Raw genomic sequence first — 72089 nt, 5'->3', positions numbered from 1 at the left:
CAATGAGCATTCTGTCAGGGAGAAGGGAAGTTTCTTGGACTAGAATTCATCTCTTTTTCTCAGCACTTCCCCCAAGACTCAGCCTCTTTCTCTTGCTGGTGATTATTTATTCCCACATGGGCCTCCCCCAGAGATGGGGAGCCACATCCAGGGCAGAATCTATGTCTAACTTATCTCTTTATCCCCAAGGCTCAGCTCAGGTAAAGAGATCTACTGGAGAGCTTATTGAAAGAACGGATGATCCAAAGAACAAAGACCTTGCATCTAATTAAATTGCTCCAGAGATGTTTCTTCCTTGGCAGAGATAGGGTTAACTTCTGTGTGTGAGCTCTCTTCCCCTCGCCCCTCCCACCCAGCCACCTAAATCAAAAGAGAAGTAGGTCTCTGCTGATTGTTCTAGGCCAGGCTGGGGCATGGGTGTGGGAGCCCTTGCAGGGCAGAGGGGGCAGGGCCAAATGATCACTTCCACCAGGATCCCTCCATATGGCGGGGCTTTTCCAGCTCCTGACCTTCTTAGCAGTCGCTCACAGCACACCTTGGCATTCAAGTTTCCTTGGAAGTGTGGCCATGGAGGTCAGCATGGTGGAGAGGAAAAAACACAGGGAGAAGCCCTAGATTCTTCAGTGACTATGCCGCCTCCACCCCACATGCACACACGTACGTACACACACACACACACACACACACACACACACATACACACACCCCAGTCCATGAAAGGAGGACAATAGTAATACCACCACCTTCAGGGTTAAGTTGAGATGATGGAGCACAATGGCCCAGGGAACAGGCCTTTGTGAACAGTTGTGGGGACAGTTGGTTGGAACCTTGCCCACAATGGCTTTTATAAAGCCAGAAGGCAGTGGTGTATGTGGAGAGGAAAACAGACCTGTCCTTACCATCTGGCTTTCTTCTTCTTCATGCAGTCAATGGAAGGCAGCCTGGTGTAATATAGAAAGGCCTCTATCCATTAACAGTAGACGGTGGTGGACTCACACCTCTTCAGCACCAACTCCAAGCCACTGGGCTGGTAGACATGTGAATATACATTACTTCATTAATTCTCACAGCCACTATTCACAGTAGGGATTAACCCCATGGAAAAGATGGGGAAATGTACAAAGAGGTAACGCCATGTGCCCCCAGCTAATCTCAAATGTCAAGGCTGAGCCAGACTCGAAATTCAGGACTTTCTTAGCCCACATTCCCTTGCTGCCTCCCCTAAACCACTTACATCCATTCTAGCTCCACCTCAACCCTGCACATGATCTGGTTCCTTGGGCAAGCCCTTCCTACTCTGTCTACTGAAGTCCTACTCACTCTTCAAGGCACTACTCAGTCCCAGCTTGCTCTACATGCACCCACCTCTCTCCAAGACCACCTCAAACTGTGATTGCTCTTTCTGTTGTACTAGGAATCAGGAAGCAGCGTGTATTGCAGTCCACCTTATATTGGAAAGGATTGTATGAGCATATACTTTTCCTTCTAGATCGGAATCCCTGGCAAAATAGAAGTCTTTATTCTATTCAACTCTATGCTACCCTGTAGCACCACCCCCACAGTGAAGTTCAGAGCCTTGTGCAAAAGTGGGACCCAGAGAAGATGCACTTATTAAAGCATCCTTTCCTCAGGCCTCAGTTTCTTCACTAGGTGGTTGATGGTTCAAAAAGGCCAGGGTACAAGGCCTACACAACCTGTCCATCTCCATTACTTCTCTGATCTTGTTCCCAGTGTTTCAGCCACACTGGCCTCTTTGTTCTTCCTCAAAGGACATCAGTCAGTCCTGCCTCAGGACCTTTGCATGTGCTATTCTTTCTGCTTGGAATGATCATTACCCAGATCTCCCCATGACTCCTTCTGTCATTCCTTCAGGTCTTCTCTTTTCCTGACCATATTTTTAAAATTGTATCACCTCCCCCCACCTCCCATCTCTCACTCCTACCCCCTCATTCTCTGTCTCCCTCTTCTGCTTTTTTTTTTTTTTTTAATGCTAAGCTGTGAACTAGCCACATCAGAATTACCCGGAGAGCATGTTTAAAAATGCACTTGTGTCTTAGGCTGGGCTCTCTAGAGAAGAAAAACCAGTAAAGCTTATAAATATCTACATAGAAAAATTTGTGTAAAGGAAATGGCTCAAGCTGTTGTAGAGGCTGGAGGCTTCTCCTGATTCAGGTAGCCACAGGGGCTGGCAAACCCAAGACCCACAGGTCCGACAGTAGGGCTCTTGCTCAAGGCTACAAAGATGGATGAATCCCAAGTTCAGCAGGCAAGACCACAGGTAAACTCTAGTTCAAGTTCCAAGACCTGGAGGTCAGAGGAACAGGAGCCAGCTGTAGGATACAGAGGGAGTGAGTAAAAGCCCATGAGCCTTGCCAGAAAGTTCATTTATATTCAATGCAGGCCACGCCTCCCGAAGAAACTCCCTTTCAACCGATTGGCTACTTGCAGCAGCTCCCATCATGGAGGTGATCACATTATACAGAATCTCATCATGGAAGTGATCACATCATCATATGACTGCCAGACTACATCATAATTGCCAAGCCAACATTAAAGTTGACACAGCCTTACCAATCACAACATAACCAGCCCCAACAAACAGTTGAATCAGGATCTCGGGGGTGGGGACCAGTTACTTGTATCTTATAAATGCTCTCCTGGAGGTTCTGATGCACAGCCAGGCTTGGGAATCACTGAAATAAACTAAGGTCCCTTCCAATTAGGAGGCCAGCTGAGTTGACCAAGGTCCAGCCTCAACTCTAGCCTTTATTCCCACTACCCCACCCCCAAGCATCTTCCTGCAGGCTACATGGAAATATTTGCTGTTCTCTGACCATAACAAGGAATCCCTGAGCAATACAAATGGTTAAGCACTTGGCTGGTTGGCAGTTGGAGTCCACCCAAAGGAAGAAAGTCTTGGTGATCTACTGCTGAAGAATAAGCCACTTAAAACATTGAAAACTCTTGTGGAGTACCGTTCTACTCTGACACACACGAGGTTGCTGTAAGTTCGGGTTGAGCAGATAGCAATTGGAACTGGTTTGGTTTTATACCACAACACCCTTTTTGCACTGCAGTTCAGATTTTGCTCTTGCTTTCTCCTCTACTCTAACTGTCCTCTCCAGTAGTCTCGATTTGTTCTCCAAAGCACTGCTGAGAAGTCACCTTCTCTGGGAAGCCTATCCACCCCCTTCTACTCACCCAAATCTCTAACTTCCTCCTCAGTACTCAGAGGACCTCGCACATGTCTTTGGTACAGGATTAATCACAATATCTTGTAAACATTCTTTTCAGATTCTCGCTCTTCTCAAGTAGACTGCACTCTGAAAAAGGCAACATTTGAGCTGGATTTATCTATATCCCCTAGTATCTAGCATACTCTTTGGCATTTGGCTGTTGTTTGTCATTGTCAGATGCCATTGAGTCATTTCCTACTCATAGAGACCCTGTGTGCAACAGAATGAAACACTGCCCAGTCCTGCACCATCCTCACAATTGTTGCTATGCTTGAAGCCATTGTTGCAGCCACTGTCAATCCATCTCTTTGAGGGTCTTCCTCTTTTTCATTGAAACTCTACTTTACCAAAGTATTATGTCCTTCTCCAGGGACTGATACCTCCTGATCACATGTACAAAGAATGTGAGACATAGTCTCACCATCCTTGCTTCTAAGAAGCATTCTGGTTGTACTTCTTCCAAGACAGATTTGTTTGTTCTTTTGGAAGTCCATGGAGTATTCAATATTCTTCACTAACACCACAATTCAAAGACGTCAAGTTCTCCAGTCTTCCTTATTCATTGTCCAGCTTTCACATGTATATGGGCAATTGAAAACATCATGGCTTAGGTCAGGTGCACCTTTGTCCTCAAGGTGACATCCTTGCTTTTTAACACTTTAAAGAGATCTTTCGCAGCCGATTTGCCCAAGAATAATGCATCTTTTGATTTCTTGACTGCTGTTTCCATGGGTGTTGATTGTGGAGCCAAGTGAAGTGAAATCCTTGACAACTTCAATCTTTTCTCCATTTATCATGATGTTGTTTATTGGTCCAGTTGTGAGGATTTTTGTTTTCTTTATGTTGAGGTATAGTCCATACTGAAGGCTGTGGTCTTTGATCTTCATCAGTAAGTGCTTGAAGTCCTCTCCACTTTCAACAAGCAAGGTTGTGTCATCTGCATAATGAAGGTTGTTAACGAGTCTTCCTCCAATCCTGATGCTGTGTTCTTCTTCACATAGTCCAGCTTCTCAGATTATTTGCTCAGCATACAGATTGAGTAAACCATAAAAACTAAACCCGTTGCCGTCGAGTTGATTCTGACTCATAGCGACCCCATAGGACAGAGTAGGACTGCCCCATAGGTTTTCCAAGGAATGCCTAGTGGATTCAAACTGCCAGCCTTTTGGTTAGCAGCTGTAGCACTTAACCACTGTGCCATCAGGTTTCCACAGATTGAGTAGGTATGGTGAAAGGATGCAAACCTGACACACACCTTTCCTGACTTTAAACTACACAGTATCCCCTTGTTCTGTTCGAACGAATGCCTCTTGATCCATGTAGATTCCTCATGAGTACAATTAAGTGCTCTGGAATTCCCATTCTTCGCAATGTTATCCATAACTTGTTATGATCCACACAGTCGAATGCCTTAGCACAGTCAATAAAACACAGGTAAACATCTTTTTGGTATTCTGTGTTTTCAGCCAGGATCCATCTGACATCAGCAGTACCCTGGTACCATGTCTTCTTCTAAATCTGGCTTGAATTTCTGGCAGTTCCCTGTCAATATATCATTGCAGCCACTCTTGAATGACCTTCAGCAAAATTTTGCTTGATGTGATATTGAAAATATTGTGCAATAATTTCTGCATTCGTTTGGATCACCTTTCTTGGGAATGGCATAAATATTGATCTCTTCTAGTCAGTTGGCCAGGTATCTGTCTTCCAGATTTCTTGGCATTTGGCTAGTGCTTCATAAAAGCTGAGTACCTGAATGAATGTACAAATGAATACATGGGTAGTTGGGTGTTGTAAGGTTGGCATAATTTGTCTTCAGATTGACTCAATATTTTTCAGCTTCATCTTGGCACAGCTGACCATCATTTCCAGCTCCAACCTGCTCTTAGGACAAGAGAGACCCTGAGAAGTTTGCTTCTACCACTCTCTCAGTGAGTGACCCAGCTTAGCTGGGAAGCCCCTCTCTCCCACAGGGCCTTGCTCTGTTTCAAGGGGGAATCCAAGCCTTCTGCTACAAAGGTTCTAGACATCAAAGCAGCCTTTGGGGAATTCTTTTGTTCATGGGAAGGATTTTCTCTTACCTCCCCCAAGTCCAGTGACGGACACTAAGCTCACTGCATCCACTGAAACCCATGTGAAACTGGTCCCTACAGACTAGTGAACAAGCACAAGTAAGCCTGTGCTTACCGGGTAATCTGTCCTTGTTAGGGTTTATAAATTTGAAAAAAGGGCTTAATTCTGTAGGAAGGTGCAATGGAGTTGGGGAAGAGACAGATGCCAACCATACCTAGAAGCAGAATCTTCGATGTGAAAAAATGTAAAACTGTTTACTACAGATCACCTGGTAAGCAAGGTAAGCACTGTGCTTATCTTCCCTATTGGATAATCTGCCCTTGACTGCACTATAGAATGTGAGACCTATCCTTGATGGTGCTCCAAGCAGAAAGGAAAATCACAAAAAAATAGCAACAGGACATTTCTGTAGTTTGACAAGAAAGAACTAGCAGAGGTCTTCAGATGCAGCCTCTTCGCTCTACAGATGGACACTTGCTTAAGGTCACTGGGCCCTTTCAGAACTCGGCCCCTTTCAGCGAGAGGGTCATACCCTGCCACAGTTCCCCACCTTTCACCTCTTGCCTGCCAGAGAATGGCTGGCCTTCCTCTTAACAAGAGCCATGATTTATGTCAGCTGGGCCCAATTAGCACCAAGTTCTCGGGCCGCCAAGTGCCCTGCTGGCCAGCAGCTGAGGCCTGTCTGGCAGGACATATTTGGATGATGAAGCCATGCTGTGTGCTAAACTCGGCGCAGGAAAGAGCAACTCAACTTGGATGCCCCCCAAAGCTGCCAGGCTTGGCTCCTGCCCAGGAGTTGGGCAACAAGGCTGTCTGGCATGGGATAAGGGCAGTGCTTCCCTGGCAAGAGGGGGATGCTGGCCTGGAAGAGCACACACCCCAGGGCACAATGCCCTCCCTGGGGCTTGGCTGGGCCCAGCAAGTACAGGCAACAAGAGAACCCTTTGCTGGGAGCCAGGAGAGCCAGGATCAAGCCCAGCTTCACCATCAACTCCTTATTGGATGACTTCTGGCACATCATTTATCTTCCTCTCTATGCCTCAGCTTTCCATCTTTAAAGTGGGAAGGATTTCCTTACCTGCCTCAGGAAACACATGAGGAGAATACAAAATATCAAAAAAGTACCCACTCTCTTTAAGCCTGAGTTTCTTCCCGATAATATGGGATAAGCACTGCACTTCCCTCAGAAAGCCGAAGTGAAAAGCTTATGTGAAGATTATTACAGAGTGCCTGGCATGGAATGTGGGCTAAGTCGGCAGTTATCCCTTCATATAATATGCATATTACATTTTGGTATTTATCCCACCTCTCTGGCTGTTACTTTTTTAATCTTTCTTCTTTATATGGGTTAGTGTGGAAATCAAATTTGGAAACTGAGTCTCAGGAAGTAGCTTGCCTAAGCTAGTTAACCATAACCTTTACCATCGAGTTGATTCCGACTCATAGCCACCTATAGGACAGAGTAGAACTCTTCCATGGAGTTTCCAAGGGGTGCCTGGTGGATTCGACTGCCTTTTGGTTAGCAGCCATAGCTCTTAACCACTATGCCACCAGGGTTTCTGCCTAAGCTGGTACTAGGAATTGTGAGATCTGGGTGTTGAATTTAGCTAGGTCTGCCTGACCCTGAGTCAATGTTCTGTCTACAGGACCAGTATCCACTCATCACCCACTTGCTTTCGGACCCAGCTTTTAGTGGACGATGTGCAGCTTGGAGCTGGCCTGGAGAGGCCAGGCTAATAAACAGACATAGCCCTCGACTGGCACCCCAGATCAGCACTGGTATGTTTCTGGTGGAAGTCACCAGGTGGCACAAACTGTTACACACTCAACTATTAACCAAAAGGTTGGCAGTTCAAACCCACCCAGAGGGCCTCAGAAGATAGGTCCGGTAATCTGCTTCTGAAAGGTCACAGCCTTGAAAACTCTATGGAGCAGTTCTACTCTGTACATGTGGGGTCATCATGAGTCAAAATTGACTTGAGGGCGGCTAACAATAACATATTGATGGTAGCACTTCTGAAAAGCCTGACCTTCCTATAAAAGAGACTAAAGCAGAAAGCAAGGAAGGACTGGTTTGAGAACCACCATTGGGTTATGCGTGGTCCCCAAAGAGAATGACTCCAGGCTCTGAGACTCCATCCAGACCTGTCTCAGGTACCTGTCACCCACAATTGGCCACATGTCTTCCTTTCTTAGTTTGCCCCTAAACTCTCCCTGCAGCACAGGGTATAGGCTCATGCTGGGAATCAGGATGTGTGAATTTTAATCTCAGTTCTCTCCCCGATGTTCTGTAAGACTTTGGACAAACACTTTTAACCTTCTAGGCCTAAGGTCCCTTCTGGAAAATAGAAATGCAGTGCCAACCGATTAGCATGGGTGTACTTCCTGCAGTGGAATTTTTTGTTCCTATAAACTTTCAGGAAGTGGGATGACCGCTTTCTCTTGGCTTTGTGCTGCATTCTGTTTCTTCAGCATCTCTTTTTTAAAAATGCAAACAACCCTTCTTCATTTATAATGTCTCTGGGACACCCAGTTGGGGGATAAGGAATGCAAGGGAGATGGCTGTGGAGCCCAGATAAATCTGCAGCTCTTCATCTCCACTTGGAGGGAGACAGGCCAAGGCCCTCTCCAAGCCCTGCGAACACCAGAGCCTGCAACTCTCAGAGAAATAAACATGCTTCAGAAGTCAATAACCTCTGGGGGACTTGAGAGATTTTTGGATCATTAAGGCAGAATATTAATTCATTTCGGGAGAGTTGCAGGCTGCTAGTTCCAAAATCTGACCTGGATAAATAAAATCTATTCATGAAATGCCTTAAATTTACACCCAAACCTGCCACTACCCTATGCTATTTTCTTTCCTTCTGAGGAGGAAAGGAGATTCAGGTCTCTTGACTTATTCCATCACACCCCTCAGGCCTTCCATCCACACAATACTGAACAGGCAGAAGGTGCTCAATAAAAGCTCCACCCACGATCCTCAGCCCAGGTGGGCCCTGTAAAGCTGTGATCCTCAGAATCCAGCCCTATTCTGAGTAGGTGGCAGGTATCCATTTTGGCTAAACACACATATGTTGCAGCCCATGGGTTCCAGAAAGGATGGTCAGCTCAGATGTGATTCATCCCAGCCTCAGAGCCTTTGGGTGTGACCTTAGATAAATGAGTATGTGGTGGAATGCATGAACACTTAGAACAAGGACATGAAGAGGCACCCTAATCTAATCAACTTATAAACGAATACATGTCTGTTTATTAATCAACAGATGGTATCTTTCTGATCTCCCAACCGCTGGGTGTGGAGAACCCAGAGAAGCTGGGACAGAAGGAACAGATACATGAGAATGGAATGAACACTAGTTTACAAAAAAGTTAGTCACTGGATGGGAAAAAGAGGCCAAAGACAGAAAGAAAATTTAACCCTTGATATTATAAAGAATGATGACACTAAGATTTTTTAATTCTATAGAAATTTCTTATTTTCTCAGAATCTAGTTTCACCCTCATCACAACCTCATCAAATAAGTCCTAGTATGCCCATTTTACAGATGGAGAACTGGAGACAACTAGCAATAACTAGCAATAAGGTAGCCGTCTCCAATATCTTGTTAAAAAAATCAATAAAGGTCAAAGCTACATTTTTTAAATCAAAGAAAGTTGATCAATTTGATCAGTTTTAGTCCAGACTAAGATGATGAAAAAAGAATTCTAAAAGGTTGATTAAGAGTCATTTATTAAACTTCCTTCTAAAGTGTCATCATAGGAAATTAAAAACCTCCTGCCTTGTAAAACCAACCCTGTGGCAGGCTTCCTACAAAAGGTCTTTTCCTTTCTTGATGCCTTACTTTAGATGGCTCAGTTCCTCAGGTTCTATTCTTGGTCTTCCTCTTTTCTTATTTTATACACTCCTTCTAAGTGGTGTCATTCACATGGTGACTTCGAGTGACATCTCTCAACTGTACATCTCTAGCATGGATTCTTCTCTTAAGAGTCATGCCTACATGATCTATGGTGGGCCTTTTGGCCTGAGTATCCTAACTCAGGATTTTAAATATTTTAAACTCAGCAGTGTCTCCTCCTCAGATAATCCTGTTCTTCCCTTGGTACTCAATCACGGAAAAAAAAAAAAAAAGGAGAAAGGGAAAGAGAGAAGAAGAAGAAAGGAAGAGAGAGAAGGGAATGGAGTGAAAAGGGAAGGAAAGAAGGAAGGCAAGAAAGAATGCTAGAAGGAAGGAAGGAAGAAGAATAGAAAGAGAAAGAGAGGGCAAAAGGAAGAAAAAGAAGGAAGACAGAGGAAAGAAGGAAGATGGATGACGCTGGAAAGGCCCTACAAGAATGTTTGGTCCAATCCTTCATTCTGATGATGAACAAATTGGCTAGATGGATCAGATTTGGGACTGGAAATTCTGATATCTTGACATCTGGCAGGGATCTTTGTAAGAGCAAAGACAAAGAGCACTGAGAAGTGACATAGGAAAGGCAGAAGGCCAGAGTGGGAAGCTAGGCCTTTGCTTCAGAGCATTCATTACAAACAGACAAATTACACATTTGCTGCTTACATGCGTGATGTCTGCCTTTACTACCAGAGTGCAGCCCTGTGAGACCAGGGACCATATCATGTTCATTACTATCGCTCTAACATGCAGCACAGGACTTGCGCATAGAAAGCACACGCTAAATATTTGCACCATTTATAGTAGAAATAACATATAAAGTATCTAGAAATTAATTTAACCAAGAATAGACCTGTATGTAGAATAGTAACACTAACACAAGGCATAGGAGATGACCAAATAAGTAAAGAAACAATCCTGCTCATGGAAAGGCTGACAATATTAAAAATATGTCAGTTCTACCAAAGCAATATATACATTTAATGTAAGGCCAGTCAAAATTCCAGTTGATTTTTTGAAAACTCAATACACTTACTTTAAAATATGCGCAAAGGACTACAAATGCATTCACCTGAAAGCTTTAAACTTAAAAAAAAAAAAGGAAGTGGAGAGAACTTGCCTTTCCAGATATTTACTTGCCATGAAGCCATAGAAATAAAAACTCTGTAGTACTGTCATAAGTACAGATAGACCAATATGCCATTGTTACAGAATACAGAGCTCAGAGACACATGCACTCACACTCACACGTGGATTTTGCTGGATATTTTCTGTCTGCTACTCTAGATTTTTCCCCACTCTTCTCTACTCTACTCTTGCTCCAAGAGGCTGCATTAGCCACACTCCCTTGCCCCCTGATTCCCAGCTGGGTTTGGCCAGTGAGGGGCACTGGCGGAAGAATGAGAGAGAAGTCAGGGTATTTATGCCCTAGCTCTTTTCCTACCAGGCTGCAAGTAGGCCCAGGCTGTATTTCTCTTCTGAAAGCCAGAACACCAGACACAGCTCTCTCCGGGTTTTGACAGCCACTCCTGACTCTTGCTCCTTCAGGCTTTGGTGGGAAGGGGTGGGAGAATCATCAGAACTTTGCAACTGTTGCTAGCCTGGATTACTTCACCATCCTTTGTTGGTTTCTTTAACCTGGTAGTCCTTCATTAAACTCTCCTTCGTTACTCTATTTTGGCTTGAATTCTGTTTCCTGCTAGGATCCTGACAGATATATCCGGGTCTTTTATAGAAAATAAACTTAACATGCAATAGAAGTAACATGACAAATCAATTCAATACAGATTGTTGAGTAGGTGGTGTTAGAAAAAGCAGCTCATTATACGTGTAAGAGAGAACTTGGATCCTTTACCCAATATCACATACAAAGATGGCATTATAGGAATTAAAAACACAAATGTGAAAGGTAAAAATAGAAAGCTGATAGAAGAAAATGTAGAAGAATATCTTTATGACATAGATAGAGGTGAGGAAGAATTTCTTACACAAAACGTTAAAAGCACAAATAATAAGGGAGAAAAAGATTGATTCAATTCCATCATTAAAAAAAAAATTCTGTTCAGTAAAGGACATCATGAAGAAAATAAATAGATAAAAGATAGAAGATTTCAGAATGTCTAAAACTGACAAGGGACTAACATCTAGAAGATACAAGGGACTCTTGTAAATCAACAAGAGAAAAAACTCAAAAGTGACCACAGGATATGCATAGCAATTTACAGAAGAGAAAATCTAAAAAGAGAAAAAGCATATGAAGAGTTGCTCAAAGTTATTACTAATCAGAGAAATGCAACTAAACCATAATGAAATATTTTACAACAATAAAAATTACAAAGCTGAATAATGACAAGATTTACAGAGATATAGAGATATGAAAACTCTCCAGCTGGCAGAATTGTAGAGGGATGTGGCCATTCAGGACACCACTCCCCAACACTTGGTCAAATTAAGTACAGTCTATCTTCATTATTTGTGATTTCTGTATTTGCAAATTTTCCTACTTCCTAAAATCTATTTGTTACCCCCAAATCAGTATTTAAGGCACTTTCATGACCTTTTGCAGATATATGCACGCTTAAAGTGGTGAAAAGCTTAAATTGTCTGATGCACACATTCCCAGGTGAACAAGGTTGGTTCAGTAATGGTCAATTCAGTGCTCACAGTGACTTTTCAGAACATAACTATTGTGAATCACAAGAACTGACTATATATGCATACTCCATAACTCAGCAATTGAACTTCTGGGTATGCATCCCTCAAACAGCTAATCCAGATTTATAAGAGAATATGTGCAAGGATGTTCATTGCAACAGTATTTGTGGAGGCAGAGTGTTGGAGGCAACCTAGATAATCATCGAGAGGATAAAATGTGGGGGATACCACCATTGAGTATTATGCATCAGTCAGAAGAAATATAAATTAAGAGCATACTTTTTGGTGCAAAAAGCAAGAGCAGAATCAGATAAATAATACAATACCAAGTATATAAATTAAAAATATATGCACACAAAATAGCAATATTTTGTTGTTGTTAGGTGCCGTCAAGTCGGTTCCAACTCATAGGGACCCTGTGTACAACAGAACGAAACATCACCTGGTCCTGCCCCATCCTCACTCTGTCAATCCACTCATTGAGGGGAGCTCCAAACAACAATGGAAAAAGATACACCTTACCAACTCTAAGCTAAAGAAAGTAAAACCAAAAAAAAAAAAAAAAAACCCAAACCCACTGCCGTTGAGTAGATTCCAACTCATAGTGACCCTGTAGGACAGAGTAGAACTGCCCCACAGGGTTTCTAAGGAGCAGCTGTTAGATTCGAACTACTGACCTTTTGGTTAGCAGCCACGCTCTTAACCACTGTGCCACCAAGCCTCCAAAGAAAGCAAGAGCAGGTTTATTAGTATCAAAGTAGACCTCAGAGCAAGGAATGTTGTTGTTACATGCCATTGAATCAATTCTGACTCATAGTGACTCTGTGTGACAGAGTAGAACAGCCCCATAGGGTTTTCTTGGCTATACTTTTTACAGAAGTAGTTCACCAGATCTTTCTCCCATGTATCTGCTGGGTGTTAAAGCATTCTTAAAAAAAGATAATTTCATAATGACAAAAAAGAAAAGAAACAAACAAAGGGACCCTATAGGACAGAGTAGACCTGCCCCATAGAGTTTCCAAGGAGCCCCTGTTGGATTTGAACCGTCAACCTTTTGGTTAGCAGCCATAGCTCTTAACCACCACACTACCAAGGTTTCCCATAATGACAAAGAGGTCAATTAATCAAGATGACATAACCAAAAAGTATATGTACCTAAAAAGAGACTAAGTACATGAAGCAAAACTAACAGAGCTGAAAGGGAAAATAGACAACTCCAAAATTATGGTTGGATACTTCAGCACCCAACAAAACAAATATACAAAAAAACCCAAAAAAGTAAAAAGAAGACTTGAAAAACATCACTAACCAATTTGATGTAATTGACATTTGTAGGACACTCCCACCAAACAACAGCAGATACATACTCTTTTCAAGGGTTCACAGAACATTTACTAAGATAAATTTAAAAGGGTTTAAATCATTCAAAGTGTGTTCTCTGACCACAAGAGAATTAAATTTGAAATCAAAAATATAATCTGGAAAATCCCCAAATTATATGGAAATTAAACAAATGATTCTAAATAACCCATGGGTCAAAGAAGAAATCACAAGGGAAACTATAAAACATTTTTAATTGAAAGAGAATGAAAACACAACACACCAAAATTTATTAGATGCAGCTAAAGCAGAAATATATTGAATTAAATGCTTTCTTTCATTAGAAAAGAAAAAAGGTTTAAAATCAATGATCTGAGCTCCCATCCTAAGGAACTAGGACAAAAAGAGCAAATTAAAACCAAAGTAAGCAGAAAAGGAAGGAAATTACAAAAAGAACAGAAAACAAGGAAACGTAAAACAGAAAAATGATAGAGAGCATCAATAAAACTCAAAGCTAAAAAATTAGTAACAAAATAGCAGAAGTAAATCTTCCTTTATCAGTAATCGCCATGAATGTAAATGGATTATATGTTCTAATCAAAAGGCAGAGAGTGACATACTGGATAAAAACAAAACAAATGAAAAAAGGTAACCCAACTTAGGCACAAAGACACAAATAGGTTGAAAGTGAAAGAACAAAAATAAACATTAAAAAACTAGTTTTAAAAAAAAATTGCATGTCATCAAAAGAGAGCTGGTGTGGCAATTTTAATATCAGACAAAATAGACTTTAAGTCAAAATCTATTATAAGAGACAAAGAAGGAGACAGTGTAATGATAAAAGGTTCAATTCATTGAGAAGAAACAATTATACACATACATATGCTTCTATCTTCAGAGTCCCAAAATAAATAAAGCAAATACTGACAGAAATGAAGGGAGCAATAGACAGGTATACCTATAGGGTCGCTATGAGTATAGAATTGACTCCATGGCAGTGGGTATAAGACAATAGTTGGAAACTTCAAAACTCAATGTTGGTTATTTGAGGAGATCAAGAAAACTGATAAGCCTCTAATCAGACTGATCCAGGAAAAAAGAGAAAGAAGACTCAAATTGCTAATAACGTGAATGAAAAGGGGATATCACTACAGATTCTATAGATATTACAAAGATAATACAAGATTATGAACACTTTTATAAAAATAAATTCAATAATTTAGATGAAATGGAAATAATTTAGATGAAAGACTAAAACTACCAAAGCTCACTCAGGACAAAATAGCCCCAAAGCCATGTTGACCCCACTGCCATTGACAGTTAATTCTGATTCACAGCAACACTATAGGACAGAATAGAACTGCCCCATAGGGTTTCCAAGGAGCAGCTGGTGGATTCGAACTGCTGACCTTTTTGGTTAGCAAAAAACCCCCAGTGCTGTCGAGTCGATTCCAACTCATAGCGACCCTATAGGCCAGAGTAGAACTGCCCCATGAAGTTTACAAGGAGCTCCTGGCGGATTCAAACTGCCGACTGTTTGTTTAGCAGCCAAGCTCTTAATCACTGCGCCACCAGGGTTTCCATAGCTGTGTAGTTACAGTGCTATAGTTAAAATTTTTTTACACAAAGAAAACTCTCAGCCCTAATGGCTTCACTGGTGAATTTCACCAAAAACTTAATGGAGAACACCAATTCTCCACTGTAAAAAAAAAAAAAAAAAAAATCAGCGTCTGACCTCCTCTAAATTCACCAGGGGGAAGGAGAACCAAGATCATCAACAAGAGCCCAAGGCTGATTCCTTTGGGGCGGAGGTCAGACATGCCTCCTCTCTCGGCCATCTTTACCAGTTCTGACACCAACCATCACTCCCGCAGCACTCTCTACTTCTCTGCTGGGTTCGATAATTCATTGCAATGGCCACACAGAACTCACAGATAATACTTAGGATTATGGGGTTTATTCGGGAAGTAACAGCTACAATTCAGCCTCAGGAACACTCAGAATACAATTATTACATCAGGACAGCATCTTCCCAGCCATGCTCTTAGGCATGCCTCTCCCTGGCCCTAGGCTCCTGCCCAAAGACACTCAACTTTCTCTCTTCATGAGCCAGGAAGCCCACCATGCCATCTCCTGCTCCTGGTTCTCTGCTGCTGGGTCTCTGCTGCCACAGTTAACATATATGCATAGTCCTGCCGAATCACTTGGGCAGGAGTTATAAGACCATGGCTAGAGAGGCCACACAAAAAGCGATCTATCACACCACGTCCACAAATTCCTCAAGAATGTAGCAGAGGTGGGAACACTTCCCAGCACATTTTATGAGGCCAGCATTATGCTGATAACAAAACTAGAAAAAGACAATACAAGGAAGGAAAAAAATACTGACCAATATTCCTCATGAATACAGGTACAAAAACCTTTAACAAATTTTTAACAAAATAAATCCAGTGATATTTATAAAAGACAACATATCAGGTCCAATCCCCAGAATGCAGGACTGCTTTAAGGTTTGAAAATCAGTCAGTGTGATTCAATATATTAAGATACTAAAAAAGAAAAAGAAAAAAACCATGATCATCTCAATAGATGCAGAAAAACTATTTAGCAATATTTACCACAATTTTTAAAAAAAGGATCTATGGAGAAAAAGAAGTGGAATGCAAAAGAACAACAACAACAAAAAAAACAACATTCATTCATAATAATAATGATAAAACTCTCAACAAACTAGGAGTAGAAGAAACCTTCCTTAAACTGATACAGAGCATCTAAAAAAACTCTACAGATAACATTATACTTAATGGGGAAAGGCTGAAATATTTCCTCAGTAGTATTGGAAACGAAGCAAGGATCCCTGCTTTCTTACTTTATTCGTTATCATACAGGAGGTTTTATTCAATGCAACAAGACAAGAAAAATAAATAAAAGATGTACAGATTGGAAAGGAAAAAATAAAACTATATTTGTAGATGACATGACTATCCATGTGGAAAATCATAAGGAATATACAAAAAAATTACAAGAACAACTAAGAAGCTTAGCAAGGTATAGCAAACAAAATCAACATAAAAAATTCAATTTTATTTTATGCAAACAGTCATAAGTTGAATTTTTTAATGCCATTTATGACAGCATCAAAAATTGTGAAATACTTAGGGATAAATTTTACAAAAGATGTGCATATCTGCACACTGAAAACTTCAAAATATTGCTAATAGAAGTTAAAAAACAACCAAAAAAAAAAACCCAGTGCCGTCGAGTGGATTCTGACCCATAGTGACCCTATATGACAGAGTAGAACTGCCCCACAGAGTTTCCAAGGAGCGCCTGGCGGATTCGATTTGGTTAGCAGCCATTGCACTTAACCATTACGCCACCAGGGTTTCCAACAGAAGTTAAAGAATACCTAAATATGGAGAAATAAACCATGCTCATGAATCGTAAGTCTCAATATTAAGACGTAAATTCTCCCTGGGTTGATCTAGAGACTCATTGCAATCTCAATCTATTAGGGATTGAACTGTGTCTCTCAAAAATGTGTGCTATAAATCCTAACCTCTATGTCTGTGGTTAGAGCCCTAGAGGCCCAGTGGTTAAGAGCTATGGCTGCCAACCAAAACGTTGGCAGTTTGAATTTACTGGCCGTTCCTTGGACTCTGTGGGGCAGCTCTACTCAGTCCTATAGTGTTGTTATGAGTCAGAATCGACTCGAAGGCAACGGATTTGATTTGATTTTGGTTTTAGCCTCGTAAACTGTGAGAAAATAAATTTCTGTTTGTTAAACCCCTCACTTGTGGTATTTCTATTACAGCAGTACTAGATAACTAAGATACAATCAAATCCCAACAGACTTTTGTTTTGCAGAAATTAACAAGCTGATTCTAAGCATCACATGAAAATACAAATATCTTAACATAGTTAAAAAAATTTGAAAATGAAGAATAAAGTTGGAGGACTTACACTACCTAGCTTCATGACTATCAATAAAGATAGTGTGCTATTGCTCTAAATATAGGCACTGTTATCAATAGAGCAGGATAGAGAGTTCAAAAACAGACCCAGATAAAAATCTTCAATTGATTTTTTATAAAGGCACCAAGGCAATTAGATATTTGTGAAGAAAGAAAGAGAGAAGGAGGGAGGGAGGGGATAGAAAAGGAGAAAGAGAGAAGGGAGGAAGGCAGGGAGGGGAGAGTGAGGGAGAAAGGAATGAAGGAACCCCTTGATCCTTACCTCACATGCCATACAAAATTTAACTAAAAATGGACCACTGACGTAAGAGTAAATCTTAAAGCTCTAAAATTTCGGGAAGAAAACAAAACAAAGGAGAGAAAACCTTAGTAACCTTAGGTTAGGCCAAAATTTCTTAAAAGGGCACAAGAATCACAAATTATAAAAGAAAAAAAAGAATAAATCAGCTTCCTTCAAAATTCAAAACTTTTGCTCTTTCAAAGACACTGTTAAGAAAATGAAAATACAGACTATGGATGGTTATGTTGTTAGATGTCATTGGAAACCGTATGGGGCAGTTCCACTCTGTCCTATAGGGTCACTATGAGTCACAACCCACTTGACAGCAACGACTTTGTTTCGATTTTGAATGACTAATAATATGGAACTTCTTTTCATGCACTTATTTGCCATTTTCATATCTTCTTCGATGAAGTTTTTGTTCAAATCTTTTGCTCATTTATTTTGGACTGTTTGGATTTTTACTACTGAGTTGTGTTCATTCTTTAAATATCCGTTTATAAGATATTTGTCGAATTTTGCAAACATTTTCTTCTAGTCCATAGCTGGAACGATGTAGGAAGGATCAAAAGAAGTTGGAAGGAATACATGGAGTCACTGTACCAAAAAGAATTGGTTGACGTTCAGCCATTTCAGGAGGTAACATATGATCAAGAACCCATGGTACGTACTGAAGGAAGGAACGTAAGCGGCACTAAATACATTGGCGAAAAACGAGGCTCCAGGCATTGATAAAGTATCTATTGAGATGTTTCAACAAACAGAAGCAACGCTAGAAGGGCTCATTCGTCTGTACTGAGAAATTTGGAAGACAGCTACCTGGCTAACCGACTAGAAGAGATCCATGTACATGCCTGTTCCGAAAAAAGAGGATCCAAGGGAATGCAGAAATTATTGAGCAATATAATTAATATCACATGCAAGTAAAATTATGCTGAAGGTAATTAAAAAATGGTTGCAGCAGTACATCGGCAGGGAAGTGCCCGAAGTTCAAGCCGGATTCAGAATGGCTGTGGAACAAGGGATGTCATTGCTGATGTCAGCTGGATCTTGGCTGAAAGCAGAGCATACCAGAAAGATGTTTACCTGTGCTTTATTGACTATGCAAAGGCATTTAACTGCGTGAGTCATAACGAATTACAGATAGCATTGCAAAGAATGGGAATTCCATGGAAACAATTGTGTTCATGCAGAGCCTGTACACAGACAAGAGGCAGAACAAGGAGATACTGTATACTTTAAAGTCAGGAAAGGTGTGTGTCAGGGTTGTATCCTTTCACCATACTTAATCAATCCGTATGCTGATCAAATAACTCGAGAAGCCAGACTATATGAAGAATGCAGCATCCATCAGGATTGGAGGAAGACTCATTAACAACCTGGATTATGCAGATGATACAACCTTGCTTGCTGAAAGTGAAGAGGACTTGAAGTATTTACTGATGAAGATCAAAGACCACAGCCTTCAGTATACATTACACCTTAACATAAAGGAAACAAAAAATCCTCACACCTGGACCAATAAGCAACATCATGATAAACAGAGAAAAGATTGAAGTTGTCAAGGATTTCATTTTACTTGGATCCACAATCAATACCCATGGAAGCAGCAGTCACTGGACAGATGGACACAGGGAACCCCAGGTGGAAAGGGGGAGAGTGATGTCACATTGTGGGGATTGTAATCAATGTCACAAAACAAAATGTATATAAAATTTTGAATGAGAAACTAACGTGAGCTGTAAACTTTCACCTAAAGCACAATAAAATTTAAAAAAGAAGAAATCAAAGGACATATTGCATTGGGCAAATCTGCTGCAAAAGATCTCTTTAAAATGTTAAAAAGCAAAGGTGTCACTTTGGGGACTAAGGTGCGCCTGACCCAAGCCATGGCATTTTTCAATAGCCTCATATGCATGTGAAAGCTGTACAATGAATAAGAAAGACCAAAGAAGAATTGATGCTTTCAAATTATAGTGTTGGCGAAGAATATTGAATATTCTGAGGCCTGCCAGAAAAATGAACAAGTCTGTCTTGGAAGAAGTACAGCTAGAATGTTCCTTGGAAGGGAGGATGGAGAGACTTCACCTCTTGTACATTGGACATGTTATCAGGAGGTGCTGGTCCTGGAGAAGGACATCATGCTTGGTAAAGTAGAGGGTCAGTGAAAAAGAGGAAGATCCTCAATGAGATGGATTGACACAGTGGCTGCAACAATGGGCTCAACCAGCAACAACTGTGAGAATGGTGCAGGACGGGGCAGTGTTTTGTTCTGTTGTACAAGGGTCCCTACGAGTCAGAATTGACTCAACAGCACCTAACAACAACATTAACAATGCTAATAAGAATTAAAGTGCTCAAATGTGTCTCCTCTCCTAGGATAAATACTTTCATGCTCTTCTAAAAAGCTATGAAAAGGGCATGTATCATTTGTAATATAGATGCCTTACAAAAGAAGTTGGGAAGGATCTGTGTCATGGTGGCACCAGGGCCATTGCATAGAACAACTGATTAGGTTATGACTTGCACCAGGGCACTCTGCTGAGAAGGTGAGTGGACAGTGAAACTTAGCCAGTGCTCCATTTGCCAAGCTGTGTGCCCTGGCAAGGGGCTGCCTCTCTAACTCCACAAAGCATCATATAGGCTAGTGGTGGCTTTGGTGACACCTTAAATATTTCCATTTGCTTGGCCTTTACTTATCAAATGCAGGAATGGAAAATCAGATTACTTTCTGTCTTTAGCTATCAACATTTTCATGATTATTTTCCTTTCTGTATCTCCAGCCCTGTCTCTCCCCTATTTGAATGCCCAGATTTCCCATCAAACTCATCGTGCGCAAATTCAAACTTCCGTTTTTCTCAATTCAGAGCTTGGGCTGGATTCCCAACTTCTTGCATTTCATGTTTAAATCACCTTTTCAACGATCTTATCAAGTAAGTTATTGGAACTCTGCTTATGACATTTAGTGACAAGAAGCTCACTACCTCTTGAGGTAGCCAATTCCACTTTTAAACAACTCTGACACTTACGCATTTCTTTATACTCAGCCTGCCTGAGCCTCCCTGTAGTTTACACCCACTGGCCCCTGCTCAGAGCAAATCTCCCTTTTTTTTTTTTTTCAGTACAGCTATTCAGAGACTTGGAAAAAGGGACCAAGTTCCCCTATGTCTTATTATTTCTTCCACTGCTTATATAAAAGGTTTTGTTTCTTTTCACTCTTCTGGTCATCCTCCTTGCAATTCCTGTGTCTAGAAATGTTACCAATATTCTACAATTTATTTATTCATTGATTTGCTAACTCATTCATCCAACATCTATGCGCTTAGAGAATGAAAGCTAAGAGAGGTAAGAGAGGGTCTTATACCCACGAAGCTTTACTCTGGATGCGTGTTTTTTTGTTTTGTTTTGTTTACTATATCACGGCTCCTTGTATATACAGTTAGTAACTACATTGGAATCCAGGCAACCTCTAACCTGGAAAAAAAAAAAGCTTTGCTAATACCCCAACTTTGTCTACTTTTTTGTCAGATTTAAAAAAAAATCTGTCCATAGTCTAGCATTCCTTTCCCTTTCTTCCCTCTCAAATCAGTAGCTCACGCTCACAGTCTACCTATCCAGTCATATCTGTTTCCTCACAAGTCTAGATCCCTTTTACTTAAGACTTTCCAGTGATGCTGCAGCTGGAGTAATGACCATCTCTAGCAACAATATGAAACATTAGTGCAAGACTAGGAAAACATGAGTCCTGAAGAGACTTCAAAAAGATCGTCACATATATGGGGAAAGAGAAGGCTTTAGGTTCGTGAGGGGAGAGACATGCAGCGTTTCTCATTTAGCGTTGTCTGTAACTCATATTCATAACAGCTACTGTTACTAATTACTAATCTATTGGAGTGGAAACCCTGGTGGTTTAGTGCTATAGCTGCCAACCAAAAAGTTGGCAGTTCAAATCAACCAGGCGCTACTTGGAAACTCTATGGGGGCAGTTCTACTCTGTCCTATAGGGTCGCTATAGGGTCCCGCTATGAGTCAGAATTGACTCAATGGCAATGGTCTTTTTTTTAAAAAATCTTTTGGGGTGCTTATTATGTGCCTGCCATTGTACTAAACAATGTATGAGAATTCCAGTATTGTAGTTTTTGTAACTATAGCCATCCTAGTGGGTGTGAAGTAGTATCTCATTGTGGTTTGAATTTACATTTTTCTAATGACTAATGAGATTCCTGGTGGCGCAGTGGTTAAAAGCTTGGCTACTAACCAAAAGGTCAGTATCTCTGTGTGTCTTCCTTAATAAAGACTACAAAAGTAATATCCGTGGCCCTTTATAGTACACAAAGGACTTTCACGTCCATCACCTCACTTAACCCCAGAAAAACCTGAGACGTACACATTGCTATTGTTCTTACTTGGCACAGGAAGAGATTGAGATCTACAAGGATTAAGCTAGGACATGGTGGGGCCATTTCTCATACAGCACACATTTTACAGTTATAAATTCTTAATTACCATATCAATGTCTAAATTTACGTGCCCAGACCACACTGGCCCTGCAAGGATTCATGTTAAAGGAAAAAGCTGAAAAGGACTCAGCCTGCCTAGATTTACTGAAAGACCAATTAACCCCACCTATCCCATCTGTTCTTTACTTGGCTCTGCTTGAGTACTTAGGGCTGACCTCAGTCATTTCTCCATTCCTGCCTCAGCTTGGATCCTCTCATGCTCCCACCTTTTGGTCCTTTTTGTTAGCCTCTTGCTCTTGACTCTCTCCTCAAGTTCACCATTGTCTCCTCTGACAAGCCTTGGAAACTTCCCTTCTCGATACTGCCTTGAAGACAGCCCTCATCTGTTGACTGATCCAGATGCTGCTGAGCCTCACCTTGCTTCAAGTTTTCTTTTCAGCTATAGAGATAGGTTACATAGAGTCACCCATGCTCTTCCCCAGGGTCTCCCTTATGAAGAAAGGGAGTTGGTTGGACAGGATTAGATACTCAGTGTGTGGGGCAGAGCTCAGTTTAGGGCCAGAATGAAGACTCAGTCTGGACAAGTGGTCAAGGCTAGGGGCTGGCCTGTGGCGCAGGTCAGCTCTCTGACCTTTCTGTCTGAGAATTAGAAATAATGATTTTACCATCCAGCCAACTGCCTGCATCATTCACATACTTGCTGCCTTCCCTCCTGTAATAGCAGATGAAATATCCCAACAAAGATTAGACCATTCACTGTATTCTAGATCTCAAATCCTCCTGCTTCCTTCAACACTTCTCAAGAACTTCTTCAGTTAGCTTCTCTACCTCTGGGATCATAAGTTCCTCCCTCTCTGCTAGATCCTTCACATCAGTATACAAACATGCTATATGACTCATGCTTTAAAAAGTCCCTCATTGACCCCATCTTCTTGCCCCCTCTCCATTTCTTCCTTACCCTTTACCACAAAACTTCTAGAAAGAGTTGCCTGTAGTAGCTGTCTTTAGTTCCTCACCTCCCTCTCCACCCTCAGCCCACTTCACTTGTGCTTCGTGCCTAATAGTCCTCTGAAATGACTCATGTCAGTGGCCTCTCTTTGGGAAAATCTAACGGTCACTTTCCTTATTTTATTTTACTTGATATCTCAGCAGCATTAGGTGTAGTTAACCAACCTAAAGAACTTTTCTTCTGGCTTCTGTGACTCCTCCCTCCCCTGGTTTTTCTCCTCCTTCAGCCTTTGGTAGATGCTTCTCTTCTCTCAAATTTGAAACTTTTGAGTCCCCTGGGCTTAGATCTAGGCCTTCTTCGATTTCTCTCTCTCTCACACATACACACTTTGTCTCTTTCTGGTGATTTCAGCACATCTCTATCTCTATGCAGTGGATCCTAAATTTATCCTTCCGGTCTGACTGCTCCCCTGAGCCCCAGGCTTTTTCATAAGCTTCTTCCTGAACACCTTCACTGGGGTTCCTAGTAACCAGTTGCCATTGAGTAGACTCCCACTCGTGGTGACCCCATGTGTATCATAGTAAAACTGTACTTCACAGAGTTTTCAAAGGCTGATTTTTTGAAAGTAGATCCCCAGACTTTTCTTCTGAGGTGCCTTTAGGCAGACCAAAACCTCCAGCTTTCACAGGCAACTCATATTTAACATTACCGAAAACTGAACCGTTGATACTTTGTCTTCATTCCTCCAAATTCTGATCCTACATCAGCCTTCCCTATCTGAATTAATGGCAATAGTTGCTCAATCCAAAAACCTCCAGTCATCCTTGATTCTTCTCTTCCCCCCACCCCTACATCATACCTGTCACAAAATGCTAACGGCTCTAACTCTGCATGAACCAAATCTGTTCACTTTTCTCTGGTTCTATTACAACCACCCTGGTCCAAGTCATTATCATCTTCCACCTCAACAGCTGCCCTAGTGTCCTACTGGCCTCCCTGGATTCCTCACTTGCTACCTCAAATCCATCCTACACACCAAAGTCTGAATGATCCTTACAAAATGTAAATGAGATCATATTATTCTTCTTTCAAACTCTCCTATAATTTCTTAGTAAACCCTTCCCTTGACCTACAAAATCTTACTTCACCTGGCCCCTCCTATCTCTCTAAAGTTGTCTCTTAGAATTTTCTCCCTCGTATCCTGTGTATGGTTTCACTGGTTTTTTTTCTGGAAAACACCACAGTGGCTCCTACCTCAGAGTCTTTGCTCAGGCTCTTGGCTCTGCTGAGAATGCTCTTCCCCCGGATCCTTTCATGGCGAACTCATTCTTATCACTTGCCAGATACTGTTGCTGGGTCTTCACAGTGTCTCCATTTTTATTGGTTTACTTGTTTAGTATTTTTTTTCATTAACGAGCAAGTAAGCTCTGTGTCCAATTGCTAGAAATGAACAACATGTTTGGTAAAGTTGTGGGTCAGTAAATGAGGGAAACGCTCAATGAAATGGACCAACACAATAGCCACAACAATGGACTCAAACATACCAACAATAGTGAAGATAGTGCAAGGCTGGGCTACCTTTAGTTCTGTTATACTTAAGGTCATCATGAGTTGGAGCTGATTCTATGACAACTAACGACAACAAGCTCTGTGTTAGCAATGTCCCTGACCATCTGGTTCACCAATTCTTCAGTGCTAAGCATTGTTTAGGCTTTCAATACGTATGTGTTGGATTAATTCATAAATTAATCTTCTTACTCTGAAGCAGGCTCTCATTAAGCATGATCTCAGTCTAGCATGTTGCAGGCTTGGGAACCAAACTGTCTTGTTTCAAATCCTGGCTCTACCACTAACTAGCTACCTGGCTTTGGGCAATGTTCCTCCCTATCTCAGTTTCCTCATCTATAATCAAACCTGTTGCCCTCAAGTTGATTCCGATTCATAGCAACCCTATAGGACACAGTAGACTACACCATAGCGTTTCCAAGGAGTGACTGGTTAATTCGAGCTGCTGACCTTTTGGTTAGCAGCCAAGCACTTACCACTGTGCCGCTAGCTTTCCTTAAGATGTCTTTCCAAACCAAAATACCAAACCCATTGCTGTTGAGTCAATTTGACATTGCCAAATGAACCCTGCGTGGGAAGGGGCAAAACCACAGTGTGTACTAATGGTTTAGTGCTCGGCTGCTAACAGAAAGGCTGATGATTGGAACCCACCCAGAGGTTCCTTGGAAGAAAAGCCTGGTGATCTGCTTTCAAAAGATCATAATCATGAAAGTTCTATGGATTGCAATTTCACTCTGTAACATATGAGGTCACCATGAGTTGGAATCGACTTGGTGGCAACAGTGTTTTGTTTTGTTTTTTATGCTGATGTAAAATTGGAAGTTCGTAATTTCGATCACTTGATGTCAAATGGCTATGAAGTCATGGAGAAGGGATTCTTGGCTCCGCAGCCTGTAGTCTTCCCTTCACGGCCTCCTGTGTTCAAGACCCAAGCCCCCCTTCCTTCACCCTGGTCGGCTCACACACTCAAAGATCCGCGCTAATTACACAGCAACGTAAAACGTTACATGTGGTTTGTTATTTTATATCCAGGAACATGGTCCACAGCCTTCATTACATAAAGCAGCTGTGTGTATACTTGGGGTCTAAGTGCTATTTAGTGGTCAGCTCGATGTGGTATTTTGTTTCAAGCATCAGATTTCTTTTTTTTTTCCCCCTTTCCATGCTTCTATTGAGTCCTAAATAGAGGCATAAGGCCTCACACAGCTTGTGCTAAAGTAAAGACAAAAGTCTCCTAAGTGACAACCCTCTCACTGTCCAATATAGGTTAAAAGACACAGCCCAGGAATTGCCGTATGTGGTGTGACTGTGCCCCAGTGATTGTGTGTGTGTGTGTGCGCTTGTGCACGCACTTGCACAAGCCACACCCAACTGACCCGTGCCACCTCTATTACCTGTATTCCCATTGTGTCCTGAAGGAAGCAAGTGGTCTAGTGGAAAGAATTAGACAGTCCACACCTTCAAGTTATCAGCTGTGTGATGTGAATAAGGCATGTCTCCCCTGAGACTGTTCATCTTTAAAACGGAGATAAAAAAAAAAAATCTGTCTGACAGTGGTGCTAAGATCGTTTCAATAAATGCCTGGACAGAGAACTGCTCTACAATAATCCTCAGGCCCCTTTTCCTCCGTCACTTCCTCTCCATCAGGCACTCCACTCTATGCCTCTCCAGCCCCCTACTCCAGCCTACTTTCTAAATATCACCCCTCTTCTTCAGCCAGAATGCTCTATGGCCTGCCCCACCTTAGCCACTTTGTTCTCCTCATTCCCCTTACCTGGGATGCAAGCAAGATTCTCTCCTTCCATCTGTTACATCCTACTTTTCCTTCACTGGAAACCCTGGTGGCATAGTGGTTAAGTGCTACAGCTGCTAACCAAAAGGTTGGCAGTTCGAATCCACCAGGTGCTCCTTGGATACTCTATGGGGCAGTTCTACTCTGTCCTACAGGGTTGCTATGAGTCGGAATTGAGTCGACGGCACTGGGTTTTTTTTTGGGTTTCCTTCACTGCCCAATTCAAATCCTTCTTCCTCTAGAAAGATGTCCCTGCCCCTTCAACATTCCCTGTCTTCTACAATTCTGTATCATGCACCTGGCACTTACGTGCATTGTCTTGATTTTTTAACTAGTCACCTGCATGTGTTTTGTCTTGTTCAAAAACTGCAAGCACTCAGAGGGCAGGAGTATTACTTCTTCATGCCAAAACACTACACTACAGTCAGGACTCCATCACTATTTGTGAGGGAATAGAGCAAATGCATATCCTTGCTGTGATATCACTGATAGACCTGGCATGCTAGCCACCGCAACCAGTAGCTGCAATCTAAGAAGACTGTCTCCTCTGAACGGCGGGATGAAGGGCTTTCCAAGATCATGCACAGCACTTCCTGGTGCAGTCTTATTTTTGACTCTATCCTCTAGTACCCCTGCACTCTAGCTCTCCCTACCCCCAGCATTGTTTACAGTCCCCCGAATGTGCCAAATACTTGCACTTCCATACCTTAGCACATGCTGAAAATGACCTTCTTTTCTTCATCCTCCCTGTCCAACTCCTACTCATCCTTAGAGATTCAACTCAAACATCACCTCCTTGGCCAAGCACTTGGCTGATCTCCTCTCTTCTAAGGCTGATTGAGTTCTTTCGGTTGCTCCTCCCTGCCTGCCCCCACGCTGTTTCCCAAAGCGCCCTGTGTATTTGCATCTCTGTCCCCCTCACTGGATTGTAACTGCCTGAGGACAAAACCCTGGGCTGATTCCTCTGTGTTGTCCATCCCCTGCACTGGGCTTGACCATAGAGGGTTTTTAATGAGTGTCATCTTGCATAGCAACTCTAATCCTTTATTTCACTCCTATGATCATGTGCCTACTTCTCCACACTTGTGAGGGGATGCTTTTTTCTGAGTCATCTCAGAACAAAACAAAAACCAGGAGCTGTTGAGTTGATTCGTACTCATGGTGACCCCATCTGGGTCAGAGTAGAACTGTACTCCATAGGGTTTTTGATGGCTGATTTACTTCTGAGGCACCTCTGGACTCGAAACTCCAACCTTTGGGTGGGTAGCTGAGCACGTGTGAAAATACCATGGTGGAGGTGTCTCCTCTAACTTCACAAGGGGGAAGGAGAAGCAAGATCAACAGCCCAAGGCTGATTCCTATGAAGTGGAGGTCAAACATGCCTCCTCTTTCCACCATCTTTAGCAAGTCTGACACCAACTATCCCTCCAACGGCACGATTTACTTCTCTGCCGAGCTCAGTAATTCCTTGCAATGGCCACACAGAACTCACAGACAATACTCATGATTACGGGGTTTATTATTATGGGGTTAAAATTCAGGTTCAGGAATGCTCAAGATACAGTTCTTCCATCAGGAAAGCCTATTCTCAGCCCTGCCCACAGGCAGGCCTCTCTCTGGCCCTTGGCCTCTGCCCTGCTCGGGGAGGTTACAAAGCTCTTTTAGCACTGCTAATAAGTGCCCCAAGGTGCCCTACCCTACCGGTAAGCCTCAGCTCAAAGGTGCTGAGCTCTAGCTCCATGGGTTGGCAAACCTACTCTGCCAGCAAGCCTCCCACTCAGCTCTGTCACTCCGTGGGCCAGGCCATCTTCTGCAGGTCTCTTGGTCCGCTGCTGCTGTTTCTCTGCCACCACTTCTTGTAGTCTTCAGTGTTACAGCACTCTAGTTCAGTCTTCTGGTCCCAGGAGCTTCTTAGCTCAGGGATCCCGGGTCCAAAAGATGTGCTTCATTCCTGGCTCTTCTGTCTTGGTGGTGGTGAGACTGTTTCTTTCTGCCCCCGGGATGGCTCATTTTAAGTCTAGCAGAATGGTAAAACTGACCAATCCCCTTGGTAAGCCACAATTACCTTATTTGCATAGCCCCACCCAATCACTTGGGTGGGAATTACAAGACTATGGCAAGAAACGCCATATAAAAGCGATGCATTGCACCGTGCCAGGATAACCATTCGCACCACCAGGACTCTGAATCATCTCAGTGTCTGCAAATTTTCTGATTCTTTCCACCACTCTAGTCTGTCTTAACCACTGCTGACCTCTTCATGGTCTTGGAATATGCAACCTCCCTCCCACCAAAGACAATCATATCCTTCCATCATCAAGGAGTAACTTCCAACTAACCAAAGTTGGGGTGCAGAAGGCAGAGCCTGGGGATGATGGTAGTGGGGGACCCCTGGAATGGGACTTAGAGCTGGAAGTCAGGACAGGCCAGGTCATTTAAAAATGCCAATGTGGCTAGTGGCCTGGGCACTGGCCTGCTGAACGGGCAGCCTCAGGCCCAGAGCAAACCTCTTCCTTGGCATTGGGGCCTGAGCAGGGAGCCTTCATCTCCCTCCATGCAAGATGCCTTCTGCAGGACCTGGGGCTCCTGGATCTGCTTGGGAGGCAGGCTTTGTTGGTTTAGTTACGCTACAAGGCTTCTGCTCCTGCCCCAGTTGTTACAGCCTACAGGTTCCTGGTACCCACCTGATTGAACGACTTAATCAAAATGCAATAAAAGTGAGGCCGATATACCTCGGGGAGAAGAGGCAGGAGTCTGAGTCCATTGCCTCCCTTTTGAGCCCAACGCCCCTTCCCATATTGCCTAAAGGCCCCTGGACAAGCTGTGGCTATGGAACTCAGAACTCTGGTGTTGGATGCCAAGGGCCCTTAAAGATTGCTTCCACAAGGGCTTGTTTATACTGATGATGATGGGGAAGCAGAGGTCAAGAGAGAATAACTGGACTACCCAAAGCTGCTCATTGAGACATAAACAGAAAAAGCTACTCAGCGAGACATTAACTGAAGCAGGGTAAGTCTATAGGACATAAGTCTTTAGGACTTATCATGCAGGGCTTCGCTCACTGTATCAATAGGAGATAAATTTGCTGGAAACACTAAGACATCTGTTCTTAAGGGGCACTATCTTCTGGGGCCCCATACCTATTTGTTCTTATTTATTTATTTTTCTAACAGTATTATGGAGATATAATTCACATTTCATGACTTGCCCATTTACAGTTACAACTCAATGGTTTTTAGTGTATTCACAGAGTTATACAACCATTAGCATAACCAATCTTAGAACATTTTTCTCCCTCGAAAAAGAAACCAGTACCTTTAGCTATCACTGTTCCCCTCCCCATTCCTCCCAGCCCTAGGCAACCAATCTACTTTCTGTATCTATGGGCTCACTTATTCCAAGCATGTCATATAAATAGAGTTTTACAATATGTGGTCTTTTGTAACTGGCTTCTTTTATTTAGCATACTGTTCGAAAATTCATTCATATTTTAGTATGTATCAGTACTTTATTCGTTTTTATGGCTGAATAATAGTCCATCATATGAATATACCATATTTTGTTTATTCATTCATCAGTTGATGGACATCTGGGTTGTTTCCACCTTCAGCTATTGTGAATAATGCTGCAATGAACATTTGTGTACAAGGTTTTGTGAGAATGTATGTTTTCAATTCTCTTGGGTATATTCCCTAGGCATGGAAAAGTCTGTTCGTTCTTGTATCTTGTTAACAATATCAGTAACAGTAGCAGTAAGATCCCAAACCAAAGCACCATTATTGCATGCAGGAAATTTTGTGAGAAATATCTGAGAGAAAGCTTTTAAAAACCACACATACATATTCACATGCACCATCACTTTAATTATATGGATCACTTTCTAACTTGATCAAGCCTTTTCTTGTCCTCTATCTGATTTGTGGAAACCTTGGAGGTGTAGTGGTTAAGAGCTATGGCTGCTAACCAGAAGGTCAGCAGTTCAAATCCACCAGGTGCTCCTTGGAAACTGTATGGGGCAGTTCTGCTCTGTCCTATAGGGTTGCTATTAGTAGGAATTGACTCAACGACAATGGGTTTTTGGTTTTATCTGACTTGTGGAGCCCTGGTGGCATAGTGGTTAAGAGCTCATCTGCTAACCAAAGGGTTGGCAATTCGAATCCACCAGCCACTCCTTAGAAACCATATGGGGCAGTTCTACTCTTCCTATAGGGTCACTATGGAACTCAAGGCAATGTGTTTTTGTTTTAGTTTTTTAATCTGACTGGTGTCTTTTAACTCCCCAGTGAAGACCATCACACTCCCTCTCAGTGGAATCAAATTCTCCTTACCACTTTCCCACTCTTTCGCCTCATCCTTTCCAAGATGAGAGTGGTAGCTTTGTATGGAGTTTGGAGCTTCAGGAACTGGAGGCTCTTTTAATGGCTCATCTTGGGTCATGACTGTGGCTCTCAGAGCTCTGTGTATGAAAACACGGGGCTACACTATTTTCTCCTACCCTTTGGACACTCTGGCCTGCTCTGAGTCTGTCACCAAAAGTGTGTATGAGTAAGGCTGAGAGGCTGAGGGTGCCATGTACACGTAGCAGACTGAACCATATGGAGTTGCCAATATTTACTCATTTTTGACTTACAAAAATGGCAATTTCATGTGGTTTATGTAGTTCAACCTGTCAGTCTCTGGCATCCCTCTCCTTTGCTTCATGTGCTCCCCCCAAAAGCCAGATCAGCTATCCCTGCTCTGGGAATCCTTTCTGCCCCTCCAGCCCAATTGGTTTGCCTTGCGTGACCTCCTAGAGCTGCCATCCTTCAGCTGCTTGATCTGGTGCCAAAGGCATGAGCTTTGCCCCTGACCTTCTATAAGCTTCATTTACTTCTTAGGAACAGAATGAGAACTAGGAGGTTTTTAAGGGCTTTTTCAGTATGGTCTAAAAAAAAAACAAAGGGAAACCCATTGCCCTCCAGTGGATTCCAACTCATAGCAACCCTGTAAGACAAAGTAGAACTGCCCTTAGCGTTTCCAAGGCTGTAATCTTTATGGAAGCAGACTGCCACATCTTGCTCCCACAGAGTGCCTGGTTGGTTTGACCTTAAGCAGCTGACCTTCAGCAGCTAAGCAGTGGAGTGGTTAACCATTGCACCACCAGGGTTCCTATGGTCTAAGAAAAAACTCAAAACCAAACCCTTTATAGTCAGTGAATTCTGACTCACAGAGGCCCTGTAGGACAGAGATGAACCGCCCCCATGGCGTTTCCAGATATTGGCTGGTGAATTTTAACTACGTACCGACCTGCTGCCCTGGAGTAGATTCTGACTATAGCCACCCTATAGGACAGAGTAGAACTGCCACATAGAGTTTCCAAGGAGCGCCGTGGTGGACTCAAACTGCCGACCTTTCGGATAGCAGCCACAGCAGTTAACCACTATGCCACCAGGGTTTCCCTTTAGCTAACAGTGGGATAAAAATCGTCACCTTTCTCAGGCCATTCAGAGAGATCCTAGATGCAGCCAATGAAATAGGCAGAAAGTTTTTTTTTTTTAAACGGAAGGTTCCTATAAATTTTGAGGATGATTATTATTATTAGTTTGTTTTAATTCAACTAGTGTCTGCAGGGCACCTTTTAAGCGCATGCTTACATTAGGCACAGTGGCGTGATAAAAATTCAACTCTCTTGGATTTCGTGTGAGCGTTGCCTGGCCAGCAGCACAGATCCCAGTCCCGGAGCGCCCTGCTCACTCCTGCCCCTCTCGCAGTTCAACTCCTGCCAGAATCCTCGAGGAGGGTGCATTTGGCGAGGCTGGTCCACATCCCCAGGTTTGTAGCTGCCGGCCTAGTCCGCTAGCAACGCGGAGCGAGCTGAAGTTGGCAGAGCGGGACCTCGGCCCGAACGCCCTCTGGCGGCCGCGCGCAGAAGCTACGGCCTGGCGGGGAGCTGGCGATGGAAAGGGGGAGGGATGGGAGAGGAGGAGGCGCGGGCAGGGGAGGAGAGGAAAAAGTTGCGCTGGGAAGTTTGGAAAGTTGGGAAGTGGCTGCTGCAGGCTTCGCCTCCCTCCGCGCGTGTGTGAGGGAGCGAGTGAGGGAGCGAGAGACGAGCGAGGCTGCCATGCCCATCAGACCCCGCCTCGCCGCGCCCGGGCGCGGAGCTGCCCGACTCCCTGCGGCCAGGCCCGGCCCGGCGCGGCCCCGCGCGGCACCGGCCCCCCGCCCCCCGCGCCGCGTCCTCCCCTCCCCCCGCCCCGGCGGCCCCAGCCCCCCGCCCGGCCCGGCTCCGCGTCGCTCTGCCGCCCTCCTCTCTCCCTCCCTCCCGGCCGCGGAGCAGCATGGCGGAGCCCGGGCAGCGGCCGCGCGGCCGCCCGCCGCCCCTCTGAGCCGGGCTCAGGGGTAGCTGGGCGCCCCAGAGCCGACCCCCGCGCCCGCCGCGCCCTCTGCCGCACTTGTCCCACTGCGCGACCCCTGGAGCGCCAGGCACCCCTGGGACCTTTGCGCGCCCTGAGTCCCCAGCATAGCCCCGGAACCCCTGCGCACCCCGGGATCTCGTTAGTGCCCCAGGAGCCCCGCGCGCCCCTGGACTCAGACACAGCTCCCGGACCCCCGCGCGCCCCAGCAACCGAGCGTGCTCCCTGGACTCCCCGGCCCGGTCAACGGGGCTGCGCGCCCTGGTGAGGGCGCCCAGCCCCAGAGGGACCCCTCTTCCCACAGACGGAGCCCCGCCCCACAGGGACCCCCAGGTCCTGCAAGGACATCCAGCCACGCCCGGGAGGGCTCCCAGCATCCCTTGGCTGGAGCCCCGCGCTCCTGAGAAACTTCTTTGCCCGGCTGGGGGCTCCCAGCCCCGCTGAGGGGGCGCCGCCCAAGAGGGTCCCCCGCACCCCGCGGGACCCGGCAGGATGCACGCCGCCCTGGTGGGGCCGCTGCTCGCCGCCCTCCTGGTCACCACCCGCGCCCGCCCGCAGCCGCCGGACGGAGGACAGTGCCGGCCGCCCGGATCGGTGAGCGAGCGCCTGCCCGGCCACTCTCTCGCCCGCCCGGGCACTTCAGCCCCGTGGGGACGTGACTGACTCCTGCCTTCCGCACCCACCTCATCCCACCCGCTCCACCTCCGCCGGGCGGGCGCAGCCTCGGGCGCCCTTTCCTCGCTTCTGCCTGCCCGGGCTCCAGCTGGGTCCCGGCGAGCCGAGATGGGGCGCTCTCTCTCTCCAGTCCTCCGCATGCTGACGCTCGCTGGCTGGCTTTCTCTTGACTTTAGTTCCTTCTTGGACGTTTCGTCTTTCTGTGCCCGCTTTTGACTTCTATCCTATTTGCTTTACCGTTCTGGTTTCTGCTCCCTCCTGACTGTATCTGTGTCTACCATTCCTTACCCTTCTCTTTGACTTTTTTCTCATTCACACATGCTGCCCCTCTCCCAGGCTTCCCTCTCTCTCCCTGCCCTCCCACACTGACCTAAAGCAAACTTTCTCCCTGGTGCTGGGCCCCACTTTTCTCCCCCTCTTCAGCCCAGGTCCCAGTGCCCACTCTCCCACTTGCCCGTTTGTGGAAAGGGGCAAGATTCCAGAGGAGAGGAAAAGGAAATGCCAGGACATGCTGGCCTAATATTTCCTTGGGAGCCAAGTAGTCACTGCTTCTCCTAATTTTCCTTCCAAGACAAGGAATCCCTTGATTTCCCCCAGTTATTATCCCACCCTCCAAGTGTAAAATATTACATGAAAATAACCCAGGATTGGAGGCCAGGAGAGGGTGTTGTAGGGTCTTGGCGCTGCCCTGTTAGCAGGTTAGTTGACCTTGGACAAGGTGCACCTTCTGTGTCCTGCCTTGTGGGGAACTGGGAGCTGGCTGGCTGGCTGGCTGGCTGAGAACTAGTCCTACCTTCAAATTATTGGAATTTTACAATTTTTTGATTGCTAGTAAAGTACTGTTCTCTTTCTCCCCCCAGCCACCCGCCCCAACACATACTTTTCATTTGTGCTAGAATCAGGCAGAAAAAACTGTTATGAGATGATCTGAAGCTTGCAAGTGGGCAGTCCAAGGATTCTTCTGATGGAAAATGGCTTTGCCTGAGAAAAATGATTGTCCCCTTCTCATGCTCCTTAACCCCTGGCCCTAAACTGGACCTGAAGAAACCACCCTTCTGTCTCCATTCCTCTCCTCCTCCTCCTCCTCCTTCTCTCTCTGTCTCTCTGTCTCACATACACATGCGCACACGCCTAGTCTGAGCTTAGGTCATAGAAGACAGAGAATTGGAGTTGGAGACCAGATGCACCTTTATGGGAGGAACCCGGAAAGTGCCCAGGATATGCATATTTCTTGGGACTAATTCTATGGACTCCACCCCTCCCAAACCAGGGCATGAGACTATGCTTGGCCTTTCAGGGCTTAAAGCACTTTCTCATCTGTGGTCTCAGCTGGTCCAACAGAGTAGCCACACTCCAACCCTGCCCTCCAAAAAGAAAACTGTATCCACCCTGATGAATTGGAAGTAGCTGTTTAAATAGGTGTGCTATTTTTAATAGGTGTTCTGCTTTCAAAGTGCTCTTGGCATGTATCTTCTAATGGTTAGATTTAAAAGTTATATGACTTCCTTCCTTCTTGCCAGAGCAGGGCTCTTGGCTCCCCTCTCCCCACCCTCCCTATGAAACACCACCAGTGAAGGTTTGGCTTGGCCAAGCGTGAATATTCTCAGATGGTGTGGCAGTCCTTGGCACTCATGGTGAAGACTAATTATGATGATAGTTTCCCTTCATTGCTGATTTTCTCTGTGCCTGGCACTGCACTTAGGACTTAATATACTTACAGTGTGTCTTCTAATCCTCACAACAACCCCTGAAATAGCTGCTTTCACCCCGATTTTACAGATGAGGAAACTGAGTCTGTAGGAAGTGAAATAATTTGCCCAAGATCATACAGTTAAGACAGGACAATGCCAGGATTTGAATATGGGTCTTCCAGGTTCTAAAGCCAGTGTTCCTTTCCACAGCCCAGTGTAGTTCTGTGCCTTCCATCCCTTCCTCTCCCTTGTGCCAACCTTGATTCTAACCTGCTGCCTTTGTCCTCACTGTCTCCCCTCTCATCTCCCCCTGCAGCAGAGGGACCTGAACTCCTTCCTGTGGACTATTCGGCGAGACCCCCCAGCCTATCTATTTGGCACCATCCACGTCCCATACACCCGAGTGTGGGATTTTATCCCAGACAACTCCAAGGCGGCCTTCCAGGCCAGCGCCCGTGTCTATTTTGAGCTGGACCTGACAGACCCCTACACCATCTCAGCACTGGCCAGCTGCCAACTGCTGCCACACGGGGAGAACCTGCAGGATGTCCTGCCCCGAGAGCTGTACTGGCGCCTGAAGCGCCACCTGGACTATGTGAAGCTGATGATGCCCTCGTGGATGACGCCCGCGCAGCGGGGCAAGGGGCTCTATGCAGACTACCTGTTCAATGCCATTGCGGGCAACTGGGAGCGAAAGAGGCCTGTGTGGGTGATGCTCATGGTGAACTCACTCACGGAGACCGACGTGCGCTCCCGAGGCGTGCCAGTGCTGGACCTCTACCTGGCCCAGCAGGCTGAGAAGATGAAGAAGAGCACTGGCGCGGTGGAGCGGGTGGAGGAGCAGTGTCACCCACTCAACGGGCTCAACTTCTCCCAGGTAGGCACATGGCACCCTTGCCCCCATAGCTGGGCAACCCCTGTGCACCTTAACCTCTTCTCTGATTGTCTTACTTATCCTGCAGCCAGAGTGGGTCCTTTTTCCCTTTGGGAAAGGTCGTTTCAGGGTGTGGGGAGTTCTCCGACTATTTTGTGGTGGTGTGAGGGGGAGTGGGTGTGCAACAGAATTGAGGGTAAAGGTTTGGGTGTTTGCTTCTGTTTTGGTGGTATTACCTGTTGGGGAAATACTCTTCCCACCTGCTGTGCTTGCCTGAGCAGAAAGAATTTCCCTCTGAGCATCAGAGTGAACAAAAACAAAAAGAGGGAGTTGTTGGTTTGCGTTAGGCTTTCCCGAGATGCCTGGTGTCCCGGGAGCAGGAGACTGTCTTCGAGGCCATTGTGTAGGTGCACACAGGCGGTAATGCATCTGAAGGTAGCATGGGGGAAGCCATGGCACTTGTGGCTTGGGTGATATGGGAGGTGTTATGGTTCTGGTGTTTATGGAAGACTGGTCTCCTGTTTCAGGTTAAGCACTGTTGAATTTCCTGGGCCTTTCTTTGTCCCTGGGTGACACAAATAGTTTGCACTCGATTGCTAACCTAAAAGTTGGCAGTTCAAACCTACACAGCTGCTCGCAGAAGAAAAGCCTGGCAATCTGCTTCTGTAAAGATTACAGCCCCGAAAACCCTCTGGGGCAGTTCTACTCTGTAACATATGGGGTTGCCGTGAATTGGAATCAACTCCATGGCAACTTTTCTTTTTTATTTGCAAGGCTCTAGGTGACCCTCGGACTGCCTTCCTCAGCTAGGAGAAAGTCAGCAAGGATCGGTTTGGGGTTAATAATTTCAGAACAATGCGTTCACTTAAAGGTTGACAGTTCTGATTTCTGAGCCTCAGGAATGGGGGCAGGGAGAAGGGTGGGGCTTAGGAGGTTTAAAGTCTCTGCTGCCAGAGACCTGATCCAGCAAAATGTCATGAAAAGCCTGGTCTCCATGGGCAGAGGTCACTTGCAACTCACTGGCCCCAAACTCAACTCTGAGGGCCTGGAAACAATGAGTTCACATCTATGCCTTGAGAGCAGGGCTGTCAATCCCGGGATAAGGGCTCCCACTAGGGGCCACTGGCTCCTGCAAGAAGACCCCAAGACAGGGCTTAGGTCAATGCCCCGAGGGAGGTGTGGCCTCTGAGACATGCTCCCACAGTAAGAAGACAGCCCCATAAATTGACTGGGCCAGAAACTCTAGCACTGGGGACCAGACTTGCATGCTGCTCCGGAGATGTTGCAAGCTTTTCACCAGGGAAACAGCAGGAGAAACCGATCCCCCTTTGGAGATCTCTGGCCTTTGTTTTTCCAGGGGAAATGCAATATTGTCCCTGGGGAGGTAAGAAGCCAGATTGATTTGCCGGCCAAATGAAAGGCCGGTTTGTCAGTTCTCCTGCTGGCTGTCCCATAATTGTGGAGTCCTTACCCAGAGGGCCCTGGTGGCAGGAATATTGGGGCAGTTAGTCACGCCCCGCAGGGTTCTGACTACGCCTGACTCCGTCTCCACGGGGGAAAATCCTGTGTATTCTCTGGCCCAGCACTGGACCCTCTGAACATACCGGCTTTCTCCCTCTGAAGTGACTTTTCCCTTGCCAGCCTTAGGAGCTGATATTATTTGTGTCAGGAGGCCCCCAGTGCTCACCGCCCATCTCATTTTGGAGGGAGGTATGTGGGAGGCCTCTCTGTCCAGAGGCCGAGATATCTTTTTTAGGTTAGGGAGGTGGGGGATCCGCCATAACTCTCTACACCCTTTGTACCACAAAGGGATCCGATTAGGGCTGAAGGGAGCGAACGGACCCTCTGGTTCAACAGCCCCTGGCTTTAATCTGTCTGCTTTAAAACAACAAAACTATCTTCAGGGTCTGGAAGCACTACTGTTCAACCAAATGACGGCTTTGGTAGGTTGAAAACATTTGCTGGAAAGTGTGTGAGGTTACGTTTTAGGAAAAGTTCCTAAGAGCCATTCATCGGCCAGCAAGGAGCCGCTGACAGTCTCCAAAGCCCATGTTTGAAGATCAAACGGACTGGAATCTCTGGTTTCAAAATCATGCCCACCCTGTCACTAGCCTGGGCCCTTTTTAAAATTGTTCTTGGGTCCAGCTCCTCCAAAGGGCTGCCGGAAACAAGTCCCAAACAAAAGAAAACAGGACTCCTTTTGGTTCCCTAATCTACACAGCCTTCACCACCTGCCAGGGTGTCTGACTGCGCCAATTTGTCCTGTTATCATTTTGGAGTGAGGTGATGAAATCTCCCCTCCATCCTCTTGGGCAGCCTTGGGCTAACTGGGGAGGATGAGCTCCTGGAGCCCATGTGGTTGTTAGGGACCCCAAAACCCAAAGTTAGAAATGCAGCGGCCTCTTCAGTAAAATTGTATGCGCGCGTGCACAGTTTGATATGAACATCTGTGATACATTATTGTACCGAAATATCTGTTAAGTGCATCAGATTTTTATTTTTCTTTCCTCTCAGCATTACTGTTATTGCAAAATATTTGGGGGGAGGGTGGTGAGAGAGGAAGGCGGGAAAAAAAAGCTTTAAAAGAGTGACTTTTTGTTAAGGCCTGGGATTTTAGTTTTAATTTGAATGTTTAAAAAAAAAATTTTTTTTTTAATTGCCGGACAAATACCACTTTTTTCCTTGTTAAGTGGAGAAAGAAATTTTAAGTTTTGGCACTGTATGGGCTAGAGGAACTGCTAGAGCTGAAAAAGTTTCTTCCATCCTGGCACAGTTTGGGAGATTGGATTTATTGGTAGGTTGGGTCTCAGATTTCAAAATAAACTGAGGGTGCTTGCCCAATATCACCATGAATTTTCTACATGACCTTGGGCAAGTCACTTCCCATCTCTAGATGTTGTGTTCCTTGCCTGTGAAATAAGACTAGGATTAGGTCATCTTGCAGACTGCTTCCAGCCCTGGCATTCCATGTGATGGTTATAATCAATTTCACATGCCAGGCTCCCTTCAGGAGGCTTCATTTGCGTTGTCATTTCACTGAAGTCTTACAACAACCCTAGGATTTGATAAGGTGGACACTCAGAAAGGTTGAATGACTTGCCCAAGGTCACATACCTAGTAAGAAACAGAGCCAATCTGCCTGACTCTAGATGAACAATGTGCTTTTCCTGACACTCCATGCTGTCTCTCTAGACTTCCTTCTGGCTAGAAATTTGGTATCCTCCAGTAATTCTTTCTTTAGTCCTTTCGCCTTTAGCGTTCTCCCTTTTAGGACTTGAGGTTTTACAAATTTATTTTTTAGAGAATTTCCACTTGTAGAGAAATTATTTCTTTTGGCTGTGCAGCTAGGGTGGAGATGGTAAGGGTAGGTCCTCTGAAGAGTTTCCTGATGTGTTGTAGACACAGCTCAGCATAGTGGGCTGAGAGCTAGGAGACCTACTTCCAGGTGTTAGTTTCAGCTTTGGGACTAAAATCACCAACTTGTGTATAACCTGAGACAAGACTTGGTGTCCCCATCTATCAAAGGAAGCAGTAGTTACCAGCCTTTCAAAGTTGAGCTGGTTATGTGAGGACCTAAGACATTACCTGTGGGAGGTTGTTGAGAAGGTAAAAGGACCACCTAGATATAGGTACTCTGCTTGGATGGGTCTGTGCTGGCTCCAGGGCAGGAGGCCTCACCTCTGCCATCTTCCAGCAGCTGAGCCCACTGTCTATCCTTTGAACAAAGTAAAAACCAAAAAAATCCAGTGCCATCGAGTGATTCCGACTCATAGTGACCCTATAGGACAGAGTAGAACTGCCCCACGGAATTTCCAAGGAGCGCCTGGCAGAGTCGAACTGCCGGCTCTTTCGTTAGCGGCCGTAGCACTTAACCACATCGCCACCAGAGTTTCCAAACAAAGTAAAGCTGGATTAATAAGTGGTGATGGGGCGCATGCTTTGGGAACCTGGTGATGCCTGAGACCTGATCTTATGACAATCTTGGGACTTGCAGATTTGCTGCTTCCAGGGACTGTCTGCTGCTTCCAGGAACTGGTACCAGCTGCCACCATGTGCAGAGCTGAACACTTAGAGACAGGCTGCCAGCATTCAAAATGCTGGTGAGGTTTTACACCCCCCTCACTAGGGAGGCTAGAAACCACAAAATCACCATGTGCTGAACTTCGTCTCTATACAGGATGCTGCCTTAGACCTTTTAAGTATGTTATCTTTAATTCTCACAGGGATGCTACAAGGTATATTATCATATGTATTTTACAGACAATAGAGGGTCAAAAAAGTTAAGTCAGATTATACAGTCAGACCAAGTGGATGTAGGAGTCAAACTCAGGCTTGTCTGATTCCAAAGCTTGTGTTTTGCAGACCCCTGAGGGATGGGGTGTTTTTTTATTTTTAACAGTCAGATGACACTATCTGGTGAAGTGTATGTGTGTTGAAGGAGAGTCATCATTTCTTGCTAAAAAAAAAAAATTTAAAAGAGAGACATAATTAAAAAGTACAGAGACTGATTTTCTTTCTCTCTGGCTTATAAATTGTATCTGAAGGTGATTCTAAAATACGAGTTCCCAAAGACATTCTGGGCATCCGAAGCTTTCCTGGAGTGCACACCCAGCCTTTCAAGGGGACCACTTCAAGCTGACACCCCTAAGACTGGCTAAGCTGGCACAGTTGAGTGAAGAAGGGTCTCCTTGGTTTACAGTCAGAGCTCCTATGGCTAGCTCCTGAGGGGCCAGTAAGTATTAAGTGCTCAGTAAATATTTGGAGAATTAATGCATTAATGATGGAAGAATCAGAGACCGCGATTTAACTCCCTGTTTGCCTTCTGCCATCCAACACTGTTAAATGAATGAATGAATGTATATATGGAGAAAGGTTGTATAGGCCATAGTGAAGAGCCTTCTCCTTGAACTTTAATACCCTCTGCCTTCCTACAAAAACACAAAATGTTCAGATGCAAAGCAGGCTCTAGCCCTGACCCCGTACTACCTTGCCTGTGACTTTGGGCTAGTCCTTTTCCCTGTCCAGGCCTAAGCTGGCCCCTCTAACTCATTGGGCCAGACGATTTCCAGTGTCCGCCCAGTTCTGACTTCTGTGGTGCTCATTTTGGGCCCCTGTATCTTGGAGGCCCTGGGCCAACGCATCCTGAGATTTGAGCACGTTACCTGCAGCTGGGAGGGGCTGACAGGCTTCTCTTTGGCGGGCTGTTGCTGATACCTACTTGTCCGGAAGCCACCTGGTGCCGATGGGTGATCCTGCTGTCTCTTGCTGCCAGTGTGCAGAGGAGAGAGAGCCCCAGCCTGTTGCAGCACAGTCCGCTGGACACCTGCCAGCCTTAGATCCCCTCCTTCATTTTGACTGCTCTGTCTCACTCCCTCCCTTGTCACTCCACAAGAGCTTCCTACCTGCATCAGGCAGGTGCAGGGTGCTGGGAACCCAGACATGGGGAGGACATGGCCTTTGCCTGCAGAGAGTTCACCACCTTTCCAGGGATAATGCATGTTGCTTTTCCACCCCATGAGGTAGGTATTTTTAGTCGTATTTTACAGCTGGGAAGACTGAGGCACAGAGCACCTGAGTCTTAGTCTCACCTGTGTCCTGGTTTTCCGCACTCACATTGAGACCCTCTTACCATTTTTTCCTGTTGTATGCTCTGTCTTTCAGATTCCATCTCTAATCTCCTGTCCTCAGCCTTCTAGCCCTCTCTGGGCCTTAAGGGCAGCTACAGTTCTGATCTATGGCCCCTCAAGTCCCCAGTGCTCATCCCTACTGTGTGGTCTCCTCTCAGATCTAAGGTGCCCTCCTCAGAGTGAAGGGAACAAACCTTCCCCAGGGCAGCTAGGTACCCCCTGAGGACCTTACACATGCTGAGCCCTCTTATCCCCAGAGGTCACCCCAAGCGAGAGCTCCTCAGTCAGTGTTGGATGAAAGTGCAGGCTGTCCTAGTCTGCACCGAAATAGCTCCAGACCTGGACTGGGAAAGAGGCTTCTTCCAGGCCCTAATACACTCAGTGCTTCTGCAGCCTGCCACTCCCACCGTGTCTCACACACACAGAGCTCTGGGCTGGGCACTGCTCAGCAAATGTCTCTCGCGTGGCAAGGGAGTCCCTTGGCGACCCCTCGCATTGACCCCTAGCCATGTGTGTACTCACATACTTTCTGTGCCCAGGTGGCTGTTTGCAAAGAGCCTCTGCAGGTGTGGCCAACTCTGTCCGCCCTCTGAGGACCTAGTCAACTCAGACCTTAATGTTTGATATCTATTGTCTAAATAGGGAGGGGGCAAGACTCAGAAACAGGAGCACAGAGTATCTTAGTACCTTGTCAAAACAAAGTGAGGTCATAAAGCCAAGGTGACTACGATGTCATGAAATATTTTAGTCTTGGAATTAGAAGTTCGCAGAATGAAGGCTTCCAGACTCAGGATCCTAAGTCTGTATTCTGAGACTCAGGGAATCTAAGGATGGTGAAATCTTAGAACATCAGGCTCTGAGACATTTCTTGGACTCGAAGAATCTTCACATCGTGAAATCCTAGCCTCTTAGCTTTGAAGACTTTTCAGCTCATAGACACAGCGCTCTATAATCTGAGCGTTGGAAGGGACCGCTTCTCAAGAATTCCAAAAAGCCCCATCCGCAAACACATTGTCTGATCTTCTTCCCCCAACCCGCCCACCAATCCCGGGCCAGAGAGAGAGAAAGCCTGACAGGCAAAGCACTTTCTGACGGAGATAAAAATGGGAGCGTGCCTTTGTTAATAGTTCCCATTTGGACATCTCTCAAAGCCAGGAAGAGGTCGCCTGGTAATGCAGCTTTCCGAGGGAGCAAACTGAAGAATGCCGAGGAGCGCTGCAGCCTGCCAGCCGTGCTGCTGACGTTCTTTTCCCTTGAGTTTGCTTCTAAATATTATCCACTTCACTCCCTTTTATCTCCCATCACTGGCGCTCTTTCCGCCCACTTAATCCACAGGCGGCCGGTGGCCCAGCCTTCAGTTCTGCTCAGCGGCTGCCAAGCCGTCTCGCCGAGTGGCTCGTCCAGGATCCTCAGGCTTTTAAATCTGCGCTGTGCATCCGCTGGAACACAAAACCTTTGCCCCAAGCTTGAAAAAGCTGTTGCTTGGACTGGGCCCCCTCCCTCTCCAGGAATTTCCTCTTTTCACTCTCCCACTTGAAATCTTGTGAGATTTTCAAGGCTCAGCTCAAAGCTGCACCTCCTTCAGGAAGTCTTCCTAGAATGCTCCTAGGTCTAACATGCTTGGGAAGACTTGGTCTAAAGCCACCACATGTATTATCCTTTCCCCCAGTGGAACTCTCTAAGGCATGTTATGGCATTCTTTTGGCACTTACATTTTTTGCTTGATACTATAATTATTACTTAGGTGGTCTTTTCTTTCCTAATAGAACTGGATTCAAAAACCTAGCTCAAAATGTGCTCACAATTGATTACAAAATTAAACTGCATGTATTCCGGTCCTGAAGTTGGGGCTTTGTGGGATAATCTGTGGCTGGGGTGCTGGCAGTTCTGCATACTAACAAAGGCCTATATTTTGGCCTCTGTGTTCACAGAAACCCTCAGATTTTTCACCTGAGACCTACAGATGAATTCAGCCCTGTGGTTGCCCATTTGGTGAGGGCTTTGTAACACGCGTGGGTCCCTGTTGGATTTATCACTATCCATACTGGGATAGTTTGTTGTTCTCTCTTCCTCATCTGCCACCTGCAAACCCTGCCCCCCATCCTTTTACTACCCTAGAGCACAGAGGAGCCTCTCCGGTCTCACCCCATCCACCTACTTTAGTTTCATCTTTAAATGTTTAATTATTACTCTGTACTTGCTCCCGTGCTTTGTGGGTTCCAAGGATGCTAAGCTGTTCCAGTTTTCCTTCTGTCCCTCACTCCCTGCCATATGCAGTCCTTGGCCTGGCCTCTGTGCATTTGCTGATGCTGTTCCTTCTACCTGAGAGCCTTCCCCAGTCTTTATTATCTGGTCAACCCTTACTCCTCTGACTGGTAAGGAGTCTGGGGGCAGTCCACTGTGGAAGGCTGAGCTCTTCAAACAAATGCCACTTTATAACAAGACTTTTAACTGTGGTCACTAGGCTGGACTGTCCCCTGTGGGCTGATGCCACCTGATCATAACTTAGCAGTTTGAATTTAAGTATAAAGGCTGAGTTTGAAATGTCATTACAATTGACTTTTAGCACTGTGTTTTAAAAAGTTTGGTGGGTAAATGGTACCCACTGGGCTACCTTGCAAAGAGGCAGAAGGTCTTCGCACCTGGCCCATAGAAGTGAGGGTCCAAGAGCCACCTCGGGGGCAGGGACCGAGGTCTTAAAACATGTGGTGTCTGTGGAAGCGCGTGCTGCCGAGATCTGTGTGTTCCTCCTCTGACTGACTAGGTAAGGTGGCTTCCTTGGAGGAACCTGCAGGTGTTCAGATCAGCACCTGACCACTGTCCCCCACCCCTGAATGCAGTGCACATATGCCTCTGCCCTGAGTGCTGAGACCTTGCCACCTTTTATTCCTAGGGATTCTTCCAGTTCTTTTCTACTGGGTCAGCAAGGGCAGGAGACAGCATTAAAATTTCTTATTTGCTCTTACTTTTGAGCGTATGTTCTTTGCTTAATCAAGTTCTCTCCTTACCCCCCTGATTCAGAGGAACAGCCTGGTCTGAGTCTACTTATGGAAACAAAAATTAGTCTATAAATAAATGTACACATGTTGTGCAGACTCAGCTCAGGAGTTCCCTTCCCTGCAAGGCTCCCTAGAATTGGCCCAGGATAGCTCAGTGCTCCTTTAGTGCCAGAATCATTGCGCTTATTAGAAAGGTAAGCTGCAACTAGTTCCATAATCTCTCTGTGCCTCAGTTCCTTCATCTGCCAATCTCATAGGATTGCGGTGAGGACTGATGATGTGTAAAACACTGTGATACACAGGAGCCCTCAGTAAACACTTGTGCTGTGAAGTCAACTCCGATTCATAGCGACTCTATATGAGACTAGAACTGACCCATAAGGTTTCCTAGGCTGTAAATCTTTACAGAAGCAGATCACCAGGTCTTTTCTCCTGCAGAGCAGATGGCGGGTTCAAACCCTCAATGTTTCAGTTAGCATCAGAGTGCTTAACCATTGCACCACCAGAGTTCCTTTAGTAAATGCTAGCTCATAGTTATTACTGTATTTTAAAATTGCCATCCTTATACAGTCTTTCAAGAAATATTTTTTAGTTCCAGCTATGTGCCAGACACTGGGATAGGAGCTACCCACTGCTGTCAAGTTGATTCCAACTCATAGCGACCCCACAGGACGGAGTAGAACTGCCACATAGGGTTTCCAAGGAGCACCTGAGGGATTTGAACTGCTGACCTTTTGGTTAGCAGCCGCAGCTCTTAAACTGCTATGCCACCAGGGTTTCCAGAGGTAGGTGCTAGGGAGAGAAAATTAAGCAAAAAAAGACAATGCTGGTCCCAGGCACTTGGCTTTCCCAGCTCTTGAAAGATCAGGGAAGGCTTGCTGGAGGAAGTCAGGTGAAGGGAGATGTTGAGGAGTGAAAGTTCTCTTAAAGGCTACGGAAGATTTTGGGAATAGTGATAATGGTTGCACAGCATGATGATTGTAATTAATGTCACTAAATTGCACATGTAAAAAATGTTGAAATAGCAAATATTATATATATATGTACATATAATATAAATGTATATATATGTATATAAACTGCAATTTAAAAAATTATAATAAAGAGTAAAAGTTAGCCAAGCAAGGCCTGTGAGGTTCTAAAGATAGGAAAAAGGAGATGCCTAGGCCAGAGGCAAGAGCATTCTGGGGAGTGTCTGAAGATCAAGTTGGCCAGTGTCTGCGTGGACTGTGGCAAGAGACCAGGCTGCATGAAAAGGCCCGGTGCCCGTCCACCTCGCCTCAGCGCAGGGCCCGTGCCAGCCTCATCTTGAGGCCCTGGCGCAGAGTCGAGTCTGGCGGGCTTGGCTGGCTGGAGCCGTCGCTCCCAGAGCGGCCGGCTGTGTCCCGGACCGGTGTGGCCGCGCGTCCGCCTCTGTTGACCGGATTACCCGAGCGCAAGTGCACGTTTAATGAAACAGCAGCGGGCATGGGCTCGGGCGGGGGCGTGTGGGCCGCGACGCGCATGTCCCGCGCCGACCCCTTCGGCCTGGCCAGGCGCGGCTTCCCGCGGCGGTGGCAATACGGGCAGGGCTGGACAGGCTGGCACTTCGGGGCGAGTGGCCCTTGCGTTCCCACAGTGGAAGGAGGCGGCGGGGCGCGCAGCCCGCCCTGCCCGCGGAAGCCACAGTGCAAAGACAAAAAGCAAGGCCTTTTTTTCCCCCGTTGTCTTCAGTTTAAAGGATTTACCTCCTTCCTCCCTAGCAAGGTTATTCCTGGCCGGTTTTCTCTCCTGGGGACTTAATGTGCTTTCGAGGACGCTAGTAGCTTAAGCCTCGGGTCCCATTTGAAAGCTCGTTTTAGAAAGAGTAAAGGCTGAGAAAGTCTTTTGGAAATCTCTGGCTCATCTTCTAGCCTTAGATCACACCCTTCCCTTTTCTTGGGCTGTTCAGCCTGGGGTTTGAGAACAGACAAAAGCCTAATTGCATTGATAAGTCCAACCATTTGCATCGCACTTTGCAATTTACAGAGGCTTTCACATGCGCTATTGCCCGCCCCCAACGAGGACATTTAGAAAGGGTAGCCTGGTCTCCTGGCTCCCATTTTGCCAGTGTGCTACCCAGTTCAGAGAGGTGACAGGGTTTGCTTCAGGTCACACAGAGCCCCAGGCGTTCAGACTCCGTTGGTTGCCTGAATCACCAGCTAGGTGGCTGTAGATCCACTGGTTTGTCTGACATTTTTGAGCACCAGGCCCTGTGTTGGGGTCAAGGATGCGGTTTGGAAGGCTGTGTATTGCTCATGAGATGTGTAAACAGAGGCGCTTTGGGGCGTCGGTGGTAATAATGCTTGGTTACTGTGCTTGACCTTGACTGGCATGTTTAGTTGACGTAGCACTACTGAACCGCCATGCAGAGGTCTATTGGTGGTTTTGGAGGTTAATTTCATATTATTTTGCTTCCATCAGTATACTTTTTTGTTGTGGTGGTGGTGAAAATATATACAACAAAACATTCACCAATTTCTGCATGTACAGTTCAGTGACATTGGTTACATTCTTCATGTTATGCAGCCATTATCACTGTCCTTTTCCAAATTATTCTATCACCATTTCCATCAGCAGACTTTTTCAAGGAAGGAGCCCTGGTGGCACAACAGTTAGGCGCTCTGCTGCTAACCAAAAGGTTGGCGGTTGGAACCCACCCAGGGGCTCTGCAGGAGAAAGACCTGGAGATCTGTCACGTGGAATCACTATGCCAACAACAACGCTAGTGAGGAGGGTGGTGAGAAAGGAATGCAGACTTCATGATGGAGGTGGCTTTGATGAGAGGCTGCAGGTAGAATATGATTTGGGCCTCTAGAGGTAGAGATGTGAGTGGAAAGGGCCATTCCAGGGAAGGGAACTGTTAAGCATAGTACCAGGATGGGAAAATGTAACGGGCCTTTCCAAACCAACCCCCACCTCCTGGCCTGAGCTTTTTTCTTGCCTTTTTCTATCCAGCCCCCAAGTGAGGCTTTGTTATATAGTGCGTATTATGTGTCATGTGCTTGGTGGCACAGTGGTTAGGAGCTTGGCTGCTAGCCAAAAGGTTAGCAGTTCAAACCCATCAGCTGCTCCTTGGAAACCTTATGGTGCAGTTCTACTCTGTCCTGTGGAGTCACTATGAGTCAGAATCAACTTGACAGCAACAGGCTTGGTTTTTGGCTTTTGGATTAAGTGGTAGGCCTCAGGTTTATCACAGTCAATTCCTAAAACAGTCCCGAAAGGTCTGTATTATTTCCCCATTTTGAGCAAATTGAAGCTAAGTACTTTCTGCAAAATGATGGAGGTGGGATTTCTACTTAGATCCTTTGATACTTTAAGAAAGAAACTGGACATGATGTTGGAATTCCAGCTTTTCAACTTATTGGCTGAGTGACTGTTAGTTTCCACATCTGAAAAAAACAGGGCTCACGACAGTATTTACCTCCCAGGGCTGTTGTGAGGAGTAGGCGAGATAATGCATATAAGCCACGTAGCTGAGTGCCTGGCACACAGTAACAAGTCATAAATGTTAACGCTGGTGGTTTAAAGAGTGGTCGTTTTAATTACTGTATTTGGCCCATTTTTATACTGGCTGTGTCTTGAAGTGAAGCCCCTTTCATCGGAGAAGATGGTTGTCGATCCCTTTGTCTCTCACACAGAGCACGGATGTTTGGTTGGCTAGCCTGATGGGAACTGTGTGGTCTGACAACCTGGAAGATGGTCCTTTTTTTTTTTCTTACCATCCTTGGTGTGGGATGTCTGACTGTATTCGTTCTGACCTGACTTCCCTGTGATCAGCCACTGTTTTCTAGAGGAGAGATATACACACAGCTCCCAGCTTGAAGTCCAGTTCTGCCACAGGCTAAATGTGTGACCTCTAAGTGTCCTTTTCCTCCACTATGCAGACAGGTTGGATGTTAATAACAGCAACTCACAGTTATTGGGATACTCAAGTGGGATAAAGCCTGGGAAAGACTTCATTAGCCATCAAGTGCTTTATGCCCTTAGTAATACTAGTTGTGCGTGTGTCTCCCTCCCTGAGATCTTGGAAGACAGGAGTGTATCTTCCTCTTCTCTTTCTCCCCGAGAGACTCTGTAAACACTTAGTGAATCAAATTAATTATTATTAAACTGTCCATTTATTCACTCATTCATTTGCTTAACAAGCACTGCTGGGAACCATGTCCTGCCAGGTTTAGTTCCAGGTTCTGGGGAATGAGAGATTAGTATGGGGCTGGTGGGGATGAGTGGGTCGATGAGATGGGAGAGAGAGGTGTTTCACAGCAGAGGGCCAAGGATAATTCTAAGTCCTTTACCTTCACTGCCCCACTTAATCCTCACAACAAGCCCTGAGGTACGTACCATTATTCAACCCCATTTTAGTGACGAGGAAACTGAGGCACACAGAGGTTTATTCACTTGCCCAAGGTCACACCCCCAATGAGTGGAGGATCTGGAGTTTAAAGCCAGGCAGTCTGGTCCAGAACCTGTGATCTCAGTCTCTCTGTGCCTAATGAAAAGAGAAAATGGGATTCAGAGTGCAGATAGGGGAACTGGAATCTGATAGGAGGGGCAGAACTCTTCTTCTGACTGGAGATATGAAGGGTAAGAAATTTGGAAGGTGTTGAGTAGCTTTTGACATTCCTTCCTGAAGAAGATTCGCCTGCTGGAAAGTAGGGAGTAAGGTAGTCTGTCAGCAGATATTAGAGTACTGGGGTGAGGAGGGTATGTGAGGAGAGGCTGTGGTGGGGATGGAGAGCAGAAGCTGACAGTCTTAGGCTGGGTTCTCTAAAGAAGCAACGCCAGTGAAACATATATATATGTATGTATATATGTGTGTGTGTGTATATATATATATATATATGGAGCCCTGGTGGCACAGGGGTTAAGAGTGCCACTGGTAACCAAAAGGTTGGCAATTTGAATCCACCAGCAGCTCCTTGGAAATCCTGTGGGGCAGGCAGCTCTACCCTGTCCTGTAGTGTCTCTGTGAGTTGGAATTAACTCAATGGCAGTGGGTGGAGTATGGTTTTTGGTATCATCCAAATGTTTTACTAATAAGTCCAGAGTCATTGACACTTCTTCTTAAGTAGGTCCAATCAGATTGATGTCATCAATGTAATGGACCAGCATGACATCTTGTGGAAGAGAAAGGTGATCAAGGTCCCTGTGGACTAAATTATGATATAGGGCTAGAGAGTTGATATATCTCTGAGGTAGGCAACTGAAGGCACATTGCTGGCTTTACCAGATGAAGGCAAACTGCTTGTGGTGGTCTTTCGAAACAGGTATGGAGAAAAAGGCATTAGCGAGATCCATAGCTGCATATCAGAAGATGTACTAATTTGCTCATCTGGAACAGCAGCCGCCATTGGATTCTCCACCTGGTTAAGTTTTTGATAATTCACTGTCATTCTCCAAGATCCATCTGTTTTTTTTTTTTTTTTTGCACAGACCAAATGGGTGAGTTGAATGGGGATGTGGTGGAAATTACCACCCCTGCATCCTTCAAGTCCTTGACGGTGGCAGTAATCTCTGCAATCCCTGCAGGAATGTGGTATTGCTTTTGGTTTACTATTTTCCTAGGTAGGGACAGTTCTAATGGCTTCCATTTGGCTTTTTCTACCAAAATAGCCCTTACTCTGCTTGTCAGGAATCCAGTGTGGGGGTTCTGCCAGTTGCTGAGAATATTTCTTCCAATTATGCATTCTGGAACTGAGGAAATAATTACAGGATGGGTTTGGGGACCCACTGGACCTACTGTGAGATGGACATGAGCTAAGATTCCATTAATACCTGACCTCCATATGCCCCACCCTAACTGGTGGGCCATATTGACATTTTGAGTCTCCTAGAATTCCTGTCAGTTCAGAGCCAGTATCCAGCAATATCCAGAAAGTCTGATTATTACCTTTTCCCCAGTGAATAGTCATACTTGTAAAAGGCCACAGATCCATTTGGGGAAGGCTGGGAGAAAGATTAACAGTATAAACTTTTGACAGTGTATTGGAGTCCTTCCTTGAGGGGACCTGGCCTCCTCTTCATTCAAGGGGTTGTGTGTCTGTAAATATGCTCAAATCTGGGAATTGATTGAGGGGCCGTTACTCTTATTCTGGTGATTCAAGTTAGACTGCTGTTCACTTGGCCTAGAATTCTTCCACTTATACAGATCAAGTAAATATTTAGTAGATTTCCTATCTATCTCATTCCCAGGGACGCCATGACTAAAAGCCAATGCCATAAGTCCATATAAATCAGACTATTCTGATTACTGCTTTGACTGTACGGTCCATTACAGTAACCACGCCCACCTTGTCTTTGTCAATTGCGTGCTGCCACTTGGCCGCTACCACCACAGGGCCCAGTCAGCCCCATTGTAGTTAGGTGTCTTAATTCAGTTAGGCAGTTCCCACTGTCAAATCAGAGTTACATAAAATAGCAATCACAGCAGTCTTCAAGGATGCTGGGGCTCCCTTCACAAATTTGTTCCTTACTGCTTTGGTAAAAGATGTGTCCTCTGGACACTCCACGTGTGGTTCTGTGGATCTAACCTGATAAATCCACTCTAACCTGCCAATTTCCCTAAGCCTTTGGATACCTTCTTCTACAGTATACCAAGGCAGGTCTGGTACTTCAGCTTGATTTAGTGTAGGCCACTAGGTAATCCATGCTTCAGTGACCAGCCAAATGAACTATTAGATCCTTTCCTAACCTCTTGAGCTGAAACACTGAAGGAAGAGTCTGTGCTTAGTGGGCCCATATCAATAAACTTAGAGTGATCCATCTTTACATTCCTGGCACCAGTATTCCACACCCTTAATAGCCATTCCCACACATATTCCCAGGTTTCTGTTTGTACATCTTAGAAAGGTCAAGCAGTTCTTTTAGAGTGTAGTGTACCCCCTCCTGAGTCACACTTTGTACTTACCTTTTGGGGCTTGCTGGGACTTTAGTTATAGGTCTAGAAGCCAAAATGGGTGGTCGGGATGTGTTTTGAGAACATTCGGCATTGTCTTGTAAGGCATCTGCCTCAGGTGATGCCCTAGGCAATGACTCAGACAAGGGCTCTTCATACACAGCTGGGTTAATCGCATCAGTGGGGATGGAGGGGCTAATGGTTTTACTGGGAGGATGGCTTAGCAGACAAAGATGGAGTAATCTCTTCAGATGGCAGTGAGAGGGATGGTTCTGTTGGCAAAAGTGATTCAATGGAATTTAGGGGCGCAGTGTCCCCAGCTTCCTGATTATCTGTCTGTGTGTCCCTATTCCAAGTTTCAGGATCCCATTTCTTCCCTATTAATGCCCTCACTTTAACTTCTGACACTATCTGAGGTTGGGAATTCAGTTGACGTAATTCAGCCACTCTTAAAATGAGACTCTGGGTTTGGTTTTTGACGATATCAGCTCTGTTACTACAAGAAATAAGGCTTCCTATCAAGGCACAAGCAGAAACTTTGAGGTCGTTTATGTGATGCTTGAGCTTTGACTCTGAAGCCCTGAGCTCATCTCTTTCTTTCACCACTTTGTTTACCCAGAGTAAGACCAACTAACCAGCTTCCTTATACTTCTTATGACAAAATTATAGAAAGGTAGCAAACATGTGATCACCCAGATCCTTGCCTCTCTCATACCTGATGTGTTGGTGGTGATATTTTGCATGTTTCTGTTTATTGCCACCTCATGCCATGGATTAGCAGTACCCTCTTTACTACTAAAAGTAGAGTTATCAACATCTTTAAAACTAACCAGCCACTCTTGGTACCAAATGTCTTAGGCTGGATATCCTAGAGAAGCAAAACCTGTGACGTGTATACATATATATATATATATATATATATATATATATATATATATATATATATTTGTATCAATGAAATGGCTCATGTGGTTGTAGAGGGTGGAAAGTCCCAAGTCCCTGGGTCAGGCTGGAGGTGTCTCCTGACTCACGTAGCTACAGAGGCTGGTGAACCCAAGATCAGCAGGTCATACAACAGAACTGGGGAGGCCTACAAATTCCAGGATTGACAGGTAAGCTGGCAGGTCGCTGGTGCACAGACTGCCCAAGATCGGAAGGTAAGCTGCTTGCTTGAGTCCCAAGAACTAGAGGTCAGATGAACAAGAGTCAGCTGCAGGATCCAGAAGGAGCAGAAGCCCAGGAGCCTTGTCAAAAAGTCCACCTATATTGGATGCAGGCCCTCCCCCCAGCCCCTGCAAGGAAGCTCCCTTTCAACCAGTTGACTACTCACAGCAGCTCCCATTATGGAAGTGATCACATTATATCAGATTTCATCATGGAGGTGATTACATCATTATACAGCTGCCAAACTACATCATAACTGCCAAACACTGAGAGTCATGGTCCAGCCAAGTTGACACACAACCTTAACAATCACTCTTACCTCAGGCCTGTGAAGGTATGGCAGGGCAGGGTGGGGCCCAACAGAAGTAGAGGACACAGAATTATTACAGCTGTAGTCTGGATCTGGAATTTTTCTCTGCAGTGCTCTCTAGTGTTGGTGCAGGAGCGGGGAAAAGTGACAGAGGTCCACTCCACCCACATCCCTGAGGGAGGCCTGTTGAATTTGCCAAAGTAGCTAGACAGAATTTCAGTTCTCACCTATGTCATTCAATTCACAGTGTCCTTTTGAGCACTGCCCAGTGTGGTAGCGGGGGCATGCCGGGGCTCAGGGTAGTCTGGAATGTCCTACGGAGGCTACCAGGGATGGACAAAACTACATCCCTGCTGCCCAGGAGGTCTCTCTGCTGTCGAAGATGCTGAATTTCTATAGAATAGACAGGCCTTCCCTCCTTATGAGGGCTTGGCTTGGCTTTAGTATAATGCCACTTGAGCTCAGGTTTGAAGGACACATGGGCATTCCCTGGGTTCAAGAGGAGCTCCATGTGTTGGTGGTCGGGCAAGGGGGGCTTGGTGGTGATAGTGATCCAGATTGAGGGATTGGAGAATGCTCCTGGGAGGCATGGGGAGACTAGGGAGTTGGCCCTAGAGGCACACAGGCAGATAGATCATGGAGGCCTTGTAAGCCATGTTAAGGAGTTTGCATCTGATCCTGGGTGCATGGGGGGACCATTGTCCGCTACTCCTGTAGTCTGCAATTCAGAACTTTTTCTGGTTAGTGATTGGCTTGATGGCTCATTCATTCATTTGTCAAATGGGAACACCACTCAGGCTCGCCTGGGAATTCTAAAGCCTCTTGGCTTGAGAAAGGAACTTCCATATGAGGGTTTCTTCCCTCTGTCAGATCAAGGGTGCTCCTGCTGCTGGGCCAGAGGGAGCCAGCTCCCAGCTTCTGGAGTGGCAACTCAGGGGGTGTTTTCTCTTAGAAACCAGGTCATCGTCACAGTGGTCAGGCAGCTCAGTGCAATCTGCTGTACTTATTTTAGGGTCTTTTGTGAAGGATCCTGACTCTGACTACCATTTCTAACATGGCTGTTATAGGATAACATGTCTGCGCATTTCATGTGGCCAATTTGATGTAAGATTTTGGCGATTCCACCTGCTCAAAGTGGGGGTGGAGTGAGACAGGTGGTTGCTGAATACCGCCCAAGCAGAAGTGGGGAATGGGAGGGTTTACAGGCAGTAAATGGAGACAGAACTGCACTAGGAGTCCAGCAGCAGAAGCCCCAGAACCCTCCCCTTGCTGAGCCCTTCAGCAGATGTGAGACCAACCAAAACCCATCGAGTCAATTCCAACTCATAGCGACCCTATAGAGTGCTTGGCAAACCATAAACCTCATGCCTGCTGCTACAAAGCCGCTTTCTAACCTGGCTCCGACCTCACTGGAAAAGGGTGTTTTTATGTTATTGTGCTTTATATATTTACATGCCTGTCTCCTCCACAAGACTGAAGTTTTTTGATGGCAGGAGGCTCATCTAATGAATCTGGGTTTCCCCAGGGCCCGAGTCCAAGTACACACTTAGGGGTTCTGTGTGTTGCCGTAAAGTTAACTGTCATGTTTACACATCATTGTCTGAGTATCTGGGTGGAAAATAGGAAGTTGTCCCTACCCCACCCTCCCCACACACTGTTCCCAGATTTACAATGTTTGGTTTCAAGAGGGCAGACTTCTAGGCGGCCGCCTGCACTTCCCACTGTAGCACCCTGGTGTTTGGGTTCTGGGCAGCTGTGACCGCTGAGCTTGTTCTTTCCCTCTGATAATCTTCTGGTGGAGCCCTGGTATCCCACTGATGCTTCATTCCCACAGGGGCCCCAAGGGCTTCGACTGAGCCACCCTATGGGTGGGAGCTGCTTCTCCTTGGTTTGGACGCATCTTCCCGGTACCCTCCCTCACCCCCTTCCTCACACTTCTGTGGTTTTTCCAGGGCACAGATCAGAGCTTCTGTTTGCTGGTCATTCCGTGATCCTCACACAATATAAATGAAAGCTGCTAAAACCAATAAATTCAAACCATGTGTGGGGCACCGAGGAGAAGCAGGAACGTCAGAAGACCGCAGTGTGAGGTGGCGTCAGCTCTGACGGCGCTCGATCTGATTTGTATATCAGGAAAGTAAATATCCCAAGTGATAAACAGCCTTGGGTCTCTCATCATCCCTGGGTTTCAAAGGCATTTAATAGGAACACACACTCTCTGTCTCTTGTAAACACAGTGAGGTTTTCTCCAGTGTGTGCTGACCTGAATTCTGCGTTTTCATCTTTGGGAAGGCCAGCCACTGATTCCAGTCCAGAGACCGCAGGCAGTCTGAGCGGTTGGGTTGGGTTGGGTTGCCTTGTTTCTGGTTTTGGCAGTTGATCTAGCGCTTTCACTTTGCAAACGGCTACCTCTTCATTTCTTCTTGCCCTTAGAGCAATCCTGGGTGGTGAATGGGATCTGGGTGGCCATGCCTATCCCTTTCCCGATGAGGCACACAAAGCTCAGATATGTAAATCAACTTGTCCAAGATCACATACTATCAGGAGAGCTGAGTCAGGACATCTTCCTTCTCTTCTCCTTCAGAAGCTCTTCATTTCCTTTTTCCTCTGACTGGTACTTCTGTTCTCCCTAATCAGAATCGTGTGAGGATGTGGTGGTTCAGTGGTAGAATTCTCGCCTTCTTTTCAGGAGGCCAGGGTTCAATTCCAAGCTAGCGAACCTGAAGTACAGGCACCGTCCGTCTATCAGTGGAGGTTTGTGTGTTGCTAAGATGCTGAACAGGTTTCAGCGTAGTTTCCAGACTAAAACATACTAGGAAGAAAGGGTTGGCATTCTACTTGCAAAAACCAGCGAGTGAAAACCCTGAGAATCACAGCAGTCCAGTCCCCAACCATCGTGGGGATAGTGCAGGACTGGGAAGTGCTTTGTTTCTTTGTGCACAGAGTCCCCATAAGTCAGAGATCTGACTTCACAGCAATGAACAACAACAACAGAACGCCAGAGGCATCCTTATCAACCCCTCCTCACTCTTTCTCCTCCAGTGTCTCCTGGAGCCTGTCCTCTTGGTCCCTACTTTACTGTTTCTCATCTGGGCCCGTCATGTACTGAGCAAAGAGCTCTGGTGAAGCAATCAGACAGCCGTGGGCTTTGGGTTCTGGCACCTCTGCCTGCCTGTGTGACTCGCAACAAGTTCCTTCTCTGAGCCCTTCAGTTTTCACACGTGTAAAGTGGGGATAAGAATGCCAGTCTTTTTCGGGTGAGATTGTGAGGATTAAATGGAGCTCACGTATGTGAAAATGCCCAGCCTGTTCAATGACTGGTGGTTTGTGTCCTCCTAACTTGCACATTAAAGATGGGTTAACACTTAAGATTGCATAGAACAAGATACACACATGCACACACACACACATACACGTCAGTACATGTAAAACTGGTGAAATCTGAATCAGAGTGGTGGACTATACCAATGTTAATTTCCTACTTTTGAAATTATACTATAGTTTTGAAAGCTATTACCATTGGGGAAACTAGGCGAAGGGTACATAGGATATCTATATTATCTCTTACAAATGGATGTAAAACTATATCCGTTATCCCAAAATAAAAAAATTTAACTTAAAAAAATGGATTAACCTTCTGAAAACACTCATTCACTCATTTATTCTTCTGTGCCTGCATGGTAAATACTGCTCTAGGTACTAGATGTGAATCAGGCAACACAACAGAAAACAATCCCTGCCTCGCCCTCAAGTCTTTGCTCAAAGGTGGTTTCTCCCCGACTGCCTTATGTAAAATTGCAGACCATTCCCGTGAACATCCTACTGTTCTTTCATGCTTTTTAACCTGTCACCATTTCGCATACTATATACATTGCTTTTATGAGTCGGAATCGAATCGACGGCACTGGGTTTTTTTAATACATTGCTTGTTTACACCCTCTCCTCACTTATTGACATCATTAATACCCTCTTCCTTTTATTCATTCACCAGAGGTTTCTTTGAGCCCTTACTATGTGCAGGACTAGGTTCCAAAGATTAGGTCGTTATGCATAATCGGTGTTATGCGAAAATGGAAGATGACCACATCAGATCACAAAATGGAGGATGACTACATCATTACATATCTGCCAGATTACATCACTACATAACTGCCAAATTATATCATTATAAAAAAATTAAAAATTATTTATTTATTTTTTATATAACTGCCAAATTACGTCATTACATATTGCCAAAGAATCATGGCCCAGCCAAGTTGACACACAACATTAACCATCACAGCCAGTGTTACTCTCACCTCAGCATTCATTACTGCCAGGCGTACATCATTAATGCACAAAACAGTTTTTTTTACTATTGTTGTAAATGCGAAACGTCAGATAATGAGATAGTCAAAAAGTGAGGGGAAGGTGTATTTTGTTTTTTGCCCTGCTTCCCATCACTAGAATGTAAGGTCTTTGAGAGTAAGTTTTTTTATCTGTATGTCTGTCACCTAGAACATATCTGACACATAGTAGCTGCTCTATGAATGTTTACTGGTGACAGACAAGAAACGTGTAAACTAATCATTAGTGACAAATCAAAGTGGTAAGTACTGAAGGAAAACAAAGCAGAGGAAGGGTTGGTGTGATAGTGGAAGAAAAGTCATTTTGTAAATTTTTGGTAAATTTTTCTGCCAACTTTGAAGGCCTTGTTATTGTGTAAAGGATAACATCCTGGCTTCGTAGACTGTAATCCAATCATTAATACCCTCTTTTCTTCGTTCACCAGAGGTTTTTCCGAGGCCTTACTGTGTGCAGGACCCTGTGCAGCAGGCAGAGAGGAGGCAGAAAAGAATCTTGCTCCTAGGAGGCTTATAGGTGGATAGGAGAGATGGGGCAAGAATGCAAATAGCATAGAAAAGGAAGAAGGAAGCTGCTTTCTTTCTTCGCTTGATCTAAGTAGAGAGTGCTGGGGGAGGGGGCCCTGAGGAGGGAGAGGACGCACTGTGGCTAAGGTGTTTGGGGAAGCTTCCAGGGAGGAGGTGTGTTTTCCAGGCCTTAAGGATCTGGAAAGATTCCAAGGCCTTTTTCTGGCCTCACCTCAGCTCAACTTACCAACCCCCTCTTCCATTGCTCTCTTGGGGATCTATAGCCGTAATCAGACTACTCCCTGCAGTTGGTTCTGGACCCTGTGGCTCTGGTCATGCTGTGACGTCTGTCTGGGCTGGCCTCCCTCCTTCCTCCTGTGTCTCCAAATCCCGGTCCTTATTCCAGGTCAAACCTAGCCCTTCCTGCAGGAAGGCTTCTTTGACTGCTCCAGCTGATAGGGTCGGTCTTCTCCCAGCGTCTGTGCCATTTGACCCCTTAGAAAAGAGTATGGTATTTGACCTGTTCATAATATATGGATCTTGAATCCTTGTCTAGGATCGAGCTGGCTGTTAAACCAAACTTAGGCTTGGATGCACAGTAGGCCCACAGCGGTGCTTGTGGATGGCTGCACTAGAGAGCAGTGGGAAAATGTGATTCGTGATGCAAGAGGGTGAGATGTGTTATTTTCATCACTGACTCAAACTTTCCTCCTTTAGAACTAGTTAGTGGTAGCTCAGTTAGGGGAGGCCTGACATCTGCTTTTACGGTGTTCCGAAGTGTTGTTCACATAGGAATGACGCAAACAGTATGACCCAGCCAGTGCTTAACAGACTTGAGGAATTAGTCTTGTTTTCTAGCATCGTGCTTGAATCTGTGCCCCATCAATTCTTATAAAAAGACATAAATATATCTTTGCAGCATCTAATTGGAAACCCTGGTGGCATAGTGTTTAAGTTAGTGAAAGGTCAACAGTTCAAATCCTCCAGGCGCTCCTTGGAAGCTCTATGGGGCAGTTCTACTGTGTCCTATAGGGTCACTATGGGTCGGAATCTACTCGATGGCAACGGGTTTGGTTTTTTTTTTTATTGCTATATATTCATTTACCTAAAAAATGTGTTTTTTAAGTAAACTTTTTATTTTTATTTTTTGCTTTACAGAACTATTGCAAAGAAGTACAGAGTTCCCCATACCCAGTTTCCCCTGTTACATATTAACATTATGTGTTATCAACATCTTACATTACTGTGGTACATTTGTCACAATTAATGAACCAATATTGGCACATTATTATTAACTAAAGTTCATACTTTAGTCAGATTTCCTCAGGTTTTTCCTATGTCCTTTTTCTGTTCCAGGATCCCATCCAGGCCACCACATTACATTTAGTTGTCAAGTCTTCTTAGGTGCCTCTTGGCTGTGACAGTTTCTGAAACTTTCCTTGTTTTTGATGACTTTGACAGTTTTGAGAGGTACTGGTCAGATATTTTGTAGAATGTCCCTCATTTGGGATTGGACTGGTGTTTTTCTCACAATTAGAGTGGCGAGGAAAGCCACAGAGGTAAGTTCTTATTACATCATAGCAAGGGCACTATATTAGTTTCCTGAGAAAAAAACCAAACCCGTTGCCGCTGAGTCAGTTCTGACTCATGGCGACCCTGTAGGACAGAGTAGAACTGCCCCGTAGGGTTTCCAAGGAGCAGCTGGTAGATTCAATGGATTCGAACTGCTGACCTTTTGGTTAGCAGCCAGACGTTTAACCACTGTGCCACCAGGGCTCCAATTAGTTTTCTAGGGCTGCCATAACAAAGCACCACACGTAAGACACACATGGGGTCACCATGAGTCAGAATCAAGTTGACTGTAACTGATTTGGTTTGGCATAAGAACAGAAATTATCATATCACATTTCTGGAGGCTAGTAGTCCGATTTCAGTGTGTTGACAGGGCCATGTTCTCTCTGCGGACTGTAGGGGGAGATTCTTGTCTCTCTCAACTTCTGGTAGCCCCTGGTGTTCCTTGGCTTAGTCGGGTCAGGACATTACCATCTTCCCTCTTTCTCTTTGTGTCTCTGTTTTATAGAACATCAGTCAAGTTGAATTAAGACCCACTCTACCTTTTTTTTTTTTTTTTCTACCTCTGGCTCTGGTGTGACTTCATGTTAACTGATAAAATCTTTAAAGCCACTTTTCCCAAACTTCAACATATCTTTCTGAGAGACACAATTCAATCCATAATTGGTACCTATTATCAACATGACTTATCAGTGTTGATGTTGAACTTGATCACCTAGCTGAGGTAGTGGTTTGTCAGATTTCTCCACTGTAAAGTTATTCTTTTTCCCCCCTCTTTCCATATTGTACACTTTGGAAACAATTCACCAGGAGCAGCCTATACCTAAGGAGTGGGGAGTTCGGCTCCACATCAGTAGATGCATCTAGAGTGCTTACAATGTGCTGGCCATTGTTACAGATGCTGAAAATCTAGTGGTGAACAAAACAGAAAAGGTCCCTTTCCTGCATGAAACTTTCATTCTAGTGAAGGTTAAACAAATTCATAAATAAGTAATTTTAGAGAGTGGTCAGGGATGCAAAGAAAATAAAAGAGGTTAGAGAGAGATCTGGGAGCTAGGTGGTGGACGTAAGAAGAGATCAGCTGCCTAGTTTCATTAGACTGAAGGAAGAAGGTACCCAGAGAGCTGAATCCAGAGGGGTGAGGAGGAGCATCTGGTGAAAGCATGTTCTGGGCAAAAACAACGGCCAATGTCAAGGCCTTGATGTCTGTTTAAGGGACAGAAAGGATGGTGTGACTGGAGCCATGGGTGTATGGGTCAGTGTCAGGAGACAGAACTGAGATGAAGCACCAGGGAAGTCTTGCTGCGTCTTAGAGATCCCAGGAAGGAGTTTGAATTTAATTCCAACCCTGGAAGCCACTGGAAGGCCTGAAGCAGGGAAGATTTGATTAATTTTTTTATACGAAGTAACACCCTGGCTGTGGTATGCAGAATGGACTTTCCTGGGGGCAAGAGTGGAGGAAACTGGAAGACCAGTATAGAAGCTGTTGGAATAGTCCAAGTGAGGGGTGAGGGTAGCTTGGACTTGGTAGAAGCAGGTGGAGGTGGAGAGAGGTGGGTGGGTTTGGCTCTGTTTTGGAGGTGGAGCTGACAACACATCTCATGGGTTACTTGTAGAAAGATCAAGAAACTGGGGAACTCCTAGGTTCGGTGCTTGTGCCTTTTGGTCCAAAGTGATGCCATTGACAAAATTAGGGAGCCTGGGGAGGAGCAAGCGAAGAAGGGAAAAGTATAAATACTGTGAGTTCATTAATGAAGCTAACAAAGGAACCGCCTTTGTTGGCAACATTGTTAGCAGCGCCTTTGTGTAGCATCATGTACCTAGGAGAAGTAGAACAGTGTCCTATTTGTCGATTCATTTTAATATCCTCCAATTCGAAGGCTACCTTTCTCCTCACTAGTCCACATCATTGAAGTATGAGATGCAAATGTCAAAGGAACATGGAAGGCCGTTTCAGATGTGAAGAGCAAACCAGGTTACCCAAGAGGGGGCTTTGCTGCTGGAGCTGCCCCCTGGTGGGCTCAGACTGCACTCTACCAGGCTCTGAGAGGGAGCCCTCCTTTCTTCTCCCAGTGTCCTGCCCATGAGAATTAATTTTTTCCTGTCCCACTTGCCAGTATATATGTTTGTGTGGAATTATACCCGCAGTAAAGTCAGTCCTGAGGAGCCCTGGTGGTACAGTGGTTAAGCACTCGGCTGTTAACCAAAGGTCATCGCTTCAAACGCACCAGCTGTTCTTTGGGAGAAAGATGTGCAGTCTGCTTCCATAAAGATTATAGCCTTGGAAACCCTAGGGGGCAGCTCTCCTTTGTCCTGTAGGGTCGCTATGAATCAGAATTGACTTAATGGCAGTCATGAGTATTTATTGAATACCAACTACCATGTAATGCAGTCTCAGGCAGGGGTTACAGTTCCTGTCTAGGTGGGTAGATAAGACGTAAATGTGATGAAAGGACAGATAAGAGTGTGTGTATGTCCATCGAAGCGTGTACGGCCATACATGTACAGGTGGCCACAGGAGGAAAGAAAGCACATGTCCTCAGAGACACCTGGAGGCATCAGGGAAGCTGGCTGGATGGAGGAAATGGAAAGGGACCTATAAATTTGAAGGGCATTGAGGGACGAGGCCATGCGGCCAGGGTTTCTGGTAAGGAATTAGAGGGCAGAAGTCTTGGAGAGTGTCTTAGTTATCTAGTGCAGCTGTCACAGACATACCACAGGTGGGTGGTTTTAAAGGACAAATTTATTTTCTCATAGTTCTGGAGTCTAGAAGTTCGAATACAGCGCACCAGCTCTAGTGGGAGGCTCTGTTTCTGTCAGCTCTGGGGGAAGATCCTTGTCTCAGCTTCTCTAGTGTTCTTCTCACTGTTCTTGGCCATCTCCATGTGACATCTGTCTTGTCCCCATTTGTGCTTGCTTGTCTCTGTGCTTAGTCTGATCTTTTGTAACTCACAAGTGGTTAGGCTTAAAACACCCTACACTGTTTGGCCTTATTAAAAAAAAAAAAGCAAGGAAATCCCTATTCCCAAATGGGATTCCATCTACAGGTATAGGGGTTAGGGTTCCAACACACGTTTCTGGGGACACAATTCAGTCCACAACAGAGAGAGAAAATTATGTCCCACTGACCAGCACAGGGATCAGAATAGGTGCTTGAAAAATATTAGTCAAGTGAGTGAGTGATTAGAAAATAGGTTGATACTGCTGCCTGGGGGGCCTTCACTGCTCACATGAGGAGTTGTGTGTCTACTCTTTGGGTAGTGGGCAATCACTAATGGATGTAACCAGCATACAGGAAATCCCCGTATTATGGACAAGTTCAGTTCCTAAGTCTGTCTTTAATTCGAATTTGTATGTAAGTTGGAACAGTTAGGTATGGTCCGTATCTAATGTTAGTCAAATATTTGTCTTAGTATATAGTATATAGTGTACCGTTCTATGCATAAAAACATTAAAGAAACACTTCCAGATACGCTAAAACATCTTTAACATAATGATAAAGTAGTAATAATAATAGTAATGTTTTGATGCATGTAGCAAAGTAGCACCTTTTTGTTATTACGAGCCATTGTATGTATCTCAAATTTTTAATGTAATAGGCCTTACGGGGGTTGCTTGGTTCCTAACTACAGGTTGTGTGAAGAAATCCGTGGACTGCCTGTACTAGGAAACCATATCCTGAACAAAGACCTTTGAATTTCTGGCCAGTATTTAATTTATTATAATAATAATGATACTGCTAATAATAACAATAATTTTTATAACTACTTAATTAGCCTAACTTTTGCTGGAAAGGCACAGGTAAGTTACATGCTTGGCCCTGTCCGTGTGTGATTAGAGCCTATTGGCTGAGACCAAGAGGGGCTTTTTTTAGCAAAACTTGAGCTTTTGTTGTTTTCTTTCATTGTGGGTCTCTGATAGTCCATCTCACTTTTGGCTCTTTAATCTGTTTGTGCTCCATGAGATGCCACAAGAGCACAATCTTTGACAAGGTAAATATGCCAAATCCTTATTATAACATTTAATCACTTAGGGAGGTTTCACTCTTTGGTGGGGGTAGGGGGTGGTAGGAATGGAAAGAAAAGCCCAGATTGCTTTGATTAACTGCATTTTTCTTTCCGGGTGAATTGGAAGTCTTTGATGGAAACCTCAGTATTCAAGGCTGTTTCCAGGAAAGAGTGAGAAAAGTGATTGAGGAGGTCGCGGAGCCTTGGTCGGCAGTACATATGGAGCACCCGTTGTGGGCATGGCATCGGGCTGGTGCTGTCAGGGAATGCAGGAAGGACATACCTCTCTTCCCCATTAGAATGAGTGTCTGTGTGAGCAGGGAGTATGTGTAGGTCAGGCCTGCCTGGCACGGGGTCGGCTTCAATAAATGCTTGTTGACTGGTTGGCCAAGGCGGTGCCTTTCTTCAATGTCACACTTTTAACTGTGGTTGTTGTTAGTTGCTGCTGAGTCAGTTCTGACCCACAGCAATCCCATGTGTGCAGAGTAGAATTGCTTCATAGGATTTTCAAGGCTGTGACCTTTTGGAAAGAGATCGCCAGGCGTGTCTTCCGAGGTGTCTCTGGGTGGGTTTGAGCTGCCAATCACTGGCTAACAGTTGAGCGCTTAACCGTTTGCACCACCCAGGGACTCCTCACTTTTAACTACATGGTATGAATTGTTTTAAGATTGGCAAGATACCACTTACGACAGGGATCACTAGATGAGACATCATGGAAGAAATGGCCATTGCTGTAGTCATCTCTACACTGATAATTTTATCACAGGGTCAGCTTCCCATGGCTTTTCTCATGTATTGGGAGGCTGCTTCTCCTGACTTAGGGGAGGAGAGAGCTGACCCTCATATGATTGAGCAGCTCCTTTCATACTACCAGGAGAGCAGGACATGTCTGTTTTATTCAGCAGTCTCAGTACATATATATTGAATGAATGATGTATTTTGGGTGTATTCTGTGTCTCAAGCCCTCAGAAAGTAGAATATGTAGCCAAGACACAAATTAAGGCCTTCCTTTTCTAAAGCCTGATTTCTTTCACCATTCTGCCCAATTTCATCAGATAGAGTTGGTGTGTTAGATTAGGTTATTGTCCTTCCTCCTTCCTGCAGCCTCCAATGATGTAGGTTCTGACCATGTGACTTGCTTTGGCTTCATCGTGGGCAAAGTATACTTTCTTGACCTTGACTTGGGGCCTTGTCATGTGACTTGGTTCTGCCAATGAGATGTTAGCAGACATGAGGCAAGCAGAGCCTTGTTCCAGAACAAAACAATGTCAGGGCCTTTGTGCGGTTTACATTCTAGTGAGGACAGACCAGCAGCAAATAATAAACTTAGTAAAGCATATAAAATAGCAAGGTGGAAGATAATATGTACTATGAAAAAAGGAGTAGAGCAGGGTATGGAGATGCTGAAGCGCCCCCTCCTCCCTTTGAGAGATAGTCATGTCGAATGTAGTCAGAGCAGCATATGACCTTTGACTGTTGCTGGTGCTTCCACCCCTGGGGCTCATATATGCTGGGCAGTGGAGGTGGTTCCAAGGGTGTGTGTCTTGGACTATGTGTGTATATGCACACATCCTGAGTTCCTGAGCCCAAGATGAATGATTGTGGATTAACCATTGTTTGGCTTTAGTGGTACTTCCTCCAGCTACCCAGGCAACTAGGAGTTATTTTCCCTTCATGGCCACTCATGCCCAAGGTCCTGGCCTTATGGCAGCTGGCTTAGGGGGCTGGGGACTCATATTGTGGAAGATGTACAACTCCAGTCATTGTCATAGGAGCAGCCTGCAGTTTACCTTCCTGGGATCTCTAGGAGAAGCATTTGCTGAACAAATTAGAATTCAAAATAAGTATTCAGCAAAAATGCATGAGGAAATGTGCATTTGGGTCATAAATGTAGTTATCACAAGTTAGGGAAATAGTTGTTTTGAATTAAATATTAGTATACTGATTTCAACAGTTCTTATCTCTATGAAAGCAGATAATGTAAGTGCCTCTACTAAGCAGCTTTCTCTGCCTAGTTCCAGTTACCATGGGAACCAGTCAAACAGGGTGATACCCTCCTCATCCCCATCACTGCAGTATGCATTATAATCACTGGTATCTTTTGTACTTCAAAATTATGTCATACACTGTGAGATAGATAACACAGTGACACCTCATTTATGCAACATCAGTGTTCCTGACACAAGCTCCTCCACTAAAATGAATTCTCTAGATAATAAAATCATAACCTTAGGTATCATGCTAGCTAGCTGACATACAACTCTGGATGGAAAGCTTTTTAAAGTATGTTTGTCGTACGTAATACCAGACTCTTACATCCGTCCGTCATTTTCTGGGTGACTTGGGGTCATCTGTGATTGCCCAGGACATTAGATGAAGAGGTATGTGATAGTGGTTGCCTTTTCTCTGAATAACCCTAGTTCCCGGGTGTCTTCCGGATCATTTAACGGCCTCCCCCCATTACGGGCAAACTGGAATTTTGACTTCTTTTGGAGCCAGCATCCTCTGAAACGTGTTGGCTGCTTCTAATTTTTTGTGAGCTGGATGCCAGAGGACCAGACTTATTAAAGGAGAGCCCACATCTAAACTCAGTGATTTCTGATTAAGATGCTGAGACATTCTCTTTGGGGTCAAGAACATGAATATGGCATAGCATCAATCCTATTGTTCAGGCATGTGTTCCAGGTACGGGAAGCTGCTGGATACAGGACCTCTGGGTAAGTGAAGTATTATCCTGTATGTGAGGGCGTGAGTGTGAGTGTGTGTGTGTGTGTGTTCATATGTGTTTATTCACATATACTTATGACCCATGGTAGAGGTGGTCAGTTTCTGAAGTTCTTCCTGGGCTCAGGGATCAATGTATTCTTTATGGCCCTGATTAATGGATAAAAACTTCAAGAAGGCCAATTTTATCTCAGTAAAGGAAAAAACGTGCCAATAGAGAAGTCCAGCGGTAGAATGGGGTGCCTTGGAAGGCTGTGAATTCCTGCCACAGGAGCTGTTCAGGCGGAGGCCAGGTAAAACACAAGCCCATGGTGGAGGGGACTTCGGTGTCCATCAAGTGATTGACATGGTTGTAGCTTTTAAAATTTTCTCAGCTTTCTTCAAGTATAATTGAAGTATCCTAAACTGTGTATGTTTGAAGTGTTGACATGATTGATGTTTTTATTTCCTTTTTTTAAAATTTTTATTGTGCTTTAAGTGAAAGTTTACAAATCAAGTCAGTCTCTCACATAAAAATTTATATACACCTTGCTACATAATCCCAGTTGCTCTCCCCTTAATGAGACAGCCTGCTCCCTCCCTCCACTCTTTCTTTTCATGTCCATTTCGACAGCTTCTAACCCCCTGTACCCTCTCATCTCCTCCTCTGGGGGGGAGATGCCAACATAGTCTCAAGTGTCCACCTGATCCAAGAAGCTCACTCCTCACCAGCATCCCTCACCAACCCATTGTCCAGTCCAATCCCTGTCTGAAGAGATGGCTTTGGGAATGGTTCCTGTCCTGGGCGGACAGAAGGTCTGGGGGCCATGACCACCGGGCTCCTTCTAGTCTCAGTCAGGCCATTAAGTCTGGTCTTTTTTGCAAGAATTTGAGAGCATCCTACTGTTCTCCTGCTCCCTCAGGGGTTCTCAGCTGTGTTCCCTGTCAGGGTAGTCATCAGTTGTAGCCAGGTACCATCTAGCTCTTCTGGTCTCAGGCTGATGTAGTCTCTGGTTTATGTGGCCCTTTCTGTCTCTTGGGCTCATAATTACCTTGTGTCCTTGGTGTTCTTCATTCTCCTTTGATCCAGGTGGGTTGAGACCAATTGATGCATCTTAGATGGCTGCTTGCTAGTGTTTAAGACCTCAGACTCCACTCTCTAAAGTGGGATGCAGAATGTTTTCTTAATAGGTTTAATTATGCCAGTTGACTTAGATGTCCCCTGAAACCATGGTCCCCAAACTCCTGCCCCTGCTATACTGGCCTTCGAAGCATTCAGTTTATTCAGGAAACTTCATTGCTTTTGGTGTAGTCCCGTTGTGACCCGACTGATTTTTAAAATCCCTTTTTTGAGATTGGGCAAAGCGATATCATTCAAATATAAATCTGCATATCCACTGCGTACATGCAGTTCACGTTAGTGACCAGGTGGATCTGAACAACTGAAGTTCCTGATGTAAGGTCATCAAGCAGTCTGGTAAGCACCTCCTTTTGTCATTTGCAAGAAAGCTGAGTGCTCCTAAGGTGAGGCCTTCCTATTACACCTAAATGGGTGACATTTCCTTTGGTGTCAGACGACAGCCAGGCAAGTCAAGACCCCAGCTGCAAGGCCCTAAATACTGACAGCCACAGCCAGGGCTGCCCCTCCAGGAGGCGTGTGCGGAGGCTCTGGGCTGCAGTGCTGGGGAGCGGCCGCCTGGGTTCCCATGGCCTGGCCACAGCCACTCTGCCCCAGTTCTTCCAGGTGTCACATGGAGCTCTGCCACCTCCCCACTGTTTATGCCCAAGTCTCTACGTGGGACTCAAACCCTGGGTCCCATCCTGATGCTCACGAGGAATTAATTGGCCTCTTTGTAAACAGCGCCAAATGTTTGGTCCAATGACATTTATTGTTTCTTGTGGCTGTGATGCCGATGTGGCTTTGGCTTTTGTTTGTTTGGGTTCTTTCCCCCTTTATAAACAGTGAGGAGTATCTGCCTGGAAAGTGGCCTTCTTGGTGGGAGAGGTAAGACAGACAGATAGGAATCCTTCCTCTCCTGCTGTATTCTTCATGGCTCAGATGTAGTCCTAAGTTTAATCTTTTGTGAACTAGGAAGCCAGAGGACCAGACTTATTAAAAGAGAGTCTGCAATTAAACTTAGTAATTTCTGATTAGGATGCTGAGACATTTTTTAAGTAGCCCAGCTCTTCATGATCTAGAATCCTGAGATGTTAGAAGTAGGGGGACTTTACGCTTATTTAAGCCAACTCTAGATCCCATATGTCTGGAAGAAAGGTGTTCCCCCATTTCCACATGTATTGAAGTTGGGAGAGGGGTATGATGTCACATTTGAACATTGGCTAACTTACCAGAGCCCCTGCAGAAACAGACTCTCCCAGAGGTCAGTTTCTTCCTTGGTTGGGGAGGGAGAGGGTTCAGGGTCAGCGGGGCAGCCATCCTCAGGACAGGCAGGGGTGGGGGTCTGGAAGGTTGGAGATGTGAGAGGAAGAAATCATATGTTACCAGAGGTGAGCCAAGGGGCATCTGGCTTGCCTCCCCCTGCCTCACCTTCCTCTACAGGAATTCTTTAGACTCTCTGGTCCCGAAGGGCTTTTCTTGGAGTGGGTGGTGGGGGGAGAGTGCTTAATTGCCAGTCAAGATCTAGAACTTGGTCCTGAACCTTTGCCATTGCTTTGTAATAGAGAGGTGCAGCCCCCAAGTTCCCAGAAAAGTCAGACTTCTACTCTGTTGAAAGTCCTTCCACTGTCCCATCTGACAGGGGATATTCCCTCTTCCTCAGGGACTTTGAGATGAAACCACAACCTGGTCTTGATGCTTGAGTTGAACCTATTTGATCAAGTCCTGGAAGAAAAATCAAAGGCCATAGAGGAAGAATCACGAGCAGTGCTTAAAGTCTCTGAATGCAACTCTAAACAAAAAAGACTTATTCTTAGAAGACTGAGTCAGATGGCTCGGTGCCCTGAACAGAGGGAAAAAGGCTCTGAAGAGCAAGGTTAGACACCAGCTGTCCTGGGATGTGGAAAAATGGTATCTGTGTTGTGGTGTGGGGACTGCATCCTGGGTGGGGTGTCCAAGGCCCCACTCACCTGTGCGGTGGGTGAATGGTATGTTGTTTCCCCTCCCCGGGCTTCCATCACCTCATCAGCAAAAGAGAGGAGCTAGATAGAGTGACCATCCCAGCCTGGGTTGCAAGCTCCCTGGCTGTGTAGGAAGATAATAGCGGAAAACCCAAGGCTGTTCAATATTAAAAAGAAAGGAAGGAAAGAAGGGAGAAAGAGAGGCTAAAGGAATATTATATTTATTGGAAGCAAAACTGCAAAGGTAACTCCAGTTTCAAGTTTTTACCCTCAAAATATGTCAATATCCATCACTCAAACTCTACTGTCTCTTTCCTGATCAGAAGTCTGGTCTGACATTTTGCTGAAATCATTTAGGGGTAGGGATGCGGTTTGTTTTATAGGGAAACTATTCCAAAACATAACACCCAAAAGGCCAAGGAGTGGGAAGGTCTTTTCTCAGAAAAAAAGCTTGGAAAGCACCTTTTCAGCTTTTCAGAACAATTAACAAAGATCGTGCCCTTCCCTCAATAAGACTATGGGTGATCTCTCTGGGCTCTTCCACACCTAAAACTGCAGATTGGCCAAAGCCGCAGGTGTGGAAAGAGCTAAGTCGGCTACAGGCAAGCTCTAAGGTCCTCTCTGCCACCCGCCCCCAACTCAGATAGTGATTCTGTGTGTAATGTAGCCATAACACTCCCTTTTCATCTCCTTTAATTTCCAAATTGGCTCATTAAATCTATACATTCCAGAGACTCGTTCCAGCATTCCAGGGAACCTTTCCGTGGACAATCAGAGCAGGAGTTCTTTAAGCAGAGGGAATGTGAAAAAAAATTCCCCAGAACAAATTATCTTCATCTCTGCAAAGGGGACCTCAGACTGCAGCCTCACAGTTATCAGGGCCGAGGCTTCCCTGACTTTCTCTGACCTTCCGCTTCACAAAGTGGCTCAATTAGCCCAGCCTTTGGGCCTGGCCCAATGGTCTTCCTCACATGTTTGTTGACCTCCTATTGCACACAAGACACTGTTAACTAGCGGCCCTGCCAGAAAGTCAGCATGGTAAACTGCAGAACCTTCTTTTTTCTGTTTTCCTTTTTGTGTTGTTGTTGTTGTTGGGACACAAACATGTAAGTGTGTTTAGAACTTCAGAGCGCAGTTGCCAGGGGAGGTGTCCGTCTTGCTGCCAGATGGGTACATAATGTACCACACATGCGAGCGAGGCACTGGGGAATTTTAGCTGAAGTTAACCACACAAGAACTGGAAGCAGATAAATAAATAACCCAAATGTTCAAAGGCCGTTTATCAGCTCCGTTTATCTCCACTGCTAAATGCCAGCTTTTTTCTTGACTTACCTTTTCCATTCTCTGACCTTCAGAATTCTTCCCACATTCGGGATTAATTGAAGTTGCTCTCATGTCTCTTTGCGTGCCCTCACTTAAAGTAATGGCCAGCTCTTTTTCTCTGAAGTGCTTTGGTGTACGGAGGTAACTTTCTTTCTCCCTAAGAGTAGCTCCAGGCAGTGGAAAAAGGCTGTAGTCTACGAGTCAGGAGGGGTGGGCTCCGTTCCCCACCCTCCTGGTCTCTCTGTTCACCACCTGCAACCTGGGGGTGGAGGTAACAGAAGATGCCGAGCCTCCTCCAAATGTCTCCTGCCTTCTGTCATTGTCTCCAACAAGCCTGCCTTGAACACCCAAAACCAAAAAAAGAAAAACAAACCCACTGCCGTCGAGTTGATTCCGACTCATGGCGACCCTATAGGACAGAGTAGAACCACCCCATAGAGTTTCCAAGAAGTGCCTGGTGGATTTGAACTGCCAACCCTTTGGTTAGCAGTCATAGCACTTAACCACTACGCCACCAGTGTTTCCTTGAACACCCAGGGAATGCATAATTGTGAGGCACCTGCTTGTGAAATGTCCCAGCTGTTGGCAACCTGTTCCCCCTGGCTTGGGAGAGGAGCCATCAGATAAATGTATACAGGTGTTTACATCAGTTAATGTTCACTGCCTGGGAAAGACACAGTATCTAGCAATGGCAGGTATCTCATCGATATTTATTGACTGAATCGATGGTTACCAGAGTTATAGAAGTTCCATTCCAACTCAGATGTAAGTCATCCAGGCTTACCTTGCTTCACAGCTGGGCAGCGGCCGTCTCTGTGGTGCCTATGTGTGACGTAGCAGTAGACATCCTTCCTCTGAGGACACAGGCTGTGCTGAATGCATGGCTTGTCCTCACTAGGAGCCTTAGGGCAAAGGTCAGACTGCACCAGGGTGTGTGGTGGCCCTACTGGGTGGGATGGGAGCGTGGGCTGAAGAGTACACACTCTGAAGCCAGGTTGGGTTCATGTGCTAGTTCTACCCCATGGTACCGGTGCCTGATTTTCCCCATGTATAAAATGGGGTATAGTAGTATCTACTTCAAAGGGTTGCTGTGAGGCTTAAATGGATTTATATAAAGTGCTTAGAGCAGTACCTGGCACACAATAAGTACTAATTAAGTATTAGCTCTTTTTAGTGTTGTTATTATTACCATGCAGAGAGGGGACACAGGTGTTGGAATCTGAGGGGCAGGGCAGCTCGGTTTCTAGATGGGGCAAAGGGGTGGGAGGAGGGAGAGCTGCATTGTATTGAGCTGAAATGTATTGTTCAGTAGGCTGTGGTCAAGTTGTGTTCTCTGTAGTACTCAGGTCTTATCTAGTGGGTGGATTTCTACAATGCTAGAGGCAAGAGGTCATAGGTGAAATTGGGTAGCTGGAAGCTTCCTCCTAGTTCTGAGCAGCAGCTGTCTCCCCCCAACACATACACACTCTTACTGAATGGTGAGGAGTTTAGCAAACAGCACCCAGGAGATTGGCAAGATCAGATAGGGTGGTCAGGTGCCAGCTGGGTAGACCAGGGTTCAGGGATTCATCTGAGTGCCTAGCAAGAAAACTGAGGCAGATGCCTCATAGATTCAAGTTGCCCAGAGCTGGTCACAGGCATATCTGAAATCAGCTCTACGGTGGCCAGACCAAGCCCAGTCCCTGCTACTGGGATTGATGATTGGTGGACTAC

General features: G+C 45.3%; 1 protein-coding gene across 1 annotated transcript; it reads left to right on the top strand.

The window, feature by feature from the left end:
* The first annotated feature begins 32610 nt into the window (after positions 1-32610).
* Positions 32611-38368, top strand: LOC135230728 (metalloprotease TIKI2-like). Its single transcript, XM_064281932.1, has 2 exons — positions 32611-33181; positions 35270-38368. Exons 1-2 carry the CDS (start codon positions 33080-33082, stop codon positions 36299-36301), a joined length of 1134 nt encoding a protein of 377 aa, XP_064138002.1. The 5' UTR covers positions 32611-33079; the 3' UTR covers positions 36302-38368.
* Positions 38369-72089: the final 33721 nt, after the last annotated feature.

This window comes from Loxodonta africana, chromosome 3 (assembly GCF_030014295.1).
Source record: "Loxodonta africana isolate mLoxAfr1 chromosome 3, mLoxAfr1.hap2, whole genome shotgun sequence".
Classification (NCBI taxonomy): Eukaryota; Metazoa; Chordata; class Mammalia; order Proboscidea; family Elephantidae; genus Loxodonta; species Loxodonta africana.
The sequence above is the reverse complement of the archived record's forward strand: the minus strand, read 5'-3'. Positions and strand labels throughout refer to the sequence as shown.

Bases quoted from the DNA above. Each gene is read 5' to 3' on its own strand.
- LOC135230728 (XM_064281932.1), top strand. From the start codon at position 33,080: ATGCACGCCGCCCTGGTGGGGCCGCTGCTCGCCGCCCTCCTGGTCACC. The intron at 33,182-35,269 runs GTGAGCGAGCGC...CTCCCCCTGCAG, and splicing joins AGTGCCGGCCGCCCGGATCG to CAGAGGGACCTGAACTCCTT.